Genomic DNA, 72,089 nt, shown 5'->3' on the forward strand with positions numbered 1-72,089 from the left:
GAGAGACCTCAGTCCTGCTTCACTGAAGACGGCCCGTGATGAACGATGGAATGCGACAAAGAGACTTCAGCGGCGGGCTCAAGAAACCGGAGAACAACGTGCCGTTAGCCTAGAGAATAGGCGTAAGAGTGACGCGACCCCTTCAATCCTTGGATAGCCTCGGTGCTGAAATCAAACAAGGACCTACAGGTCATACCGGACATTTATGCCCGTGCTTCATACCTTGTGGGTAATGTGAACAAGGCCAACAGGGGAGTTTCACACTTGCTTTCGCTACATATATCCTGGCATAGCCGAGCTAAGCCACTGCCATTTTTTTTCAATGCAGACTCAGTGCCGCACTGACAGCACTGACAAATGACAGCACTGCAGATTCCCTGCCACGGCAGCTTCGAGTTGGCACTCCACATGTACAACGCTCCGTCTAAGCGAACCACGAACAATCGAGATAATTACTGCTAAAGCTTTATATGAGACATCGGCAACGAAACTCGATGCCGAGAAAAAGTGTTAAAGGGAAGAATGACGCAGTATCAAGCAACGAGGACAGCAGGAGAGCACACATACTCACAATCGCCAGCTTTCAACTTCGCCTAACTTATACCAAGCAACACGCCCCTCAAAATAATGAAAACCAAAATAGTGACGCTTATGGACGCGATTAGCGAAACAACAAAACAAGATAACGCGCATGGGAAACATCATGACGACCACACTAAGCGGAACAGCAGCACGTGAAACACCCCTGTCGCAGACGACGATCTGGAAAAAACATGAGGTAAAAGACGAGAAGAAAACAGACTAAAACCTTAACGAATCACGAACATATCATAGAAAAAACGTGACGGAAGGCCGCGTCGGAAAAAACAAGGACGAAGGAGGACAAAAAGCGCCAAAAAACATGAGACCGAAACCTAGAACGCCAACCGAACGCTGCTAAAAAGGCGTAAAACTCACTGTATAAAAAAAAAAAAACCACGAAGCCAACAATAAAACGGCTAAAATTTGATGACAGGTGAATGAAAGGAAACTTAGCACAAAGGAACGATACCATGCTGAAACGAGCTCGAGGCCCCAGCATGACAAAAAAAACAAAAAAACCCTCTTTTGTTAGGTCTGCGACGTCGCGAGAACTCACGTTCGGTGAGGAACGTTAGTTCTTTTTCCGTTAGGTAGATTAATGCCGCGCTAACGCAGGTCTTCTCAGCTCGCGCTATTTCTTGCGCGTCTACAGTTTCGCGGGTAAGCTGATCTTTGTGCTTACAGATAACAGAGCATGTCTTCAGTAGCACCCTGGAGTTACAGGAACTGGAGTGTTCGGCTTCATGGCCTTCAAGTAGGTTAGGTGCATTAATGAGGGTCTGAGCGAACATCACAGGAAATTACGTCAATTGGAACTGAAGGCCATGTAGCCGAACACTGCAGTTCCTGTAACTGCGGGGCGCTGCTGAAGAAATTCTCTGTTTTTATAAGCACAAAGATCAGCTTACCCGCGAAATTGTAGAAGCGCAGGAAAGATCGCGAGCATAGAAGACCTGCATTAGCGCGGCATCAATCTGCATAAGAGAAAAAGAAGTCACCTTCCTCACCAAACGTGAGCGCTCCCGGGGTGGCAGACCCAACAAAGTGATGTTTTTTTGCCATGCCGGGGCCCCGAGCTTATTCAAGCATGCTTTCGTGCCTCTGTTCAAGTTTTTTTTTTATTCACCTGTCATAAAATTTTCGTCGTGTTATGGTTGGCTTTGTGGTTTTGTTTCATGCGTCCTTTTATTAAGTGAGTGTTTAGGTCTCTTTAGCCGTGTTGCGTTGGCGTTTTAGGTTTCATTCTCATAATTGTTTTGGCGCTTTTCGTCCTCCTTCGTCATTTCCTTGTTTGCTTGCGACGCCGCCTTCCGTCCGGTTTTTTCGATGATTTGCTCGTGGATCGTTTAGGTTTTAGTCTGTTTTCTTCTCGTCTTTTACCTCATGTTTTATCCAGTTTGTCGTCTCCGATAGGGGTGCTTCAGGTGCTGCTGTTCAGCTTAGTGTGGTCGTCATGATGTTTCCCCTGCGCGTTACCTTGTTTTGTTGTTTAGGAAATCGCGTTCATAAGCATCAGCATTTTGGTTTCTTTTGCTTTGAGGGGCGTGTTGCTTTGTATCAATTCGGCTCAGTGGCAGTCAAACATTAAAGTTCAAAGTTGGCGCTTTTGCATGCGTGTTCTCTCCTGCTGTCCTCGTTACTTGATGCGGCGCCGTTCTGCCGTTTAGCATGCCTGGCCAACTTGCCTAGTCCTATACGGTTCAGAAAAAGTGGCGTCCGAAAAACACACGTGCCAAGACAAAGAAAAAATTGAAATTTAAACTGTGCATTCCAATTCAAAGCACGTAAGTAATCTTAGTGACCTCCATAATTTTTGAAGTTAGAGCCTTTAATGTACCTGCATAATGTGGGAAAAAAAACCTCTGTAATATGGACTCCTTAAATTTAGCTCCATACCTGATTTATTAGGAACCTTTTATGCGTGTTGTGGAGTAATAAATTTTGAATAGTGTTCGGAATGGGCTTCCGCAGTGTAGCTGCGTGTATTCGTTGCGGTGCGGAGTTTCCAGTGTCCCGGATCTCACTGATGCTCCATCCCTGGACGCGCCCAAATCTAGCGATTCTTTTATGCGTTGCATATTGCAATCACTCAGTTCAGCCCTTGGGCGCGGCCGGGCAGCCACCATTGACCTTTAGCGCAACCACGTGACGTGACGTCACGACAGCCGGATGAAAAGCTGGGCCCCAACTCGCTCTGTCGCGCGCGGCCGCAGCCACCACCTGACTCCCGCTCCTCCCGCTAGGGGCGCTGCGCTATGATTGACGTCACGGCATATGTATAAAAGAGCTGCGCACCTTCGCCGGGACTGTCTTACAGCCATATGCCGCCCACGGGTAAAGCAGTTCGACAGAGCGCAAAGCGAAAGCTTCAGCGGGCCGTGAAAATCGAGTGCCGCCAAGCAATACCTCGCCCTCAAAAAAAAAAAAAGACCGCGCAATATGCAACGCATACTTATCTTAACCAAGCTAAGCCTGGCCATTCTTTTTTTAGAAACTTTGCAACGTTCTGCAACTAATAATCAATATTTCTTTCTTGTTATGTCGAGCCTCATTAAAGGATATTGCCGCGAATCGCACGCAAGGCATCCGTCTTGTGTTTGCATGGGCCGGGTTTTTCTACACGTGTTTGTAAGCTGTAAATGTGTACGTACGAAAACGATTTTTTTTCGGCATTTACCAGCTTTTCTGCACATCAATGTTATGAATGACACTAAAAAATTTCAAATGAATGAATTCATTTTTTTGTAGCAGCCGAAAGCGCCGTTATGGGTTCTCAAATCAGCCGCAATGACATTTACTTATCCAGCTTCCGAAAACCACGTATTACATGGACCGGTTTGGCTGTGCTGTGCTCCCCAAGCAGTGCGCATAAAAGAAAAATAGAGTGCATGGGAATGTGAAGACAGTGCGCGCAGTAAACCGAGGATGGAGATGCAGTTCAATATAGAAATAAGGACCCTACAAATTTCGACCTTCCTTGTAAGCGCCACGCGATGGCTCTAGGAAAAGTTCTGTGCCTTTTTTGTCTTACTGCTTAATTGTGCCCAACATCTGCCATGTTAGCCAGTGCTTAAGGTCTCTACTGAAGTACACTCGGCGCTGACCTCATGGCTAGTGCGTTGGACTGCTGAGCTGAAGAAAGCGGGATTGAATCCTAGATGCTGTGGACGCATTTCATAGGAGGTGGAATGCAAAAAGCCCATGTAGGGGGCAGAGTCAGAGTACGTTTAAGAGCCCCAGGTGGTCCAAATTAATGCGGACCCTCCCGCTATGGCGCCTTTTCCAGACCATATGCCGCTTTTGGGCATTAACGTCCACAGCAAACACTACATGTTCCTCTTGAGTTTATATCGAAAGTTCAAGCTGTATATCTATGCGCAAGCTATGTTCAGTCGTGCAACTTTGCATGGCACGCAAGAACACGACTTTGTCGTCACGGCCGGTAATCCAGCTTCATCTTGATAATGTCAACATTCTTGCGGTAGGAAACAAGCGTAGCTCCAAGTTTTTAGATGGCCTTGTTATAATACCTAGGTTAACGCGACCAGAAATAACAGGGCGAGCGCAGTATCCTCCCGGGATGGTTTTCCTAGACACAGGGAACATTGTTTCACCTTGGAAGCACTTCGCGAAAAACGTGACTCCATCACTCCGTTTCTCGGCCCACCAGCAGGGGGAGAGTAAACAAAGCACATCAGCCGGGAAACTGTGAAGGTAAGAAAATAAATTATTGAAGCAAGGGCGTTTGGCTGTCACGCTCCTCACATATGCTTTCAAGCGACGACCACCATGACCATTCTTCTTTGCGCAAACTTCCTTAACATCGGAGTAGTTAAGGATAAACAAAGTTTTGGTGGCACCGAGGTCGGTCGGCTGCAAGCACACCGAAACTTTCTAAGGCAAGATTGCGTAGTGCAAGCGGAACTAGCCACGTGCAAAGAAGCAACAGCAGCCCTGTGAGAAGGGTGATGTGCTTTTTCGTGCCGCCTTGCTTGCGCCTCCTCTAAGTGAGTACACGGATAGCTTGAAATCAACAGGCTAGTGTATGCGTTGCTTCGGCGTTTCTTTGTCGTGGCAAAAATACAAACTCGATTAGAAAATTTAATCTACAGCTGTCTCTAATCTGACGCGAAGAACGTGTTATTGCACCTCTGCAGCGATTTTGTTACGTTATTTGCCGGAAGGAGTAAGATTGTCGCGTACTATTTAGGTATTTTCTCAATTATCATGCGTGTTATATATCCCCACGGGCAATATTTGGGTCAATGGTAAAGCATGCGCTGGATAGGAACCTCATGGCCCTGTCATCACAGGCATTTGAAATTTGGTGGCATGGTCTGTTGGAAAAATATGTCTAACCCCTGAGGCTCAGAATGCCTGCAAAATTGCAACTGGCCGCTCGCAAGTGCCCCTGATATGAGAAGCATGTTTCCATTCTTTTGATGCATTTAGTGCATGTAAGGCACTGAAGCTGCCCTCCTCTTAACTTCAGAGCCCAGTAGTGTCCACGCGCTGCTTCCGATAACTTTTCATTGGGTTAAGCAGCGCGACACACGACTGCACAGCAAGCACAGCTGTTTCTCAAAACTTTACATTTTCCTTTGCCGATGTTTTCTGCAATTTATGTCCGCTAGAGCGATGATAAAGAGTGCGGGAACTAAAAACGCACTTCCGCCGGCCGCAAACCTACTCAGGAATAAAATAGACACTTCAAACCTTTACCAGACAGATTCTACAGAAGCTCACAAAGCTTTCCTATCGTCCATAGGTTGTTATTCGAATTTCTTCCAGGAAGGTGCATGGGGGTTCGCAAATAGTGAATCGCTTCGCGGTCTGTTCTACTGAGTAACGAATTACGAAGTTAATAACAGCGAAGCACATGTTTTCGTCACTGCTCAAGTTGGTCGATGGTAAGTTAACCCACTGAACCACTTGTACCATTTTCATTTCAACATCATTTGAACATCCAGTGTTGCACTGGCCAAGTGAACACGACCTTCGTGAACTTCATTCAGACTTGGGGGCGCCACCAGAACACCGCAGCATGAGCATTCCGCTGCTCAGAAGAATCGACTGTTGGGCGAGTTGGTGCATGAGTCGAAGATGCAAGGCGCAAGTGTAGACAGGACGAACGTTGGTAGTCCTGTCTAGTCTTACGCCTTGTTGCTTCGAGTAATTCCACTGCGTTGATTGAACAAACTTAGACTGAAAATAAATGTAGAAAATGTCATTCACATGGAGAAAAGTATACAACAGCTGAATCTTTCCTGTAGTCACCTATGGGCAGGAACGTAGAGGCTCCAGTAAAACGTGCTCTTGGGCGGGTTGGTTACTTATCTTAGGCATAGTAGAAGCGGAAAAAACACGCACACAAAAGAAGAACTAGACACCGAGAGACACGCAGCAGTATCTGTGCGTATCTCTCGGTGTCTAGTTCTTCTTCTTTTGTGAGTTTTTTTGCGCTGCTACTACGCCTAAAACGTAGAGGCTAATGAAGAGAATGCAGCTTAAGTTAACGGCAACGCAGCGAGCTATGGAAAAAAATGATAGGGCTAAAATTGCTGCAAAGGCAAGATAACCGCTGGTCCTTAATGGTGGCGGAGTGGATTCCAAGAGAAGGCAAGCGTAGCAGGGGGCGGCACAAAGTTCGGTGGGCGGATGGGATTAAGAATTCTGCGGGCATACGGGGCTGGAAAAGGACAGGATTAATTGAAGAAACTTGAGAGAGGTCTTTGCCCTGTAATGGGCGTAGTCAGGCTGATGGTGATGATGTCATTCCCACAGACATGTGGTTTCGCCTGCAGCGAGCTGGTTGATGTTATGCTGTTCTGTTTTCCTTCTCACTTCTACAGCTTCAACCGTACGAGCATTAAACACTCTCTCCAGAACTCAGATCATACTACTCAGGTTTTTTGGCATAAGCATTTTATTTTTTTTATGTTATTACTCAGTCTTCCTTTCCTAATCCATTTTGCTTTCATCTACAAGCCAGCCTGTAGAAAAGTAGAAATTAGAGCTGACCTGCGCGTTTTTAATCGCAAAAATGTTTTGATTTTGTCCCTGAATGGGCTTCTCAGCGTATTCTAGATGTGTCGTTTCTTTACGGCGAAACCTTACGAGAAAAGCCGGCGGGGTGTGCTAGTTTTGTGCTCGCAGGTGGTAGAGTAAACCTCCGCGATGGCAAGAAAAACAGAGTCCGGCGTCAAGCGGCCGTAGGACGCGCACAGCAACTGAGCCCCGCCATTTCAGACAACCGTCCGCATGTCCTTTCTTCTATATACACCCTCCACTGATGTCTTCAATGTGGCGCCCCGTTTCCAGACTAAATTCGTACCAAAACTGTCGGCAACCATTTGTCATACAGCGTTGCGGGAAACGTCATACGATTTCTCTTTGCATACAGCATACATGTGCTAGTCAAGTTGAAGGCTAGCTTGCGAAAGGGATTCGAACCGATGACAAATGCGCCTTCAATTGTATGCCCTGCCAGGCTCTTTGCCTCTTCCCTTAAGGCACGGTAGAGGTGTTCACTGCGATGTGTGACAATTACTGCGCATTCCTTTCCACAAAACCCAATTTTCATATCAAAATTGTGACACAACCGTTCGTTGTACACCATTACGGGTGGTGTCATAAGATTTTGCGTTGCATATAGCATACGTCTCTTCATCAAGTTTGAAGCTAGCTTGCGAGGGGTAATCGAATCGAGTGTGCGAGTGTACCACTCGGATAATTGTGGGTTCAGGGTTTGTGGAATTAGGGATCAGAGCCGCGTCTTCGTTTCATTTTAGTGCGCAACCTGCGTCGATGTCAATCGCTCACCATAACACACTAATGCTTTCACCTTCACAGCAAGTAAGCAGCTTTAATAATAATAATAATAATAATAATAATAATAATAATAATAATAATAATAATAATAATAATAATAATAATAATAATAATAATAATAATAATATAATAATAATAATAATAATAATAATAATAATAATTATTATTATTATTATTATTATTATTATTATTATTATTATTATTATTATTATTATTATTATTATTATTATTATTATTATTAATAATAATTGGTTTTGGGGAAAGGAAATGGCGCAGTATCTGTCTCATATATCGGCGGACACCTGAACCGCGCCGTAAGGGAAGGGATAAAGGAGGGAGTGAAAGAAGAAAGGAAGAAAGAGGTGCCGTAGTGGAGGGCTCAGGAATAAATTCGACCACCAGGGGATCTTTAACGTGCATTGACACCGCACAGCACACGGGCGCCTTAGCGTTTTGCCACCATAAAAACGTAGCCGCCGCGGTCGGGTTCGTACCCTGGAACTCCGGATCAATAGCCGAGTGCTCTAACCACTGAGTTACCCCGGCGGGTCAGCAACCTTAAGAGCACTTCCAGTTTTTTTTTGTGTGTTTAGAGCAGGTGACTTATGATGCTACATTTACCGCAAATGCGCACGATTGTTTGCCTTAATTCAATTTTTGAATCACTTAATTTTACCGGTTACCTGGATGGGTTTCCGGTCTAAGAGTGGCGCTGGGCAGCTCGATGTGGCTTTGGCATCTGTTACAATATCAGCATAATATGACCAATTGCGACGTGACGGCACCTTTAAGAAAATATAATAGTAAAAAAAGGAAGTATCAATTGGTACTGAGAACAGACATGCGTCAGAGCACCGAGTAATGCGATAATGGAAAGAAGGAATTTTTCCGTTGCGTAAAATAATCGCCATTCAGCAGTCATACCACTTCGCAAGAAAGAAAAGGAAACCGGTAAATCTGATACTTGTTCAAACGGGACTGTAAAGACCGTAAAGGAAGTATGTTGAACGGGCGCATAATAACGAATGCGAGGCTGAAATCCTGGACAAGTATTGCAGTTCGGCTTACGTATCTATCATGCGTTATAAGCAAACAAGAGCCTGAAACTCGATTCAGATTAGCCCGAGCAAAAAATTATTACCTCGAAGTACGATAGTTGTAACTGTGCTTATCATTTATAAAATCATCTTCCTTACATGGAGTACTTGTGGAATCCTTTTCAGGTATGTTCCACATGTGGCGGACAATATGCTTGCGTAAAGAGAGTTGTCTGTTCACATTTTCTTTGACAACCAAACCCGTTAGTGTCCAACGGTAAAACACGTTGGGCCGAATTATGAAAGCAGGCATCGACTGAGCTGCTCCTATCAACTTCACCCTTGCTGACGAACCCACGCACATCAGCTGAACCTACGGCTATCCAACGTGAGGCACGCGTTCTCAATTAGTCCCGCGGTGATCAATCAATAGGCAAATCTGGATTAGGGAACGAGGCTTAGTAGTAGGATTTCTGAAAGAACGCCGCTAGACAGCTCCTTTCTCCGTCTTACTACAGTGCATTATCCACCTGATTTTCTGGATACTAAGACGCAGAGTGTTTACTTTCCGCTCGGTATACTACTCTCAGTACTTATGCTGCGTATCACATTGCATACTGTCCGTTGCCTACAAGGTATTTACTAAGGTAATCGCTAATAGGGTAAGGGCGACCTTATACTTCAAACAACCAAGTAATCAGGCAGGCTTTGTAAAGGGCATTCGATAGGTGATTGAGAAAACCGCAGAATATAACCAACCCCTATGCAAAGCCTTTATTTATTAGGAGAAAGCGTTCGACCCAGTAGAAACCTGGAAGTCTTCCAGGCATTGCGAAATCATGGTGTAGAAGAGCCTTAAGTGAAAATACTCGAAGATGTCTGTAACAACTGCACACCTGTCATAGTCCTCGAGAAAATCAGCAGTAAAATTCCAGTAAGGAAGATCGTCAAGCAGGGAGACACGATCTCGCCTATGCTATTCTCCGCATGTTTACAGGAGGTTTTCCGAGGCCTGAAGTGGGAAAAGATTGGCATAAGAGTTTATGAAGAACACGTATGTAATCGGCGATTCGCTTATGACATTTCCTTGCTGTGTCACTCAGCAGTTGAATTGCAAAAGCATGATTAATGAGTCTGACAGGCAGAGCAGAGCGATGGGTCTAAAAATTAACATGCAGAAAACCAAAGTAATGTTCAACAGTCTAGCAAGAGAACAGCAGTTCACAATTAGTAGCGAAGTGCCTGAAGTGGCAAGGGAATCTGTCTACTTAAAGCAGGTAATGACCGCTGATCCGGCTAATGAGAGGGAAGTAACTAGAAGAATGAGTATGGGGTAGAGCGCATGTGGCTGGCTCTCTCAGATCATGAATGAAAGTTTACCAATATCCCTCAAGAGAAAAGTGTACAACTTTATCTTACCGGTGCTCGCCTACGGGCAGAAACGTTCAGCTAAAAAAAAATGGGTTCAGCTGAAGTTAATGACAACGCAGCGAGCTATGAAAAGAAAAATTCTAGGTGTACGTTAAGAGACCGGAAGCCGGTGGAGGTGGTGAGGGAACAAACGCGGGTATTACATCCTAGTCGAAAGCAAGATGAAGAAATGGGCTTGGGAAGGACATGCAATGCGACGGCAAGATTATTCCAGGTCGTTAAGGGTGAAGGAGTAGATTTTGAGAGAAGGCAAGCGTAGCAGGGGGCGGCAGAAAGTTAGGTGGGCGGGTGAGATTAAGAAGTTTGCGGGCATACGGTAGGCACAGCTGGCAAAGGACAGGGTTAATTGGAGAGACATGAAAAAAGCCTTTGCCCTGAAGTGGACGTAGTCATGCTTATGATTATGATGATGAGAACATTGGCATCTGATGGACAGCTTTTAACTTGAGAAAATCCCATTAAGAGCTGCTGGGTTGCCGTGGCATACCTGTTAACAAGCCTCACTTTTGACGACCATATGACCAAACTTCTCATCTGTTGTGAAAAGTTTGTTGGTGTGTAATTCTAGCCTTGAACGCGTATTTATGCTGTGCTTTCTTTGCGTACAACGGCAATAGTTGTTGCACATATTCACGTTTAAGTCTGCATTCCGGTACTGGATGTCTCTGTGGTGCATTGTCGATAATGATGGGGCCATTTTCCAAGACTCTTACTTCTGAAGCCTGTCATCAGCATTTTTACTGAGCCCTTTATGAAGCAATATTTCTGGGGGCACTTAGAACTTCCTCGTTATTGAACTTAGCCACTTAGCTGAAGCAACCGGTGATGGAACGCATAATAGGGCAGTGCAGCTGGATGAAGCATTTGTTTATCCGACGCAAATATATTGGGTTAAGAAGCGCTGTGAACTTCCTGTCTACTTCGTTTTGAATCGCATTTATCCTTTCTGATCGCGATGACCTGCTTATTGAGACGGTAGATAATTCGCATCACCAGAAATTTTCCATGCAATGCACTCCACTGCATGCGACTGACTGTGACGCTTTTGGTACAAAAACAGAATGGTACTTAACATACGGTATAGCCACTATTGTGCCCACATCTCAGTGGGCAGGTAAGGATAGGGAAGTGAGGAAGTCGTCGTGATATAGATATGAGGGCGACCAAAATGCAGTGAAGCAGAGGAAATGATAGGCTATTGTCTTTTTGTTTTTATTTGCGTTGTTGATCAACGAAAAATTAAAGCGCAATCAATCTTTTATCGTAGAGATAATTGATTTGAAAGTAGAGCCGAAGACATAGTCGCCGGCTGGATTCAAACCCGCGACCTCTGCATTTCGCATAGTTTGCTATACCAGCTGATCTACGGTGACGGCTCTCCAGTCTTTTACCTAAGAGTGTACTTTGTTTGCTTTCAGCCGTATCTTGAGAGTGTTCACCATAGTTGCCCCCAACGACAGCGGTGGACATGAAACTTTTTTTCATACCTCACGAACCACGTGGTTCGTAATTGAACATCACGGCCGCTAGCTTTGCCTCGCGAAGCGTGTCGAGTTCAATTAGGACGAAGTCCTGATGATGGCCAGGATTTTCTTAACACTGCGAGTTTAGCAACCGTTTCCTGTTGTAGTTGTTGTTGTTGGCCTCGAACAATGCTGGCAAATACCCACTGCGGGGGAGTGGCCAAGACACAGGCAGTTAATTGCTTGATTCTATAACATTGCTGTCTATGTTCTTTTTCCTTTGCGCAGCAGCTTATTGCTCAACTTTAACTGGTAGTAGGCCGCACGTTGTATTTCGTGCTCCACGAAGCTTAACATTCCTTCTCGCTAATATATTTTGTATATATTACAATGAATGTCATGCTTCCCTAATATCAAGGCGCTATACAATGGAAAACAAAGCCCTAAATCAGCAGTCGGATGGCTGTGTGTAATCAGATCAGTTACTAGCATGTCATTAAAACGCACGCAGTCTATTCTTTTAAAACAGTCGTGAAACCTTTTCGCATCAGCTGAAAAAGAGTTATGTTTGCAGCTTAGCCATAGAAAGAACGAATATATTACTCCTACAATATTTGTGAGAGCGTAGTCCACTTCCTAGAGAGCTGCAAAAATTAAATAAATCGAAAACAAGAAAAAACTTTTTCAGATTCGTGTGTTCCTCATGAAAGTATAGCAGCAAATATAGCACCAAAATATAGTGTAATGAAAATATAGCATAGCGGCCAAAACGACTTCCGGCCTTGCTTGCATCACCGTTCTTGAATGTACAGGCTGAGGCCTGCCGCAATAATAACAACGCGGCGCTGCGGCCAAAGGTTTTCCGCATCTCCAGGCCATGTGCAGCGCTTCCCCGAGGCCGACGAAAGTGCCAGCGAGCAATGAGAAGGCAGTCGAGATAAATGACCGTTACTTTATGCCCACGAAGGTCCCGACCTTGGAGCGAAATACGACCATCCATAAAACGCTCCGACTAACAGCTTACGGAGCCCGACATTATGGAGCCGGCATCTGGGCTGACGCCAGTGTTCAGCGCGGGTTTTTTGAAAGCTCATTGGGCATAATATACGAAGGCAGTCATAGTGTGTAGCGCGCTGGTACCTCCCAGAAATGGTGGTTGAGCTAAAGTTCTTGCAGAACAATAGCGTCAGGAAACTTTTTAGGCAGCGAAATAAACCACATGAGGGCACATTTGCTGGAAGAATACTACGCAGGCACTTTCAAGTCGAGTCAGAAGTAAGCAAACCATTGGTTGAAGATCAGACCGCACTGACTAACTGACCTGTGGGATTGAGGGAATATACTTCTGTAGTGTGAATGCACTTTAACTGAACATATGCAAACTGCCAGACAATAGTGCTCCTTTCAGTTTTGACGTGACTGCAAAGTATAAGCTGCCAAGACAGAAAGGGACACGTGAAAAAGCGCTTATGCGCAATTGTATATCCTCTCCGCAAAGTATGCCCTGGCAGATGACCTGCAACCACCAGAAGAGCTCGCGTCTCGGAATCAGATACGTCCTGCCGACGTTTTCAGAGCGACAGTGAAGTGGTAGTGATAGTAGGGTCCCTTCATTTCTGTTGCCAACGTTCGCGAATATTACGTTTTTCCACTCCCTATGAGCTATCAGCAACATTAGTGTTCCGGATACTGTGCGGGAGGGTACTTTCACCACTACCTGAGAGGCCTTTATTTATAAAATATCATCTTCTACTTCATCCTTCGCCGTTGATCATTTAGTAATTTTGATGTGGGCTCGATTTAAAAAGCCTGAGATCAAAGATCTGCGGGGGGTATTTTGTTTCAAAATAACCAGGATACGCGGTCACCGTCGCCGTATTCAAATACGTGTCTAAGCTCAAACTATAATTTATATAGCGTAATATTTATTCGCGCGCATCAATTTTCGATACAATATGTTGTTATTCACAGAGTTTTTGTGGAACAAGCGTAGCGTGGCACCTGCAAACCGTCACAGAAATGGGCCATTCCCGTTATTGTTTCGTTTAACAAGCGCTTAAGAGACCTGCATCGCCCAGTTTTTTTGTTGTATAGGGGTCGAGTATATATTAAACTTGGTCGGCGTAAAAAATGAGTTCAATTTTTTTTTCTTTTTGCCATCACAACGTGGAGCAGTGCATTCGGAAGTAAAAAAAAATAAGATTAAAGGAATCTACGTCTTTTATCATTCTGCGTACCTATCAATGCCGTTAGCTATCTCTCAAGATGCATTTGTTTTATTAGCTCAACCTCAAAATTTATCGCTCTTTCTAGGAAAGGTTAAAAAAAAACAGATATTTTTTCGTCTGGAAATAGACGAAAAACCTGCGCCTTGTGCAGTATGCATCTTCAACACATTTCCGATGGTTTTCCAGTTCTACTAGGCGAGCTACTCTTATGCTTTAACTTCGGTAGTGTTGGAGTTCGGTTTGACTTACTTGTTCTGATAACGCAGAAGAATTCGAAGCAGATGAGTTTAAATGTGCTGCTACAGTAAGGCGGTCAGAGATGAGAAATGGGTTTTTCCGTTTGAGGCTATGCTGTGCTCTTAGTTATCGGTTTACTGGCACTTAGTTGCGTACACGATTCCTTTATCTATTGCATAAAGCAAAAATGTATGTCATGCACCTCGTTGTTGTTAGCAAAAGCATGAAATATACTCTGGGGATAAGTGGGAGACCTCTGCGAAAGAATCTATCAGAGTTAAAAGCATTCAGATATTCAATGATGTTACGGGCGCAGAGTGCGTTCGAGGCAATTGAAATCAGACGCTAGAAATTTGGCGAACTTCCGTGCAACTGGTTTTCATGGTACATGTGGTTTTAATAAGTTTCGTCCTCACTAAGGCTAGTTAGAAAAAAGTTAGTTCGAATTCTGCATTTATGAGGAGCAGTTAGTTAACAGGAAGTACCTTACCTAGAAAGCAAATATCACTAAGTATGGACATTGCTACCTTCAACCGCGTCGCATCGGTGCCTCCACGGTTGTGTTGTCGATAGTCTACCTGATATGATTGGCGCGCAGCTGCTGAGGGCCGCACGAACGAGAAGTTCTTTCATGGCGCAACTAATTTCAAACTCTATTTTCCGCCTAGCTGCGCTGCGTTCGCGTTACAGGATCTAACGAAGCATGGCACTTGGGTAGCGTGGACGAAAAACTTTAGTAAAGCAGTCCACGGATTGTGGTAATTTCAGATCCGTTCGCCCGCATTTTAAGCCCTGGTTCCCTCTGCACCAATTTTTGTCAAGTTCACTCTACAAGCTCGCTGCACGTGAATATGAAATGTGCGTCTAAATTTGCAGAAACCTTGAGCTGTGTGCAGAACTTCTACTGACTGCGGATATTTCGTTAAAATAATCACGCCCTGCCTTTTTTTAAGTTATGCGCAACGAGTGAGTATAAAAGTGTTGCGGTCGAATTCGTCCGGTGTTTCTCCAAGCGTTATTCGCATAACTAAGTATTTGTAATCCAATAGTTTAATGATTTTGTCGCACAATATTGTTTCGCCCGCGGTGGCCGCATTATAGTTTCAAAGTAGGACTAAGCCCTAAAAAACGACACATTTGAGCTCTCAATATTTCCTGCCAGTGAATAATTTGCTAATCAGAAAGGTTAATTTAGAGTTCTGGTCAGGAACTTTAGCGAAAAAATTTCCTAAGTAAACAATGTGAAGTGCGTGGTGAAGTCTCCGTATCGGTTGTTTGGTTTTAGGGTAGTTCGGCACGGTTGCGTTCAGTCGCTCAAAGGAGAACCCACAAGATTTGAAAATCACCACCCGACAGGGCTACTCCGCGCCGCGAAATTATCACCATCAAGTGTGCCCCTGTCGATGGAACTCGAGGGCACACAGACCAAGTATAAAGCAGGCTAACGGTCACTGCTACGATTCCTTTTTTTCTTCTGTTTTTGTTTTCTCTCTCACAATTTTTACTTTTGTTAGAATGATGAGGCTGCAGCTGGAGCGCGACCCCTCCGTCGCCGTGTCGGCGCAGAACTCTGGCAGCTTCCTTCGGTATAAACTGCTCCCGTCGACAATACAGCACCGTGGATCTTACAAAATGGAGTGCTCTGACTAACCTCGAAACTACGAAACCATGGCAGTCACCAGTGGTGGCCTGCTTATTGATTGTTGGTTTAAGCAAGCAACAATTTCAATTTGTATCTTTGAAGGAAGAAAACGCGTAATATTGTCACGGTGATTTAAATCTCGTGAATTTATTTTAGTCTAAATAGAAGAACGGTAAGTGGGTGTTTCATTGAAGGAAAGGAGTTGAATAAGTGAAGATCGTTGGTATGTTCGAAAAAATTTACAGTGTAATCTTTACGTTAATGTTCGCAATAACAATGTTTGCTTACTTGCTGTGTATTGACACACATGTTTGAAGGAACGCTGATAGTATTATAAATCACTGCAATGTCTGCACAACGACCACCTCAATGGCTGTGTTTTTTCTCGTTCATTATGTGCATAGAAGCACCTCATTACAGCCAGAACACTACATATCTCTCCGAAATTGCCTCAGGGGTGCAGTCAACAAGAAACACGCCACCATATCTTACCTCCAGAATTAACAGCGAAGCTATGTCGAATAAAAATGCATACGCACTGGTTTACCTGCGTTACCTACCCGACGTTCTATATTATCTAGAAGACAGATGCGCGATGCAATGTCGTGTTTTTTAGTAGTCCGTGAGATGGGACTGTAAGCCCACGGCAGCATGTAATAACCGCTCTGCTTGCGGCATTTGCAGTACGAAGTGGTAGGCAAAAAAGGTGAAACTTCACAAGTTTTCTAGGACTTCCAAGGAAGGATGAACATCTGGAATATTTCGCACCCTAACACATACATGCAATTAGTGTGCAATGTTAGCTTTCCCAATAACATCAAGCTGGCACTCCCTTGTGGTGAGAGAAGTGCGCAAAGAAAGAACAAGCTGCGCAATTAAGACAACTCAACAACCCTGCCATACACTGGTACCAGGATAGGTGCCTCGAAGAATGATCGTTAAATTTACATTTTAGTGAAGGTTTAAAACGCGTCATGCGCTGCGATGAGCTGGCGTTACCCTCAACCCCCCCCCCCCCTCCACTTTATTATTTTAGGCAGCGAAAGTTTCTTTTATTTTTTATTTTTTTTTTGGGGGGGGGGGGGCGTTTAAAAATGCTACTCTACATGCTGTTCTGCTTTGTGGAAGCGTGCTTTATAAAAAAATACACATAGACAGGCTACAATATTTTGAAACGCCGAAATTCCTGGTAAAAAAAAAAACCACAGACCGATTACGAGTGTGTAACGCGATTATTGAAGCGTCAGCTATGGGATGGCAGGATAGATTTGTTCGAGGAGCCTTTATGTCGGAAGGTAATATGGACTGGCCCAGAACTGCAGTCGGTTTCAGTGAGTTTCGAAACGACGATCACCCTCCACCTGAGACGGCGCCTAAGCTACTAGGCCATCCGTCATCTCCCACTCTCTCTCCCTCTACGCCTTTCCTTCTCCCTGTTATCCCCTTAAAGCAACGAATTTGCCTTTCTACACTTTGCACCTGCCAACCGAGGGAGATGGCAGGCGGCAAGTGGCAGGTTGAGGTGCTGACGCCGACGACGACGGCGCGAAACTGAGGAAGTAGCTAATGAGAGCTAGGACTCTGGAATGCCGGCTATGAAATTGGAAAGGGTTACTGTCTGCATGGCGGTGCAACGCATGTGATGAGCGATGTTTGTAAATGGCTGCTGCGGTAAGGGAAAGAAACATCCTAATAACGATATCTTATGGTCATATCATGCCTCATATACCGGGTGATCTTTTTTGAACGCTTACGGTTATTTATATTAAAAACTGAGAGAAATAGTCGATTTGATCTGTGCAGGTAGCGTGAGAAGAAAGGAGGACATCTTGTACATAATAAAGGCGAATAAAAGGTGATTAAATGAAAAAAAATGATTAATTGAAGTAACTTAATACATGTTTGTATTTTTATTTCAGGGGTTCAGAATATATTTCAGGATTTAAGGGTGGCAACATCGAAGGTGCGCAGAATTTTTTTGTTTTCTTTTCGGCAATGTGGCCCAACATATAGGACGTGAAAAATACGTATTTTAAAACTCGCAGAATTGCCTTCCCTGTGATGAATAATTATAAAATGGCGTTGAACTCGTTTAAAATGCAGCAAGAACAGACTGGTTGTAGATTTTATGACTTAGAAACAGTTAATGTGGTTTCGGCGACGTCACTGCCCGCAATGCCGGTGCAGAGGTGGCGTATAAATGGAACACCGGCCTCGCATGCAAAAGGACCGCGATTTGAAATCCGAGAGAAAAAATATCTGCTTCTTGATGGAAGGGCATAACGAGGCCTGGGGTGCGGCCTGCCTGATCTCAGTGACCTGAACAGACAACACACTCTCTCTCCAGAACAGGATTGGCACCACCCAAGTGTAGAATCATCATCATCAGCCTAACCACGCCCACTGCATGACAAAGACTTCTAAAATTTACCTGCGCTAGCTGTGGCCATCTTACCTCCGAAAACTTCTTAATCTCATCCACCCACCTAACTTTCTGCCTCCGCCTGCTACGCTTGCCTTCTCTTGCTTTCCAATCCGGTTATCTTCCCTTCGCGTTACATGTCCTGCCCAAGCTTGTTTCTTCTTGATTTCGACTAGAAAGTCATTACCTCTTCATTTTTCCCTGATTTATACGCCCTTTTCCTGTCTCCTAACGTTACACCTATCATTATCCTTTCCATAGCTGCTGCCGCCCTCAACTTAAGTTGAACCCCTTTTTGATAGCCTCCAAATTTCTGCCTCATAAGCGATACCGGTAAAATACAGCGTTATATATTTTATATGGAGGGATATTGGCAAATTGTCATCGGTATTGGTAAACTGCGAAGCTTTCGTTACGCTCAACGTCATAAGGCACTGCACATTATTCAGGTTCGCTACTATTTCTGACACAAAATCCCCAGTGTCCATGAACAGATGTGCTGTTACGGGAACCTCACCAGGTGCTTGCCCTCTTTGCATTGCTCCTTTACTTCTTTTGTCAACCGTGGGATGTCGCATTAGTGCTATAAAGTGCCTCTCATTAACGTCCTGGTTATATTGGCTATTTTATAGGTTTCACCCAATATCGATGTATTTCTCTGATGAAGCACTTCGAGTGTATTTACGCTTACTTTCTCGACACCATTGTCACCCACTGAAGAAGGAAGAATGTGAGTGAGCGGACGAATAGTAGTTTTCAAGTGCATTCCGCTGCCGTCCGCCTCATAACCGATCAGGCTATGTCCTTCTATATCATCTCGTAAAGCCACGGTGGGTGACGAATCAGCCGTCGGTATGCCAGCATGCTCCCTGAATACTGAAGAATTCCATGATGCCAGTCTCTGCACTGAAGCAACTTATTCCGGCGTGTACCTGATCAAAATATCAGAAATACGTTCATGCATACACTGACGGATCTGTGTCACCAATTCCATCGACAGCAGCTGTTGTGATACCCGCTCGGCAGATAACTCTCAAATTCATTCTGGGTCATATTTTAGCTTCAACCGCTGCTCATCTTTGTGGCTCTTATGGAAGCGATTCGCCACATGTGCGGGAAACCACTTCAAATGTGGTGCAAACTCACGAACTCCAATCCTGGACTACAAATTTTAGGACACTTTCTACGCCGCAACGCCTAGCAGTATCAGCTAATAGAGATCACTGAGCTCCTTTCATCTGCTCAAGAAAAAGGTCGCAGAAAAGTACTTCAGTGGATCCCTCGACACTGCAGGCTCGATGGAAAGGAGAAGGCCGAGCCTGACGCAATGAGTGTTCCGAGCAACGGCCTCCGTAAAGTTGTGCTTTTCTCTAAACCGGACACTACTTATCTTCTCTCGAAATTTATGAAGATTGCGGCGGCGAGTTACTGGGCCCCGCAAGACACTCGGCACATCTGCCTAGACCCGTATACGCTATTTTGGGTACAGCGTAGAATTCCCCGGAATCATGCGTACTTGATGCATAGACTTTGTTTAGCGTCGCTTTTACGTGGAAGTACTTCCATTTATTTGGACGAGCGGACAACCCGGGCTGCTCTACGTGTGGCATGCCGACACTGTGGAGCATACACGAGTGGTTTGTCCGGTATATGCGCGCCACAGTCTAACGTTGGCTGCTTCCTATACCCTAGTTACGCGGCCGACTTAACCACGGTTAAGTTTGCCTCAGTTAATATTAACCACAGTTGTGCGCTGTTAGACGGAGAGCCTAACCGCAGTTATGCCACTAACCATGGTTATCGGTAACTGAGGTTGGCTACCTCAGCCAAGCGGCTAACTGACAAAATGGCTGCCACCATGTCGGCTGAGCTCGCGATGCCCACTCCCACATCAAGTGAGCAGAAGCGTGTGAACTGGTCTGTTGCCACGACAGAAGCACTCATACGCATCTGGGAGGACAATCTCTCGGCTCTGCGGTCACATACGCGCAATGCGAGACTCCCTGAACGCAGGCCTGCCGGCAGGCGAAGGGCCGTATTCAGCAAAACAGATCCGGCAGAAGCTGGAAAATCTCAATAAGCTCTACCGGTAAGTACGAAAGCCATTTCATATAATGGTGTAGTAAACAGGCTATTTTATTGCTTCTTAACGCTGGTATCCGGTGCGCTGCACGTACGCACAAACATTCGCCGTGCTGCACGGTGCTTCGTCCGGCATGACAGCTACTTTGCTGTAGAATACATAACTCTTTTTCTGGCTGACCTGTGATGTGCGCGGATCGTTACTGCCCTGAACTCGGCTCATTTGAACTGACCACTTGTATGTCTACTAACGGTAACCGCGTCAAGTGCATTGTTTTTCGGCAGCGTCTCCTGAATTGACTCCTATATCGTCCAAAGTGATGTGCGCCAGCAGCACGCAGGTGTTTCGTTCTTGATGCTCTTTGGAGCGCATAGCATCGCATGCACCCGCCTGGCAGTGCGAACGTCGCTGACGTAGTTTGCACGCGCCGTATAATGACGATAAGCGGGGTTAATGGTGAGACTTCGCGCAACAGGAGAAGGTCCTGCCTCGAGCTAGCTTAGCTTGCTACATTTTTCGCAGCCTGTCGGCGGTCGCGCGGTATTAGTCAATGCTCGGAGGCTGTATAGAACTGGTATTCACTTTATATTTTCCGTCCCAAATTAACCGTAGCAACAGAAAAGTAATCTCGACGTTAAATCAGGTCCCTGCGCTAGCACGGTTAACACTTGAGATGTACTACTTTATCTGCTGACCAGCATGCTTGTCCTCCGATTCTGCAGCCTTTCAGTCTATACAAAGACAGGCGGGATATGTACTTCTTCCATATGGGTAGCTGATTCTTTCCTGTTTGTCTTTAAACAAAACACTACCCGCCTATAAATTTTCTGATGCAAAGTTTCATGGAATAAAACTACCTTTGTTTCTATGAAGCTGAGGAGCTCTAGCTCACGCACTGGACCAAAAGGCATTGAATGGCCATTTTACTGGCTGCTTCACTCTTTTCTTGGAGCGCTGCCAGTGAACGACAGTAGCCTGGAGCAAGAAAGTGTAGAGGTAATCAATGCTTCAGAAAAAAATCTGACAGTGCCTGAAGCATGTGTATTTTCTTCACAAGTATTGTAATCCATCATGACTAGCAACGCTGCAACAATAAAATGGTTTTTTTGCCTCGACAAGATGACGTGTTATAGCCATCACAGCAATGTAGTTCAAAAACACTACACAACACAAATCAAGTGACTAAAACATTCAAAGGACATGTCTCATTCACTTTGTTTTATTACAGACAACAGAATAAACTCATCTTAATATGATGCACTTTGCTCCAAAGCAGGCAGTTAAAAGAGAACATGAAAAAATTTGAACATGTTCAAGAGCCAACAAGCAAAAAAAAACCTGTGGGAAACAACAAAGTGAACAAGATGGAGTGATGCATAGCTCTGTGAAGTGTTTCCAATAAGCTGCACATGATTTGATTGTGTTTGAATGTCATCACACATAACACAATTACAACACACTGTACTGTGCGCTGTGAAAGATCTTTGCTGTCAGACTGTACTGATACTCTCCAAGACGAACAAATTGCGGTACAAGAAATGCATTGCATAATAGTACTGCATAACATTTTCTGCACCCCGGTTAATCCTAAATCTGCCCTTGTGTCTTGTTTTCAGAAGCTGACCGCAGTTAAAGGACTAGGGTGCGAGTATTTGTATTTTCCAAAACATGCGGCAACCCTATTATATTACTTCATAGGTGTTACTTAATAGGAGTTTAGTCTAATCAAATATAATGTCAAATATTTCATAAAAGGAAGAATCCACACCGCATTTCTCATCATAAAATGGCTTGCGAGTTGGAAGTCGTCATTTCTACCTTTTTTATCCTGCTCATTTCTCTGAGCTTTCTGGATAAGTTATCAAAAATCTGTATTTTGGGCCTTGCCTAGCAGCTAGGTTTCATATCCTGCATCTATGTGGCATACATATTTATAGTTTTTAACTTTTGCTTTGTATTGGCAGGTTTTGCAGGAGCTGCTGACAATGCAGCAGCAAGCCGATGACCGGGCAGCCAAGGCCGCCGGAGAAAGTACCGAGCTGAGAAAGCAGCTCTTGGAACTGCAGAAGGAAAGCAACGAGATTCAAAGAGGAATGCTTGATGTCATAAAATCGTACTTCACAGCAAATAAAAATCAGGAATGAAATAAGCTGTCCCCTCTGAAATAAGTGATGTATTACCAACTGCGACAGACAGTGCAGCATGGTCAAATGCTTAAGCCGAATATTTTTTGACTACTACCGTCTAATTTGTCCGCATCAATAATGATACAGCACTCACTTAAATATTTTAAACTTAGGAATGCTTATCACGGTCCTTTTATCCTGCAAACATTAAACAAGCCTTTGCCCAACATAAAACAAAATATTTTGTGGCCAATATGGTTAATAATATATACATGCTATACGACAAGCTATAAAATTTATAAAATGGGTAGGCAATTGAACAAGATCCAAGTTGTAAACCTCCAGAACCCTAGAATGCCATTTTGCACAACATGACACAATGGTAGCACTGAATAAAACAGATACACATACATGCTGCAAGCATTAGGCTGAGGCCACGTCTCAATACTTTATGCGGTGCAATGAATAGGTATACTATGAAGTAGGCAGGTGCTTTGATTGGTGGGTGCACCGTCACAATTGCATGATAAACTCTGCTGCAAAAGACACTACTTTTCATCATTCTATACAACTTGAGAAAGCACACATGAAGGTCCAGTGGGCGGCACGTCCTCTCTGAAGGCTGGCTTCAAGCAGTCGATTGAAAGGGTGTCAGTGTGCCCATGAATGTCGACAATGAAGAACTTCGATGTTCTTTTGAGTACATGGAAGGGGCCATCGTAGGGGCGCTGAAGCGGCTTGCGGACAGAATCTCGGCGAACAAAGATGTGCTTGCAAGTCGCGAGTTCGGATCGTCGAGACTGGCGTCGGAGATGTGTCATCCTGAGATGGCGGCAAAAATAGCGGAGCTGTGTCACGTGATCGGTAGGGTCCGGACTTGTATACGAACCGGTAGATTCGAAACATTCACCAGGGTGAGCTGAAGAGAAGTTCTGCCGGAGTGAAACGACGATCTTGTTTCAGCGTAGCACGGAGGCTGAGCAGAACCAGTGGTAAGGAGGCGGTGCAGTGGGTGGTGTCGAGTTGGGCTTTGAGGGATGTTTTTAGCAAACGATGGAAGCGTTCGATCACCCGATCATGCTGCTGCTACACATGTAAGACCATTCACTGTGAAGCAAGGTGCTTTGCCAGGGCATTTCTTACTGCCACCCCCGAAGGCTCCTCTTGACTGCTTGTGCAGGAAGGCTGTGGTCGTCGTCCATCCTCTAGACGGACCACATCCAGCCAGTTGGCGTCGCATCTGTCACTTATTTCCTCACAAATATTGTGGAGTACACAGGGGCAGCAAATGACCTTGTTCACATTGACAATGTCGCATTCAAGGCCCTTAAGCAGTACGCGAAAACGTGCCTTGAGCCGCCCGAAGGCATTTTCTACCACACGCCTGGCACTTGAAAGATGAATGTTAAATGCCTGCGTAGCAGAATCAGTTGTCCCAAAATGCTGGTATGGCTTCATGATGTTTTTTGGAGTGAGAAGGCTTGATCAGCCAGCAGCAGAGGTGAAACATGCACTCCTTCGATGGTTTTGGCTTCCATCTTAAACAATTCTCTGCTCAGAAACTTTGGCAGTTTCGGTTCTGCAAACACGCCTGCGTCATGGTTCCTCCCAGGAGATCCGCTGTTTGTGTAAAGGAATTTGTACCTGTGGTCAGCAACAGGCAAAAGCATTACACTATACCACCCCTTATAGTTATGGTAGTCCACTGCATGCTCGGAAGGTGGACAGACTTCGATGTGGCAGCCGTCTAGTGCTCCAACAGCTTGAGGGATGCCTGCAACTGCAGCAAACTGCTGCAGGTGTTCGGCCAGTTCGTGCGTCCTCAGCATTCTCACGCACCGAGGTTCGAGAAGTTGCACAACAACATCACAGAACTCTTTAACAATGATGTTAACTGAGGAGCGACTGACTCCAAACACGTTTGCCACAGTTCTTTCTTCCGCGGAAGTCGCAAGACGATAAACGGCAATTGCTACACGTTTATGCAACGGTATTGCTTTCCGCATATTTCTGTTCAGCCTCCTCACGCGGTGTCACACATTTAAAATGTGTTTAAATGTGCCTCTTGTCATTCTAAAGTTCTCCCCAAACCCAGCCTCTGGCAAGTGCGGAAGGGTTGCTTCGTACCATGAAGCTTCGCGCGGATACGCCCACACACTCCACTCGCGAGAGCACAGAACTTTCAGCCAGAACTTGGAGGCGCCGGCACGTATGTTCGGCTCGTTCTTGCTCGGCTTGCTTGTCTTCAAGTTCGCCAAGAATGGCGAGCTGTCGCAGACGTAGCTGCTGCATTTCCATTTGATAAGCGGCGAGCACAGCGAGGAACTTGCTCTCTTCCTCGCCGCCCGGCACAGGCTTGCTCTGAGCCATCGCTATATGCACAACTTCCCGCCGACGCACAGCACTGTCAACACTTCATGTAGTAAAATACACTTCAAACACGAAGAAAAGGATGGACTAGAATTGAAAATATACTTGAAACAGCGAAGTGCACTTATTATGACACGAGAAACAATCTGAAATTGAATAAAACGAAAACAGCGAGAAGAAAACGAAATATCTCAAAGTGCCGATGCGATGGCAAGCAGCGAAGGAGGATTGCCTTGGCTCTAGCATCGGCTACGGTGTCGACTGCGCCCCATGTTGAAAGACTACCTTCATGCTTTGTCTGAATTCGAACAACCTCGGGTAACAAGTTTAGATACACAGGCGATACCAAGCTTAGTTCACAAAAAGAACTTCTTATCACAGTGTTTTGTTAAATGTTTAGTATATCACGGAAATAAAATGGGCCTTATAATTGTGTCTGGAGCAGCAGTCACGTGACCAGCGCCGAACACGCCCATGGGACAAGTTTTCGCGTGTAACACCGCCAAACTGAGGTTAGCAATAACCAAGGTTATCTCCGCCTAACCATGGTTACGGTTAACCGCGGTTAAGTCAGCCGTGTAACTAGGGTATTAGAAGCGTTTGGAGAGCAAGCCACTCTCGCAGGACTCACTACTAGGTGCTTGGCCACAAAGTTGGCAAACAGCCCCAGGCAATGCGGGTGTTTTCACGTTTGTTGAGTGGCAGAGGCCTCTACTCGCGGTTCTGAAGCCATCGAACGTATGTGCACTGACCCTCCTTTCTTCTCACTGCATTGTCCCCCATCACGACCCTCTTTAGTATTCTCCTCCTCTCCTTCGGTGGTGCAGAGTAGCAGGCCAGATATCAATCTTTCTGGTCGACCTCTTTGCTTTCGTTTAATTAAATCTATCTATCTATCTATCTATCTATCTATCTATCTATCTATCTATCTATCTATCTATCTATCTATCTATCTATCTATCTATCTATCTATCTATCTATCTATCTATCTATCTATCTATCTATCTATCTATCTATCTATCTATCTATCTATCTATCTATCTATCTATCTATCTATCTATCTATCTATCTATCTATCTATCTATCTATCTATCTATCTATCTATCTATCTATCTATCTATCTATCTATCTATCTATCTATCTATCTATCTATCTATCTATCTATCTATCTATCTATCTATCTATCTATCTATCTATCTATCTATCTATCTATCTATCTATCTATCTATCTATCTATCTATCTATCTATCTATCTATCTATCTATCTATCTATCTATCTATCTATCTATCTATCTATCTATCTATCTATCTATCTATCTATCTATCTATCTATCTATCTATCTATCTATCTATCTATCTATCTATCTATCTATCTATCTATCTATCTATCTATCTATCTATCTATCTATCTATCTATCTATCTATCTATCTATCTATCTATCTATCTATCTATCTATCTATCTATCTATCTATCTATCTATCTATCTATCTATCTATCTATCTATCTATCTATCTATCTATCTATCTATCTATCTATCTATCTATCTATCTATCTATCTATCTATCTATCTATCTATCTATCTATCTATCTATCTATCTATCTATCTATCTATCTATCTATCTATCTATCTATCTATCTATCTATCTATCTATCTATCTATCTATCTGTCTGTCTGTCTGTCTGTCTGTCTGTCTGTCTGTCTGTCTGTCTGTCTGTCTGTCTGTCTGTCTGTCTGTCTGTCCGTCTGTCCGTCTGTCCGTCCGTCCGTCTGTCTGTCTGTCTGTCTGTCTGTCTGTCTGTCTGTCTGTCTGTCTGTCTGTCTGTCTGTCTGTCTGTCTGTCTGTCTGTCTGTAGGTTTGCGTACAACTCTACGGCTAGTTTAACTATCTTATCCATATTGGTAAATACAGTGTCCTCTTTGCCTGTTAACGCATACATCTGCTTTTGGCCAGTGGGTTCTTTTCTCTTCACTGCTTTTGGGCCACCTCCGTTCTTTACCACATACTCGATTTTCTCCATATTAAACTTCCTGATGCCGGTTACTTTGCGTATATTAATTAGCTTCGACAGCTCTGCCTGTTGTAGTCTGTGAGGTTAGAGGCTTTTATACTTTGGCGTTTCTCAATCAGATTTTTCATCCCCTGAGAGAGCATGCCGGTTTCCTGTTTAACATCCCTTACACCGCTTTTAATGCGCGCTCTGTAACGATAGCTATGAGATTGTTATTAATTCACTCAGTTTTAAGACGACAACCTCACTTAATGCCAAATATCTGTTCTGCTGCGTGATCCTGAATTCCTCTACATTACCTCTTAGCGCTAACTCGTCTATGGGCTGGCGCCTCACTAGTTTTTCACGTTCCCTCTTCAAGTCTAGGCTAGGTGGTCGCTACAACGCACCCTTCCAAAAACCTCCACATCCTGGACGATGCCAGGATGACCGTGCAGTATGGAGATTATTTCATTTTTAGTCTCACTATTAGGGCTATTCCACGTCCACTTCCTGTTCTCCCGTTTGCGGAACAAAGTATTCGTAATCCACAAAATTATTTCTCTCTGAAAAAGCTTCCCCTTGCCATTTCTAGAGCCTATGACTTGACTTAGTCGCGGACCGCCTGGTCTGCAGCCTGCTTCTTGCCTGCCTTTGCATTGAAGTTTCCTATCACAGCAGAGTACTGTGTTTTTGATTTGGTCGTCATGGTAGGATGTAGTCACGTAGATCTGTACCACCTACAGTTTGTACCTCTTGTTATGCCATAACGGCAGCCTTTTATCAATTCTTCGAATTCCTCTACGTTCCCAGCTATATCCCACACCTAGTTTATCCTCAGTCTGCTAATCTAGGATAGCATAGTACGTGCCCTCCCTGTAGCACTAGATATGCCTCATCTGTCCTAGCCTCACTAAGCCTTATGACATCCCATTCAATACCTGCTAGTTTCTCTAACAACACTGCTAGGCTAGCACTACTGCTTAAGGTTCTGGCGTTGAGCACTGAAAGTTTAAGTTTCCAATGGTGGTCTGACCGCAGCCACAGGCTCTGAGCACCCTCCGCTGCGTCACAGGCCTGACAGCCTCCTTGGTCAGTTGCTCCGCAGCCACTGGGGAATGAGACCCACGGGTTAATTGGTGTGTTCATATAGTAGGTTGTGACCAAGTACTACACCAGGGAGGCCAAATCCTATTTTGCTGAGGCATTGTTTTGTAGATTCTTGTCACCGAGATCAATTCGCACCTGAGCATGTTTATGTACATAATCGCTTCGACACGCGGATTTTTTTTTTCTCCGCTGGGAATAAGCGCTGCACCGGGATTCGAACCTCGGTTCACTTGCACGAGAGCCGTATGCTCCACCTTGACGCTATTGCTTTACATAGGCATATTTAACCATCGTCAATAATGAACACTTGCCCAGACGAGACAAGCCCTCTAGTTAAAACATTGGCTAAGCACAATGATGCTTCCCACTCAAGCCTTGTTTACTTTGTTTCGTTTCGTGAAGAGGCTCACTTTCCTGCCCTCTCTATATTATGTACCTTATGTGTTTATGGCATGCATCTTGACGCTGTCTTCGTGACGTCAGCGCGTGAAACGATGTCATTTGATAGAAGTACGACGTAAGAAAGCTAGGGAAAACTGTTTAAAGATGTCTTTCTCGTGTTTTTTTTATCTCGAACCACTCCGTCATTGAGTAAATTTTGAACATGAACCCAGTTACGATGTTGGGGGTTTTAAATTGCGCAATAGAGTATGCCTCCCTAAAAACCAAAAATGCAAGGTTTTAAAGTTCATTTATTTTAATAATCGTGTGGCGAAGTCGGCCTTTCCGCACGCACAATCTACTCGCACAGAGCACGCCAACGTAGTACCTTGGCTGTTAAAAGAAAAAGAAATGCATGTAATAATTTGAAGGGGCTTATATAACACCATAGTGCCGGCTAATGCACCTGGGTAGTAAAGTGCTGTGGCTGGCCATTAATACAGTCGGTCCAGACGTCTGCTATGCCAGAGCCAACGAGCCGATAACACCACTCACAAAAAACACGAACATTACATCAGGTATGAGCCATGTTTTGTAAAATTTATGTTTAGTTTAGGTTCCTGTCCCAGTTTTTTTTGTTTTGCATCGAATGTGATGCGTAGGTAGCGAGCATAGTAAGGTGCCGGCATTAGTGTCAGGCAACCCACTTAACAGTGGAACTACTGGGATAGAAAATGAACCAGAAAAAAATGTCCCTGAAGAATGTAACCACAAGTTTGAACCACGTTCGCGTTAACGCTTTAGTATCCTATTATGGGAAAGGCGTAACAACACAACTAACAGTCACAAAAGATCTTCATCGGCCTCCATTGTCACGAAAAAGAGACTTGCTCCAGCTTGTAAACCTGGAGTCGTCTCGTTGATGCTTTTCCTCGTTCAGTTCTATTTTTACAAGATTTCCAGTCTGATGTTATTTTACGCACAACTGCTCCCTCTTGCAATAAAAAAATTCTTCATGATAAGTGTACCAATCGAAACTTCAATTAGCATTCAATTAGCGAGCCCTAAAACACGCCCTTGGCGCTTATAGCAAAGGCAAGCGCGCTCTGAAAATGCGAAGTTACTGGGGGCTGAGCTGTAGTAGCGAAGGGCCGATGTTTTTGGCAGCGATTCTTTGATGTCCAGCGCAGTCCCCCATTAGCGGCAGCTGAATGAAATGGTGCCAGTGTCGACGGGAGCGAATCATCTCCCGCCGTAGCATTTCGGGCGCACCGTTCTTTCGTACATGTTTGAGGAATTTGCATCTTTGTGAACTGCATGCTCACTTTTTTTCCTCGCCATTTCCATTCGAGCCTAGAAGGAGGCGAAGAGGAATAATTCAAGCGATTTCATAAACAGTGCTACTGTTATTTGCAAGAAGTGTCTTTTTTTGAGCCATAGTTGCATACATTTTCAATCCTGGAGAAAGATTTAATAAGGCCGTCAGTGAAGGATTTTTTTGCGTTCAGATTATGCGGCAAACTGCAGCCCAAAATACGCCCTTTAAATTCAGTGAGGCTTCATTTAGGAATGCGAACAGCGCAGAAGGTACGAAAGCAGCCAGACGTGTGAATGTTTTTCTTTCAAATCATGATAAATTTTGTTTCTTATCGCCAGCTGCATAATCATTTCAGGATGGTAGAACAGGACCATGCATCCACGCCATCCGCTGGACTTTGGGATGCGAAATCAATAATCAAGAAAATATTCACAATCAAGAACGACACTCAATCCCTCCTCATTAAGGCGTGAAATAGATCTATGTCTTGAAAATGGGAATTGTTGCTTTTATGGAAAATTGGCGTTTTTGGAAGGGAAACGCAACCGCAGAATTTACGAAGCTATTGAATCTTGGGAAAGAGCGACTTGTGATAGCACGAGTTTTGGGCGGTTCTTAGGAGTTTGTGACTGATGTCAAAGCCTTCGTTATTTTATACGATGGCCTAAAAGTAATTGTGCAGGGATAGCTTAAGCTTATATGCGCTGGTAGCTACTGAGCCAAACACTGGCATGGTAAAGAGAATTTTCTTTATTATTTTGTTTCACGGGCAGTGTGCGCAGGTGAATTTGCATGTCTCCTGTACCTTGTAGGTTCTTACGTCAGTATTTGCAACGACATTTTGCCTACAGGTATTACATTTACATGCGCATTTGAAGTGAATTTGGAGGCGTTCTTTTGCCTTATCTCTTCCCTTATAGCTTATAGGCCGTTCTATAAGAGAATGCGAAATGATTTTTTTTTGCGTGTAACGCGACTATATTTTGTACCTCTCATCAAATATGTCAAATACTACTTGCATTAGTACTGTCGCAGTCATTCCCCACTGTTGTGAAACATGAACGTACACGCGGCTGCACCTGCCTGACGATGAAGCGGAGTCCCTCTGAAGCCTCAAGAGGCTTTAGAATTCGATGATTTTAAAGGACTCGAATGTGTGAAACTTGCAGGTAAAACATGGGAAATTTTTTGCGCTAGCATCTGAAATGGGGGCGTAATCGCCGACTAAAGCGGCGTCGGTGTTCTGGCTTCTCTGTAGTACACAGCAACAGCCAGTGGCCGAAATGGTGACGTCACGTAGTGCGCGCGAAGCTCCCAGCGAAGAAGCGGTTCTTTCAAGGAAGAAAACGAAAGCCGTCCAAGGCGGAGCTCACGAAGCATTGTTTGATGACATCGGATGACGCAACGCAGCAAATAGACGAAGGCGGCGGATATCTGAAATTTCAGCAACAATGACGTCACCACGAGTTTCCCCGCGCTCCTCCAAGCAGTGAGGAGAAGCCTGAACATCGTCGCGGTTTTAATAGTTCATGACGTCATTTTGAATGATAGTGGAGAACAGCTTTGTATCCTTTACCTAGAAGCTTCATAGATTCGAATTCTTGTATAACCTCGAATTATCGAAAAACCATTTAAACTTCCCTTTCAAGCAGTCATGACAGCATTGTTCAGACCTAAGTTGTTTATTGCATTTCGTTCACTATGCATCTCGAAACAATTGGGAAAGATATGAGCTTATTTGGTGCAGCGAGTAGCTCGTAAATGTATTTTTAACAGTTCTCTTGAAACAAGTGGCAGTCAGACAATACTGGCGTTCTCGCGATCTACGCAGACAAACTGATGGTCACATACTTGCTCACAACTAAACGGCTGAACTGCGCACTGCGCGTAGTGAACGTAGGAGAGAGGGCGAGTGGGTGGAGAGGTGAAGGAGGAAGTCACAACAAAGGGACAAAGGCAACAAAGGGCTCGTCCTTCCCTTTCGTGTCTAGCATCCGTCCGATCTCGGCGACTTCACAACAATGTAACAATAATAATATTAATAATAATAATTGGTTTTTGGGGAAAAGAAATAGCGCAGTATCTGTCTCATATATAGGCGGACACCTGAACCGCGCCGTAAGGAAAAAGAAAAGGAGGGAGTGAAAGAAGAAAGGAAGAAAGAGGTGCCGTAGTGGAGGGCTCCGGAATAATTTAGACCACCTGGGGATCTTTAACCTGCACTGACATCGCACAGCACACGTGCGCTTTAGCGTTTTTCTTCCATAAAAACGCAGCCGCCGCGGTCAGGTTCGAGCCCGGGTACCCCGGTTTAGTCGAGCGCCCTAACCGTTAACTCAGCCACCGCGGCAGGTCACAGCAATGTACCACGGCCGGACTCGAGTCGGCGCGCGCTCTGCTCGACAGCGCCGTCGCCTCCTGGAATACAGTCGCGCGCACGGTTAGTCTGGAGCAGAGCGCGCGCCTACTCGAGTGCGGCCGTGGTCACAACAATGTGCCCCGACCGGACTTGAGTAGGCGCGCACTCTGCTCCACACTAACCGTGCGCGCGACTGTATTGCAGGAGGCGACGGCGCTGTCGGGTGAGACGTCACTCAGGATGCTTCAGTACGGCAGTCGCTGACAGAGGGAGGGGCTTAGAGCCAATAACTTCCATCTGAAATTTCTGGCTCAAATGCGCCGCAGAGCCCTGCTTCTTTAAGTACGCACAATGTCGCGGCTAGTGTCAACAACGCAAAACCACGATTTGTTGGAAGCCCATGTCTTGACCGATTTAGGCTTTCTGAGGGCGTCTCCCTAAACGTTATATTGTGGCTGAAAAAAGTGTTGAACAAAAGAATCAACATTTTTTGCAATTAATAAAAGAATGTGTTTATGCTCTGGCGTTCCTTGAGAAAAATGATATCTCCGAATGCTAATCTTAAAGACGACGCCTGATATAGATCCCACCGGTGCCACATGTGGCCAAATTCCGTGCAAACATAAGACTATGCGCATTGTATTCTTTTCCAGAAAGAATTCAACCAAAAAGCTTTCGCACGGAGGATAATGAAACTTTTCTAGCGAGCTTGAACGTTCTAAGCTATTAGCGTCTTCTTTGCTTAGGTACACACTAGGGCAGAAAACTCATCTCAACCGAGGGCTGATAAATTACGCACAACAATAGGTCCTCAAAGCGTTTCTATCAGACATAATCCCATACACGAAGCCGGCGTCGGTGTATTGCCCACCGGGCTCTTTGTTTGAAACACGGCGAACGCGCAATTCAATCAATTCCGAAGAATTAAAAAATGCCACTGGTCTTTTTACCTTCTTCTGTAGGTCAGCATAAGTTGCCTGAGCTTGCTCTGTAAATAAAAGGAAATAATATGTCGCTCTGAAGTTATTGCGAATAGCGTTGGTGCAAACTTTTCTTGTCTGCTATTTTCCTGTTTTGCTTGAGATTTAAAGGATTTTTTCCTCAAAGCTAATAGGACGGAAAAGAATTCCCCGTGATCCTCGTGGCCTATACGTATCTTGTAAAAAAGAAATAGTTTCTCCTCATGTTTCTTGTCTTGATTCGACAAGTTGCTTATATTGCTAAAGCTTAGCACCTGTGGTAAATAGCGAAGCAAGATTGCCGACACAGCGCGGCCCTCCCCACTCGTATGTTTTTTCGCGTCCGTAGTCAGTGTACACGGAAAGCCTTGCAACGTTCGGCGTCTCTTAGGCTCTTTTATTTTTGCCACTGTATGCGCCACTCTCCCCCTGAAACTTTTAGAAGAAACAAAAAGAAACAGCGCTGGATTTGTTGCTCTGCTGCTTAATTTTAAAACCACCTGCTAAAAAACGCTGAAGCTCTCACAAGAAGGATTACCCTATTTTGCCGAGGGAAAGTGGAAAAAGGTTTTCGGAATAACGCGAAAAGAGAACTAACCCTTTCAGCGGCCAGGCAGAGCAAGCGACAATTAGAAATTTCTTTAACGTACAGAAAACATAGACTAAAACTTAGGCTCTTGGAACAGACAGCCTTGCTTGCATTGAAGGCATACAAGTTAGCATTCTTTTTGATGTCAACTGTGCCTGAAACTCAGCGAAAGTTTGGCTTGGTTTGGCTCAGAATAGTTTCCTTCTTGGTGGAAGTGATGTTCGATATGGATTGTTTTGATTCATTGCTTTTATTGTCTTTTATTCTGCTTTTTTACATAATATTTTTCTTTATATGTTTTTATGTTTGAAAAGATCCATCAATTGATCCGTCAATAAGAGCATTTGTATTTACCTCATTCACCACGCAACTGCTGACATCATAAAAAATGTCACTGAAAAGGCCGTGATCACCTAAATATTTTGACATTTAGTAGATTAAAGATATACCTCAGGCTGCGAGGTTGCCACATAAGTAACGATTCCTCTTTTAAGTGAACATCCTCAACCTATAAGGATCAAAATGTCATCCGCTGTACTAGTGTGTCACGCGAGCGCTTTTGGCGTCGCCAGAGTTTTGCACTATCTCTGTCAGGCAAGCAGATAACCCTTCTGGAGCCCTACTGAACATTTAATAATGTCTGAAATCATTTCTTCGGTGACAAAACTCTGTTATCACAATTTTTAAGTGTTATTTTAAGCTTGTATCTAAGGTATCCTAGTAACACTAAGAAGGTACCCTTCGACATTTGGAAACTATCGTTAGTTGAATGTTACTTGCTAACTTGGTTTCCGTTAAGACAAGTTAGGTTCGGCAGGGCTACGTCGCATATACAATAATTCCTTTAGTTTTTAAGAAGAAACTAGAACTGCCGGCGTCCTTTCATTACTATTTCTATCTCAAAAACGTTTATTCAGAGCCAGCGCACTTGGACATTTTAGCCAGTCCATTAGTCGCCGGCCGCCAGGGAGTATAGTCAGAGCTTAGAGTAAAGAAAGTCGAGATCTATGATTTGAAACTTTTTTCAGTTCATCTTCTTGGGCGCATTTTACTCTGTAATATATTTATTTCTTTGACTTTCGAATATTCCCCTCCAAGAAAAGAGGCGCCTTCCGTAACACATCTCATAAAATCGAATATAACTCGAACAGTGGGCCAACTTTTTAAACGACCGTTTAGAGTTCCGGTTCATAGTTCCTCCTTCTCTTTGGTAGAAATATTCCTCCTGATAGTTATCGTCTTTCTTTCTAGTTTTCTGGCTGCACTGTGTTCTGGGCCCCAAGGAGAACAAAAGAAAACATTGCATCCAACCATTGCATCCCCGTCGCATAGCATCCCGTGACAGTTTGCTCAGGGAAAAACGGCTCGTCTAACTGCGAATGCATTCCTTATATTGTTAAAAATTCACCTTATACCCATTTTGTTGTGCGAGTTTTCAATGCGGCGTAACAGAAGACGAACTTAGGGCCTCGTTTCATAGGACACATGAAACCCACGTGTCCATCAGTGTATTTCGGATGCATGGCTTGGTTGACAGTCTAGGCAATTCATGTGGAGGCTACGCACTGACTGCTTGAAGCCTCTAAATCCACAGTGCAAAAAATGGACAAGGACGACAGAGGGACACCACATCCTGGTCTATTTTTCGCGCTTTGGATTTATAAGCATGAAATACCAAACAGCCCAACAATTCGTTTTGATTGAAGCAGCGGGCCAGTATTTAAGCAGCACGCATTATTACTGCATACTTAATTTCTTTACTTCTCATTTAGGTTGCCTTTGATCCAGTGGTGATGACGCGTATTTGAGGACGCTCTTTTGCCTATTTTTGTACTGTGTAAATTTTAGCTTCGGTCATGCTTGAGGGTGTCACCTTTCGTTCTTTCTTTGCATAATTTCCGTCGTAAACGTGTTTTTTTCTTATAACAAGATCTGGCCTTCACATGTATAGTAGGAACAAACAGCCCTTCATTTTACACTTTTTTTACTCTTTTAAAACCTCTATTCTTTAATAACACCGTCGTACGTAACAATATATGAAGGCACGTGTTTCCCACGATAATTGCCGCAGGTGGGGACGAGAGGTTGGTTTGATTTCACTTCTTGCCATCAGTTATATTTTCTTTCAGTGCAAAATAGTAGCCTACCGTTCTCTGGCCACTTCTATTCTTTCTAAAATTGTGCACACGACGCATGCTAAGAAAATATATTCTTACATGCGAAGGCCTTTACTACAGCCGCCATCAAAACAGACGCCCGTTGTCAGCTGAGGGTAGCTTGACAGCGCAGAGCGTGATAGCCTAGCGAACGGCGTTCTCTTCAGTCTGAAGATCTTGCTGCAGGCTCTTTGCGGCCTTACAATTTGCCGTTGTGCAGACGAAGCCAGTAGGCCAGTCATCTTGTCTTGTGAGAGTCGCACGGCATCCAAGGAGTGACATGCGGCAGTTCAGTCTTTGTGGAAGGACGGCAGTCTTATACGTGACGTCAGTGAATATAGGAAGAAGTTCATAGGCCCCACCGTTTAGGCCAGTTGCTTCTGGTGCAAGCCGCGGCGCCTGAGGTTTTTGTGTGTTACGTCGACGATTGTTTCTGTATTATCAAAAAGAATGCGTTACGTCCTTTCACAGATCACATCAATAGCATAGAAGATTTCATTAAATTCACTGTAGAGGAGGAGGCTGCACGCCGTCTTCCTTTTCTGGACGTTTTGGTGGAACGCCGTGGAAACCGCCTTTCTTTCAAAGTTTATAGAAAAGAAACCCACACAGGCCGGTATCTTCATTTTAATTCTGTCCACCCGTTTTGCCACAAACGCTCCGTCGTGGCAACATCTGCCCAAGGCCAGAAGATCGGGCTGCTGACCTACGCCAAGTGCGCCGAGAATTGAGTGAATGCGGCTACCCCAAGCACTTCGTGGATTCTGTTCTTCAACAGTCTTCACGCCAATAAGAACCAGTTGGTCCTCCTTGCCGAGTCCGAGCCGCTATCCCATATGTGCCGGGCGTGAGCGAGTCTTTGGCTCGCGTTGTGCGCACTTACGTTGTGCACGTCGCTCACGTTCCTGCGTGCAAGCTGAGCCATGAGCTGGTGGCCGCCAAAGACAAGATAAAAAAAGAGAAGTTTCCTGGCGTCACCTATAAGATTCACTGCGCAGACTGCGACTACTGCTATATCGGCGAGAGCGGGAATTTCGAAAGGCGATTGAGGGACCACAAGAACGACGTCAGGAACAAAAAGATTGCATCTAATGCACTTGGGGAACACGTGGAAGCCGCGACGCACAATATAGCTTGGGAAGAAGCATCAGTCATCGCAAGAGAAAAGAATTGGCTGTCACGTCGATATCTGGAATCTCTGATAATCCAGACTACAGACAAAACCCTTAACCACAACGCAGGCAATCTCCCGCCTACGTACGCAAGATGCTTGGGGCGATTACTGCGACGTACTTAAGCTTTGTGCTTTGGGCTTTCCGCCCAGTGATCAAGGCTTCCGTATGGAAGCCGAAACGTCTTCGTTTTAAACAACCTTTTGGTCGGCGTTCCTTTTTCTTAATACAGGTTTCAGCGAGTGCTTGCTTCCGGGTCGATTAGAACACAAAATTCCCGAGAAGCCATTTTACCGGCGCTCCTTCTTAATGGATAAACACACAAAAATAAAGTTGATCACTGTCGAAATCTAAGTGAATTGTATCACGTGGGTGCTTCAAAGTTTTATTTATGACCACATGAACAGCTCAGCTGAGCGTAACTTCACGGAAATTCATGTTGTGATCTCATCTCGTTTTACAAAGGGCATTGAAAAAGTTTTGCGTTCTAGGTTCTTACATCAAGTGATTCAGCGTAACCATTTATAAGACGCGAGCTTTATGCATGCCTTACATGCATACAAACTATAAAATAAGCCTCAAAATTACTCTATAAACTGAATGACATCTCTATAAAGCGATTTTTGACCACTGGTTTTTTATAGAAATTGGGCACACATCTTTATCAAAGACTTCGTAAAAAGACAGCGAATGTTGTACGTACTTTAATTTAGAATTTATTTATAAACTTCTACTAAAACATTTAATAGAATTGAAAATTATATCAAGAAACTTTATGAAGGAGTTAAAGGATAGAAAAGGCCCAAAAAGTTGCGCAATATACTAGTTTTTTTTTGCCACTATGGCCCTTATCGAACTGTAACCCACGCTTGTAAAAGCACGCAGAACAACAAGAACCGGAACCCCTTTCTGGTTAACATCCCAGCTTTTCCCTCCTCCTCTTTATCTATCTATCTATTTGCGAAAGAAAAAAAAAACACGCTTAATGGTCTGTTTAATAGTTCAGTAGTATTCAGCTGAAGAAAATATGGTACGCAGGTGCGTCGTTGTCAGTTGGCCGGCACTTAAAGAAGGTGGGACACTTGTGTCCCACAATGCTACAAAGGGCTAAAGAAACAGCATTAAGCAGCAGTTTTCGTCCATAGCCTTTCCCAGGCGCTCATCATTTTTCGACGGAGTTTTCAGAACTGTTTGTCCTACCTCATCTTCTTTTCTTTCTTCAGTTTTCTCGCAGGGGGCAGGAGGGCCGACGGCTTTTTCACCAGAATATCGCTAAGCATGAACTTTGGCATTACAATTCAAGCTCACTTTCACCACCAGTGCACCAGTATCCTCAGAAAAAAGAACGTGGCCGTTAGGGACACCAGCGACGCTCTGCATCGCTTCATCATTCCACTGAAGGCGTGTAGCCTTCAAACTTTCTCTTGCAGAAACTGACTTACGCCTGGGATCGCAATGTCCGAAAAGCTATGCGGATGACACAAAACCACTGTCCTCATTCTTCTCCAAAGGCACGCACACACGTGTCACGGTGACGTACCGGCGCTATTATGGGATATACCGGTAAGCGATTTACTCATCGGACAGCGAACACGCAAGCTTTCACTAGGTAGCACCCTTGATCCCTTCCATCATAAATAAAATTAAACAGCCCAGGGGCAAAGACAGTAAAATTTCCTCATGATAAATGTATTTTGGAATCTCAATGTCTCGAGCGCAGAAGGTCCCCTTAATATCTTTATTCGGTCATACTCTTAACCCTCTATTGACGGTCGTTACAGGAAGGAAAACAAATACAAATTACTTTCATTCACACTGCAAAGTACAATCATGAAACGTAAATAGAATTTTGGTCATGATTTTTGCAAAAACAGATCGACTCTTACGTCAATATGTTTTGCCAGTTTTGCAAAAAAAGAATACCGCTACACATCAGCATGCATATTTATAGTCTTTACCTAGTTTTTTTTTCGTGAAGCACGCTTTAAAGGCGGCTTCACAAAGTGTTTTTTTTTAAATAGTGAACGTCGCACTATTGTAATGTTAACCGCCTTTCTGCAATCTTTATTTTATGTGCACAAAAGCTCATGAACAACACAAATGTTTAACAAGTAGAAGGCTCTTATTCCGAAAGGCTTCGTTTGCAGCTAATTACGACCTTCAAATCTATACCTGAAATGAAACTTTAACGGCGAGGATACGTATATACGGACTTCCAAGTGTTTATCAATAAAAAATATCATCGCAATACAGTTAAGGTAGCAAAAAGCTTTTCTCTTTCGAGCGGAGGGTGCAGCTTCTAAACGAGCCCATTGTTTGAGTGCCACAATAATTGGAAATTTTGTACTGCCCACGCCCGCAGCATATACAGTCGCGCGTTACCCAACACTATTCCTTTATGAAGGCAGAGGAATACATACAAGACTGCTCTTTGCTTCGGCATTTTATAAAGATTACTTCTGCGGGTTATTGATCTGCTCCACTAATATCGTTCCCATTCACTTAGTTAAACTTCATGTCTATCAGTAACAGGCTAATCCGGGTGTGAGAGCAGAGTTGAAGAGTATGACAGAGGTTTCGCACCTACTTCGTCGCCCGAGAGAACAGAGAGAATTCTGCACTTATCAGTCATGTGCTCCTGTTGTTAAAACCTTTGTATATACTTATGATTTGCTTTGCCATATAAAAAGTTTCAGCAGTAAGTCAGTGCGGAAAGAAGATTGATCGGATTGGCACAGCTCTTAGTAAGCATTGCACCTGCGGTGATTTCTGCAATCTGTTATGTACCACGTCCGAAATAAAGAGGATGATCACTAATACCATAAACATACTTTGATAGACCATTTCAGTTTTTCGCTGAAAGAAAAAGATGCCAGTCGCTTTGGGTAATTAGGCCAAATGCGATTCGCGCGCTAGGATGATGCGTTTCGGTGCTGCGTTGCAAAAGTTAAAGGAGGACATGTAAACACCTGCCATAGCGTCTGCCTTATGTCACTGCTCCAGTGCTCCTTTTCTTGCAACACATTGGCAAGTAAGTCACCTGATGGTCAGGTGAGCAGTGGCGCAGTGGCACAGGCAGATACTATGGCGGATATTGCCATGGGTGGGACTTGGGTTGGGTTGCGATCCAGAATACTCTTCCAGAGCTGCCTCTGGTGATTAAATGGGCTGCCGCCTGCCGCAGTGGACAAGTGAGCAGCCTGCCATAAAACTTGCTTCAGAAAAATAGACGGACAAACACAGATCGTGAAAAAGCGGCGTATGGCCGGTTAATTTGCTAACGCACTGAAAAGGTAGAAAGTCCGGAGGCGCTTTCACCGCAGACCACGTAACCTTGCGTTTATATGCAGTAATGGCCGTGCTGGGACGCACGGAAGCAATGAAAAATTGTACAATATCATGTGATACAGTAGCCAAGCAGCAGCAGCCGCGGTGGCTGAGTGGTTACGGCGCTCGGCTGCCGGCCCGAAAGACGCGGGTTCGATCCCGGCCGCGGCGGTCGAATTTCGATGGAGGCGAAATTCAAGAGGCGATGTCACTGCACGTTAAAGAACCGCAGGTGGTCTAAATTTCCGGAGCCCTTCACTACGGCGTCTCTCACAGCCTAAGTCGCTTTGGGACGTTAAACCCCCTAAACCAAACCAGCCAAACTAGTAGCTCAGCAGCAGGATGCAACGGTTGAACTTCAGCCGTATATATATATGTTACAAATAGGCCGCCGCTTTTGCACCACAAGCTATATTAGACTTTCTCCCAGGTTAAAGGTATAGCTGTTGTATATCATGGTCATAAGGAACATTTTGGCATGCTTACCGCGAAGATTGCGCCATTAGTGGTACTAGCTCACGGGCTGCGCTGTGTGCGCTAGTTAGGTCTGCCCTAACAGAACGTTTGTCGATGACATAACTGGACTGTCAAGTGGCCATCTTCGTGCGGATGCGATCACCTGTCCTGCCTCTGGTACGCGCTGCAGGAGAGATTCACTCCTAGCACTACCCGGCTGTTCATTCCACCCTATTCATTATGTTATGTGGCGGCAAGCCGATGAATACAGGACTACGTGACAGATGTTGATGAAAATATTTAATGGCAGCGAGCCGAGCGTAAGCGCTCCATGCCGCGCCATTGCCCATTTTGTCGTCTTCTAGTCCGTGATGATATAAACCTCTACAAACATATGGAGCGCTCGCTTAGCTTTAATCAGGCATGCTGTATGACCAAATTATCCTGGGAAGCCAGGCGGAAGACAACATCATCGGCATCATAGTTATGTGCAGTAATGACACTAAAACTTTTCTCATTTCAGAAATAAAGTTCTCATCGCTCTCTTGGATGAACCCAGCCGGTCTATAGTTGGTTGTCACAGATAGTCATTGTCTCTTGATGTGACCCAACAGACTGTTCTCCAGTTTTCCCTCAGTATCGAACGGCCTGCGTACGTGGAAGTAAATGCACGTAGTGAGGCAGCGGTGAGACGTTTTTCGCACTTTAGCGCTGTCACTTTTGTTCATCGGGGGCGATGATTAAGCACTGTGAAGTTATAATTACCATCAATATTATCACTAGCATGACTATACCCAAATCATGAAAAACGTCTCTCCAATTAACCTTCATTAACCCTGTTGTCCAACATCTGCGGCCTCCTGTTTCCCGCAAACTTTCCGATGTTGTCCGCCCACCTACCACTCTGTCGCCTGTTAACATCTCTATATTTTTGGAATAGACTTCATTACCTTAAGTATCACCGGATGCGATATTACAGGAACCTCAATAACATTGCAGCAGCGCCTGGACAAAATTATCTGAGTGTTTTTTCTTCAAAATTAAAATTAAGTCTACCAGGCAGTGGAGCAGTGCACATCACATATAATATTAAAAATACTAATGTAACGGTTAAAGCATATTTGAGCGCTCAATAATTCCTGTGCCTAATTCTTCACAGCCAACTGGTCAGCTATCTGGAACGAATGCGGTCCTAGCGCTATCCTCACTGCTTGCCCGCATAACTTTTGTTCTATTGAGGGAACCCAATGTGGAAATGACTGAAACGACTGCTTTTAAACGGAGTCACCACGTGATCTACAGTAAGAAATCCAGCGGAATCTTTTTGAACCATCAACTTTCAATATAGAATCCGCTCCAGCAAGTAGAGACTGCCGCTTTTAGTGAAATTGCTTAGCTTTCATTACGTTTAGAGGCGCATAGAGCGACGAGAATATCGCTCCTTCCTGACTTACAAAGGTAGCAACGAGAGCCTCTTTTGTACCACATCTTACCCTACTGAAAAATGCTGTATAGTGCAACACACTCATACAGGCTTTGTCCTACAAATGTCGCATTTAGAATGATTTTGCATGACATCCATTAGAGTAAATTGCTGGGCTAGACGGTCCATAATGCGCAATGGTGGAACCAGCGGACACCAGCGGTGTGCGCGTCCTTGTCCTATTCCTGAGTCTGCTTCGCTGGTTTCACCATTGCCCATGACATTCGTATGGCACGTACCTGATATTCTGAGAGTCTGACATTCGTATGACATTTGGATAATAATTGTACAACATATATGTGACAAACCTCTATGGGGTTGTAGCATCATGCAGTTTTTTCGATATGATAAGGCTTAGCGTAAACTAAGCTTTCTTCCCTGCCTTTGTTAAGTGGTCGGCACTCTCTATATATAGTACAATAGTGTCTCGCTATGTGCGCACCCATACAGAAAGACTAGATTTGAAACGGCAAAACAATGAACGCCGGGGGAGCAGCACGTGGTAATTTAAAAGAATTAATGAATTTGTTCCCAGCTACATAGTCATTTTACCACCGTTTTCTGGTGCGTTTTTCTCCCCGTATTTTAGACATCGTCTGAGATAAAGCCTAATGTATGTAAAACTCTAGCGGCTCTGTAACTAAATTTATTTTCTTTCTGTGTGGATACAGATTAAAAAGAGTGGAAGCTTAATGTCACCCGCCGCGGTGGCTGAGTGGTTAGTGCGCTCGGCTACTGATCCGGAGTTCCCGGGTTCGAACCCGACCGCGGCGGCTGCGTTTTTATGGAGGAAAAACGCTAAGGCGCCCGTGTGCTGTGCGATTTCAGTGCGCGTTAAAGATCCCCAGGTGGTCGAAATTATTCCGGAGCCCTCCACTACGGCACCTCTTTCTTCCTTTCTTCTTTCCCTCCCTGCTTTACCCCTTCCCTTACGGCGCTGTTCTCGTGTCCGCCGATATATGAGACAGATACTGCGCCATTTCCTTTCCCCAAAAATCAATTATTATTTTTATTAAGCTTAATGCCAGAGGGAGTCGCATGTGTCGCACCGAGCGCATGATGAAACAAATTTTGGGCGGTTCGGTGAAAATGTGCTTACACCTCGCGATACAATCGGTATAGTATTGGAGCGCTGTTTATGTTACGTTAAGCCATCGAGATAGTCTGCAAGATGCAGTTAGCCTCAAAAAGGCTTGTTTCTCTCTTCGTCATTTGTTTGTTTGGAAGCCTTTCTTTGTGAGAACCGAGTTTGAAGTTGACCGCGAATGCAGCGCGGGCATGCAGTTTAAGCTATTTTATGAGTGTGTTGATTCGATGCTCAAACACCCAACGCAATTTTGCGTATGTTGGAATCAAGAAACAATAAATTTAAAAAATGGTTAGGTATATGGTAATTATGCCGTTCTAAGCTCTGCCTTCTCAATAAAGCCAGTTTTAGCATATAAGTTGTTTAATCTCGCGTTAGCTGAATCAAGAAAAACGCCATGAAGGATAGCACATGATATCAACGAGCCGGTGAAATTCTTCCCGACAAGGTAAAATTCGGAGTAAAAACACAGGCTAGACCGGGTAGAGGGGGTTGCGCACGTCCTGTAGCCTTTCTTGTGAAAGCATTTTCGCCCATCGGAAGCCTGAGGTCTTGAAAAATGTTCGTGACTAGTTTCTTTGATTATCAGTGCGGCTAGAGGCTAAGTGCCCAGTAAAAGGGCGTACCTGCACGCTCCGTGAAATCTCATCATCTGACTTTTTTTGTAACTTTCTTCGCTAATCCAGCAGCCGCTCTAGAAGGTACTCAATATATACGCCCCCTCCTACTCGTAGCGATGCGCGTAGGTAGTTTTTGAGTGCTGTGTTTAATAACGCAGTAACGCAGTAATGCAATAACAACGCAGAAGCAGGTAAGAACCAACGTGTTGTTGCTGCCAAAAAGTATGACCTACAAATCGGAGATGTGCTCTGCAAAAGTCCGTAGGGGATGCTTTCCTTCTGTGGCGAAATTCACGACATCCTGATGCATCTTATAAGTCTCTGTCACCCCGATGGGGAGTTTTACTCAGGCCATGGTCCGGTTTAGAATGATAGTTGTAAGATGGCGCATGATGTTCGTGGCATCGTTTGACCCAGCAGAGCAACCCACGAAGAACGCGGTGCAGTAAACAAGAAGAACAAGCAGGCCCTGAAAAAACTCGCGCGAATGTTGAGTAGGCATTCACCCCCAACAGTCAACACTACAAAGGAACCTTGTTTTTCCTATTGGCTGCTTGTGAATACAATGCAAGATCAAGAAGGATGTGGCTGCCGTATTTATCACCACAAACCTTACTAACCTTCGATAGAATAATAATGCGACAGACATTGATATCGGGACCTTGTCACTGATAATAACTTTGTGTACATCACGGACAATATTAACAATTTCTGCAAAAATGCCCACACTCGTCACCCCGACTGTATACTGACATATTACGCCAAACCCCATTGAGGCCAGCAGAAACAGGACATAAAGAATGGAAAGCGCCCTTTTATCTATTTTGGTAACGAATCGCTGTCGGGGGCAAGTGTAATTTTTCGCAAGGTTTTCTGAGCATGTTCGGAATGAAACAGTACGCTTTTGTATCCGGCCACAGTGGAGTATGCTGGTAAGAAGCGTTGATTATAAGTGTTGCCTCTACAGCTAGGATAACGTATTTTGTAGATTGTTTTTCTATTAGGTCCTAATAAAGAGTCTATGCCTGAATAACAATTTTCGCAATAAACAAAGTGGTGATTCAGACCTCTAACTCGACGTAGAAAAAGCTATAAAATCATCTGCCGATTAGAGGAATTAGGACCGCTGCATTATCTTCGTGACGAATTCAGTAGCGCCCCGGGATCGTCGGTCGTGATATGTTGAAATCACTTTAGTATCCTTTTTCATAACGTACAAATTAATTTGCCAACAGAACCTCGTAGAAGAGAAATTACAATCATGGAAAGTGCGTCACGTAGTTAATGTTGATGAATAGAACAATATTTCCCGCAAGGGAAGCTTCGCCAAAAAGCGTAAAAGCGTAGCTCTGGCATCCATCTTTAATCAGCGCGCAGAAATACTGTCTTTAGAATTAAGCACAGAAGTTGAAGGGTCTTTTATGAAGCACGTAGGAAGGAAGATGTTTATACTGATTTCCAGACGTCGTTAAGAATCGTGGTCAGAGGAGTACGTGGCGAGGAAAAAGCTGGACGTCTACGGGTAACGTTCGTAGTATATTTCTATATTCCGTGGCGCTTCACTTCATATGGAGCACCAGCGCATAATGAATTGCTTTCCGCTTCATATCTTGTTTAAACCTTTAGGTGAATAAATATGACACTGCATATTTAGAGTGACCTCTGGCGAGCCGCTCGTACACGCAGAAGAAGGAACCCAGTGTCCTCCAATGAGCAGCAAATGTTTGTCGAAAATATAATTTTTTTTTGTTCTAGCCTCCTTCACATGGTCACAACTAGTCGGTCGAATGATGTTCAAGTGTGAGTTTCTTGCAAGAGCGAATGAAACGCACTGGTAGAATCTCACTGTCCTAAAGCTGGATTAGGTGAATTTTTCTGTGCTAGTGTTCTCCGCATCTAGAGTACAAATCACGTGACGTAGATGGGCCACCTGCCCCCGAGAGCTTTTTTCTCAAGATTTTTCTTGCATTTTTCGCTCATGGAAAGCAATGTCGACGCCGATGGCGATGCTGGCGTTTCTGCGGCACGGTACCCTTAACGCCGATACGTCAAAACAGGCCTCCTATGAGTACCTCTTCCCTCTCTGCTCAGCAAGGGTAGAAATTGTCATCATCATCATCATCATCATCATCATCATCATCAGCCTTACTACATCCACTGCAGTGCAAAGGCCTCTCCCATGTCTCTCCAATTAACCCTGTCCTTTGCCAGCTGCATCCACCTTTTGCCTGCAAACTTCTTAATCTCATCCGCCCACCTAACTTTCTGCCGCCCCCTGCTACGCTTACTTTCTCTTGGAATCCACTCCGTTACCCTTAAGGACCAGCGGTTATCTTGCCATCGCATTACATGCCCTGCCCAAGCCCATTCCTTTCTCTTGATTTCGACTAGGATGTCATTAACCCGTGTTTGTTCCCTTACCCACTCGGCCCGCTTCCGGTCTCTTAACGTTACACCTATCATTTTTCTTTCCATGGCTCGCTGCGTGGTCCCTAACTTAAGCTGAACTCTTTTCGTTAGCCTCCACGTTTCTGCGCTGTAGGTGAGTACCGGTAAGATAAAGCTGTTGTACACTTTCCCCTTGAGTGAAATTGGTAAACTGCCACTCATGATCTGCGAGAATTTGCCATATACGGTCCACCCCATTCTTATCCTTCTAGTTATCTCCCTCTCATGATCCGGATCAGCTGTCACTACCTGGCCTAAGTAGACGTATTCCGTCACAACTTCCAGGTTCTCGCTGCCAATTGTGAACAGTTGTTTCCTTGCTAAACTGTTGAACATTACCTTGGTTTTCTGCATGTTAATTTTTAGACCCATCGATCTGCTCTGCCTGTCTAACTCATTGATCATGATTTGCAGTTCACCTCCTGAGTGACTCAGCATGGCAATGTCATCAGCGAATCGCAGATTATTTAGGTATTATCCATTTATTCTTATTCCAAACTGTTCCCAATTCAGGCCTCGAAATACCTCCTCTAAACATGCGGTGAACAGCATTGGCGAGATCCTGTCTCCTTGCCTGACGCCCTTATTGGAATTTTATTGCTGACTTTATGGACGACTATAGTAGCTGTGCAGTTGCTATATATATATTCCAGTATTTTGATATAAGGCTCTTCTACCCCCTGATTACGCAATGCCTGTATGACTGCTGAGGTTTCCACTGAGTCGAATGCTTTCTCGTAATCAATGAAAGCTATATATAGAGGTTGGTTATATTCTGCGCATTTCAATATCACCTGATTGATAGTGTGAATATGATCTATTGTGGAATATCCTTTATGAAAGCCTGCCTGATCATTTCGTTGATTAAAGTCTAACGTTGCCCGGACTCTATTAGCGATTACCTTAGTAAATACTTTGTAGGCAACGGATAGTAAGCTGACCGGCCTGTAATTTTTCAAGTCCTGGGTGTCTCCCTTCTTATGAATTAAGATAATGTTTGCATTCTTCCAGGCTTCTGGTACAGTCGAGGTCATAAGGCATTGCGTATACAGGGTGGCTAGTTTTTCTAGCACGATGTCCCCTCCATCCTTCAACAGATCTGCTGTTACCTGATCCTCCCCAGCTGCCTTTCCCCTTTTCATTGCTTCTAAGGCTTTCAATGAAAAGGGGAAAAGCAGCTGGGGAGGATCAGGTAACCTTCTATGATCAGGACCTTCTATGATCAGACCAATTAGAAATTGTGGGACTCTTTTAAAGCGATGTCATTAAGACTGCTGCGTATCAGAAAATCTTGCATCGTCATCGTCGTCGTCGTCGTCGGCGTCGGCGTTGTGAGGGAAAAATCAGCGTGGTGGATTTGGATCCAGTCCTGGCGAAACTCTTCTGCATCGAGCCAGGTCTGTTCCCACTCCCGGATTGCCCTAAGTTCTTCTTATCTCAGCCTTCTGCTCCTTCTTGGTTCGAGGCCATGATAGATCGCGTGAGTAATGTCTCTGGTGTCGCGCCACCTTTATATCTCCTACTATGTCTGTTTTAAGGCGGCAGCCCTTTAAATACCCCACCTTGATCCGAGCTTTAGTGTAACCCGACCACACGCCTGGCGCGATGCCCGAGCAATTCGAATCTTTGACACTGTATTTCTTATGACAATGTTTACAATGTTCTCTAATTAGCCTTTATTAACCCAATAGGTTCATAGAGCAAAAAAAATTCTGACTAGCCAAAGCTCTCAACAGCAGTCAATTTGTTTCACTCGCCATGGGCACTCTGTCTTTGTTAAAATCTAATTGGTTGCTTTTTGCTGGGGCGCCCGGTATACGGAAGCAGCATTAACAATGTCGGGAGTAAAAATGTTAATTTAGTGCGCAAGTTTAGAGGATTCATGCAGGACTGTCTAGTCCAAGACGGATCAAGTTTTATAGCGGCACTCCAGCGAAGTAGAACGAGTTTGGATAGCAAAGAATAGGCGCAGTTAAAGTATTCAGTGACCCCGAAGCTCAATTACCTATGAACCCTGAAATTGGCTGGAACATGAACGCTTCCCAGTTAAAATACTTCTAAATCATAATTAGTTGACTGCCGGCGAGTAAGATTCGGCTAATGAGGAAGCGTATATAATTACACAAAATAACTCGCGAAGCAAACCCGCGTCGCGACTCTCTTTCGCACCCAGAACGATAGTTATTGATCAAAGGCAGAGCTGTGTGAAGAGATCTTGCTTTCGACTTAATGATATCACTCCTGCTCAGCTACTGGTTATAATGCAAGTATCCACATTGCCGACCCTACTTGTGAACAAGCGCCCCATCTAAACCTAGTCTCGAAGAAAGACAGGGAGTTCACAGAGCCGGTTGGACCAGCGTTTCTTTCAGCCGATCAAGTTTTCTAGCAGGAAAGCTCTTTCTTTTCATAACTGGGCAGCGGACGTTCCTCATCGTGTAGCGCAGTTGCAATACGTATATGCCCAATTCCACCACCCCTAGCAATTGCAAGGCGCCACCTCTGCTAATGTCGCCATTGTGCCGTGTAGTAATATTCCGTGACGACCCCTGGCGTCGGCTTTGTCTTGCTAGCCACACGGCTGACCCGCTTACTTCGACAGTTCGGTACACCGCACGAGACCTCTCCGGCCCTCGCTGAATGAATAATGTGATTGCTTTGTCGATACGAAAGACTATATGACAGCAAAAACTTTTATCTCCTTTTCCCTTGTGTTTACTCATTACAGCTGTCGTTGTCGCCTTCGGCACATGCAGTGCGTGAGTGCAACACACTGGCGTGCGTGTTGCGCTGAAATACAAGCTTCCTTTGTTATTCTTTTTTCGCCCTTATCTTCTGCGTTTCGTCCGAATCGATGCGTGGTGCTTCGACGCAGTGGCTTGCTTTCCGTCGCAATGGGAGCCGTGGCAACGTCTGGGGGACAACAATCACCACCTTGGCCCCTTTTTCAACGTTCCCGAGGCAACTCATTCCTGGAAGTCAATTTAAATACGCCTTTTGAATCGCATTGAAAGAAGGCGAATTACGCTGGCCAAAACTGCACATACGCCATCAGAAACACTTTCGCGCATGGTGCGCAAGCATATATGGCGATGCAGCGGATCATACGCTATATGAAATTCGAGTCCTTCTTAAGACCTGGCTACGGTCTTTATGATCCAGGCGCACTATTTTGTGCCTGTCACGTTTTCTTAGTTATAATGTGCATACTTTCCCCTTCCTGCATTCAAAGTTTTATAAGATCGTCTCTGGTTTTGAACTTGTGATTCGGGAATGTCCCTTTTCCCGAATCGCTTCTATCTCTTCTGAAAAAAGACCACGCTGTTCATGAACACAATTTTGAAATAAGTTTTTATGCCTTCCTCTCTTACCATACTGACGGACTGGTGCTCAAAACTGAAATATATAGGCTAATCTGCGGCCATTATCTCTTTTACTTTTTCAGTAGACTAAGAAAATCGATCTTTCGAAATTGTTTCCTGAAACACGCTTTCATGCTTACCGGTGGCGGCTGACACTCGAATTCACGTCGATAGCCAGCAAGCAAGCAGTGACAGTAGCCAGCTTTAGCATAAAATTCTAGGCTCGCGAATAGTGGATCAAAACCACAGTAGAAAAAAAAAAACTCAATCTCAAATTTGGAGCCTCGAAATTGCTTTGTGCCTTAAAGAGAAATTTTTTTTCTTGTAAGCGTGGTCTCGTCGCTCTTTTTATTAACGTTTTCTTCTTTGAAGCAAGCAGTAGAAGTCTACGGCAGCTTACCGGCAGAGAAACTGCAAGAACAGAAACCACCCCGCCTCCCACTGTCCTTACAATTATCTCTTTATTGCGAAAGTGTGGCCTGCATCGAAACGAATTGGCTGGAAAATTTGAGTGCGTAACTGAGTATATTGCTATGTCGAAAGTCGCTATATTTTACGGCGTTCAGTAAACACATTTACTACAGTCAAACATACACAAAAGATGCGAGATGACACATGTTGTCGCAAAACGCAAATCTTCTTCCATAACAGCTGAATGAAGGACCACAAAAGTAGTATCAGAAAACTAAAAGAGTTGCAAAAAGCATTAAAGTTTGTTGAACCAAAATGTAGTCGAAATTAACCGGCAGGCCTCCATCACGGCGTTTCTGATAGCTGTCAAGTGCAACTTGCGGCGTTAAACCTCACGTACTATGTCATACCATACTTTTGATAGTTCAAATCACATTCCCAAGAGAAAAAACAAAAAACGCCTTCACTCAACAGCGAAGAAAGACATTAGTTCAGGACAACCTCTCCCCTACATAAAATAGGCAGGCGTTTCATGCCAGGATGGTTTCCAGTATGCGCCTGACAACAAATAAGCATATCCACGACCGCCGTTATACAGCTCGCACAAGCAACATGCCTTGGAGTGGAACTTCAAGCGTGGAAGGCACTGGCAAAGACCGTAACAAAAGCGTAAGAATTATTTGCTATTCCATCAGTAAGATTCGGATTCGAAAGCGGAAGTGACAGGTTGGCTTACAGAAGGGACATCTAGAGACGTGCTAGAAGTTTCTTCTAAGAGCAATCCAATTTTCTTTTATCAATGAGCCTTTCTTTCTATGCTTTCCTTTTAAGAGTTTCCCTTATTGCACCGTTTATACGTGGTACCCTGAAACTGTGCTGCTTAAAGCGGATGCAGGGTTCGAACTTGTAGTGTGGTTGAAATGAATGTCAATTGTTTGTCAATATGCGCAGGAATTGAAGGAGTGCTTTTTATTTACCACTTTTATTATTCCTGCCTTCACCGCTTTCCTTTTTTTTCTTTACATTTGGAAGGAGTGTGTAGAAGTGTGCACATTAAAGAACATTGAAGCAATTAAGAAATTAGAAATTAGCATGCTGTATTTCACTACTTCTTTTCCTTCTCGGCTTTCACGTATTGCTAGGGCACTACGTCTGGCTTGTTAAAATTATCTTTATGCATAAATGACCAATTAAACACAAACGTCAATAATAAGAAATAGCAACCCGATAAATAAAGAACGTAGGAGAAATGAAATTCTTTTCTGCGAAGTCAAGAGGCCTTAGTATTTGCTAGAGTCTCCGCAAATACTTAGGTCGGTTAGACAGCTATGTTTAGGAATTATGAGCCCCCTAACCATCTTAACTCAGCATAAAGGTTTCTTAGCTCTTACTTGCCATGGTAATTCACTTTTCAAGCAATGTAATATTTCTTCCCAAAAGCTGCCTTGTTGCTAGTTCTTGTTTTGTACTCGGAAATAATGAAGCTTTCTATATGTTCTCTAGAGTTTTAAGTCAAGTCTGTCGTTGCGGCATGAAGAGTAGAGCCCCGATCCTACCACTAGCTGTGTTTGTTGAGCTTAACAACCTAAGCGCTCTTGCTTTTGTTCACCCGGGACAACAGCACCGCAGTTTCATGAAGAAGTGCCCTATTTAGCTGTCACCGTCAGTTACGAAAACCCGAGCACGTTTTATTCACAAAAAGATGCGAATACGATTCAAAGACGCAAAGAAGTCGGTTGAAAACATCGAATCTACGAGAGGTGTTTTCCGTGCCTCTCCCAAACCAAGCAGCATTAGCATGCATGGCATGTCTTTGCGCTGATGTCTCGTACTTTATCTTACGAGCATAAGTCTCGCAATGTCCATTCAAGGAATGCGTCGTCATGGGCGGCACGTCAGCCAACTTTGTCACTTAATGCACAATAAACGCACTGGCATCTCTTCTCGGCAGCGTTCAAGCTTCGTTGTTTTTGTTTTATACAGTAAAATGTCCTACCTGTGACCGCACTAGTAGCACTGCCAATCAGGGAGAGCACCTTCTTTCACTGGGCAGGTGTTTTACTAGAGCACTTCATTTTATACTTCGAACAAGAGAAAATGTTTTCCTTGTTTTGCATGAACTTCTTTTAGCCGAAAGAATGCGGCTAGCTCTCCTCGTACTAAAACAGACATAGCTTGTTGTTCGCTGTCACAGGGGAAGTAATAGAGCGTCTAATGTGCAGACAGAAACCCCATATGTGCGAATATGACAAATTTAATTCTTCGGACCCATATTGCTTACTTAGATTGCCCTTATCTCTGCATGCAGAATACGTCTACACGATCAATTCACAATTTAACCATAATTCACTGTTCAGTGAAAAAAAAAAGCTGTTTTGTATTCACTTCAGCGTACGTTTGCAGTGCCTGAGCTCGTTTAGCCGGCCAGCGCACTCTGTCCGGAGCAAGTCCATATTATATATGCAGGTGGAAAACAAGAACGTCAGCGTCCCGTAATGTTGGTGTGGGATGAAGGAATCTCATTGGGGAAATCACTGTGGAGTTGATCGGAAGGATAACCTCTTTGCTCGAAGTGGACATTCTAGACGCGTTGAATAATACCATTTATATGTGAAGGCACGAGCGCTCCAGGCGAGACAATAACTTATGAACGTCTCTCTCCTTATACGCTCCGCAGTCTCGCCGCATATTGATGAGCACATTAGTTTGATTGGTTCCTTGAGAGCCGCTTAATGTTTGGCACGTTTTCATTGCAGCTGGCGTCTCTTGGTCACGAAATTATTTTCCACTGGTACATCTGTGGGGTTGAAAGCCCCATTGCTGTCGCCAGTAGGGAAAGCATGCGTCCGCAAGAAAAAGATTACTAGCCAAGTTATTCACAACTTAGCAATAACAAAGAGCAGTTTAGCGTGGCAACAGGAGCAGTAAGATGCGAACTTGTAAGGGTGTTCGAACGGGCTAGTTGGTAATTCATTTCTAAAAAAAAACAAAAAACTTAAGACACAGACTGAGAAAGATAGGACGACAAAGAGCTGTACCGTCCTATCTTTCTCAGTCCGTGTCCGAAGGGTGACCTGTTTTTTTTTCAATAGAAGGGGAACTAGCGCACGCAAAAGCAGCTTCTGGCCATCATTTGATTTTGTAGATTTAGGCATGTGAGAGTTCCTGCATCGTATAGAGGCCATTTAATTTACTTTTATTTAAGTGCTCCCTCGAACTGCATTCCCTCAAAGAGTCTTAACAACTAGGTCCTGAAACCTCGAACTACAGCGTTCCGGGTGGTGATTTTAAAGTCAAGGAATTTTCTATTTGTATCTAGATTTTAGCTCCAAAGTTGGCGCAATCGGGAAAGAAAATTTTCACGAGTTTTCAGGACGTTTTAGGAATTGGCAGGGAAGGAGGAAACTTTTAAGGCTGGAGGATTTTCGGCTAAAGATAATGATCACGACGAGAACAAGGCTTGAGTCCGGCTACAGACACGGGAAAGGCAGAGAAGGCGAGTGCGTTGGCAGTGCAGGAAGCCTTTCCTTACAGCCGATTTCAATTGATCTCAAAGTACGGTAGCTGTACGGCTACTTCGCAACCGTTTCACGCACCACCTTTTTTAAATAAAGCCGTGAAAATCATTAAACTATGTAGCCGATGCGAGGATCAGCACTGAACGCCACCGTTTTTTTGCCTTGCCTGTAGCGCACTAGAATTTCATTGCTTTATTTTTTGAAAAATTTCTATCGTAATGTATGACACCAGTCCCAAACTGATCTCGCCGCAATGACCACGTTGACGAGTCTCTGTCTTCCGCAGATGACAAGCCGGAAGGGGAAGCCAGAAGGAGGTTTGAAAGTACAAGTAAAAGCTAAAAACTTAAAGAAAAAAAAGAAACAAACGATCTTTAAACACCCAAAACAAAAAGAAAAAGAGAGAGAGAGGATGCGTCGAAGAGGTCCGCCATAAAATAATGCTTTCTTTTACTTTTCTCACTGTTTTTTCAATCGTTTTCAAAATTTATATGGCCTTAATGACGGAAACCTAACTATTGGTGCAGGAAAGAAGGACCGGATGCCGAGGATTTGTTTCAGGCTATAAATTACCGCGAAAGAAAAAAAAATGGATGAATAAAGTACGCGCTGAGCAGTGGCGCTACGAGCCGCATGCCACCGCAAACCCTTCGTTTGAGACCCCTGATGCATGGCATCGTGACGCTGCGGGCATTTAGGTTTCCTGCCGAGCACTAACAGAACGAATAGAAGGTTTTCCGTCTCACATTCTTTCTCGTTCTCCCTATATACCATGGTTTCATCCTTTTCGCGCTCTGTGCGTGAGCAGCGTCAGCTACGGTTATGCACTTCTGACGGCACTGCTGCATCAACGATATTCGGTACGCTCCGCCGGTCACCTTCGTCGCATCTTGCTGGCTCAAGCTCTCCTTGCTTGGCCCATCCGATATTCAGGCGTCAATTTCATTTTTTCTCGTTCCTGAATTTAAAGTATGCACCCATCCAGCGCATCGACCGAGCAAGCAGTACGGGCGGTGCTCATGTTGAGCTTAGACTAGCCGGGGCTTGAAAAATCACGTCTGTAAACTGTATATTGAATAGAATGCCCGAGATTCGAGCTGCCTTCAGTCTGAATGCTTGCCGAGAAGAGGTCTATGGTCTGTAGGCTATTCGCAAAAAAAAATATACACCTAGCTTCAGGTCACATCAGCTGCTAAGGCACTTCAATAAAATCTTGATGATAAACGAAAGAATTGAACAGCACAAGTAATGGTGGTGCGTTTTTTTCAACCTCGTAAGTTCGTTTTCTTAGAATCGTCATGTCAGGAACTCTGAGCATGAGGATGATGAAAGAACAGCTTAAAACGCGGAGCACTTTTCGGCCGGAATCCGTGAAAAAAATCTAACCGAAGCTTGCTCTCCACCTATGAGGCTTAGGATCCCAGAGCTGTTATAAGTCTGGAGGCTGCGTTTCTTTCTCTTGATTGAAAGGAGGATTTCGACATACGCGACATCCTGCACAGAACGAACATCCGGCGCGTTTGAGCCAAACTACGAAATCGCTTATCACCATCTCAGAAAGCTATTCAGTGTCAGGGCGAGCAAATCCTGTAAGCGGATTTGCGAGCGCCCCTGTGTCTCTTAACGGAAGCTACGAAATTCCAGTGTAAAACTGAAACAACCCGACAGCGAAGTCGTGTAGAAGGCACTTTCATGGTCAACTGCAACGGGACAGCCTCGGCAAAGCACTTCAATGGAAGTTAGGGGTATTTTGTTAAAAAATAAGTTTGCTTGCAAAGCTTATACTCGAGGTTGCGGATATCTTACAATTAACTAACTCAAACATTACACAATACGCAGTAACGCAGTAAAAAGAGGCTCTTTTAACGCGATAACGTTAAAGGCCCCGTTCTCCATAAAACCCGGCGTTGGCGTTGTGAGCGAAAAATCACAGGCATGGCTCAGGCATTCAGGTGGTGCCAAGAGAGCAACCTAGGAGGCAGGTGGGCCACCTAGGTCATGTGACCTTCCGGCTTCATCACAACCTGCCTATCGGATAGTGAGAAAACTGCCCACCGTGGGAGGTTGCAGTTAAATTAATGATTGGTCGCTAGGGAAGAGCAACCTGCGTTTCACAAGGCCCTTCGCAGTATAGTGCTGCATCGCTTAACTTCTGCACTACGGTGCCAGGAGGGGAATGAGGACTCCCAGGGATATATAATCAAAAGTAGAGAATGACCTTCAGCATAAATGAGAAATAACCCGTTACGCTAACGCATCATATCGTTAAGGCGGGGCTTAAGTGTCCCCTTCAATTTTTTATTATTGGTGCTTATTTCAAAGATAGTTCGTATTCAAGCGCAAACTTTGTAAGTTTACTTGGAGCTATAAATGTATCCAAGGCGTTCAAGAAAAGAAAGGGCACCGTTTCTACCAGTCGCCAATGTCGTCAGCAGCTAAAGGGAACAGGAAAGGTGAATTAAAAAGCGCGAAAGTATTTAACACAAGACTGAAAAGTTGTCAGTTTTCTAAATTAAAAGCGCTGGGTGAAAATGCTCGAATTTAGCACTGATGCACTCTTCTGCAGTTTTTCTTAATCTTTTCAATCGTTCTAACCAGTTCTGAAAAGTAGTTGTTTACTTAATAAAGGTCCCTTCTCGTTCCAGAGAAGGAGATTGGATGAGAGGAAAGAATCAGAAAAATATTTTACTCCAACCCGTGAAGAACGGAGAAAATAAATATAACGAAGCATATATCAGCTGTTTGTTGCCTTTTATGAGTGCTGAAGCTGATTGCACAGCGAATGTGCAATTAAATATTAGCTTTGCGTATATTTCCGAATAAGTCACATTTGAATAATGGTCTGTCTCAGCCTGTGTAGCGATGTTTCCTCCCTTGTGTTCACCTTAGTTCTCACTGAATTATGTCGCAGCGCTAACGAAATTAGCTTGTTCCCTGATTTGAACTGAAGACCTTTCCCGTGTTTTATCTTATGAACGCACCGCGACTACCCCGAAACAATATGTAATGCGCTTTCAGCTGTAAGGAACTGATTAAATTTTTTGAAATATTGCACTGCATCTGTTCATAAGCATGATACTTATAGAATCCTGCACAAGTCGAGGAACCTAAAATAAAGGCCCTCACAGGTTTTTCGAAAGGGGCTGCATTTACAACAATATATACTACTTTATACCATGATAACTAACTTGGATTGAACGCATATAGCCTATGCTTCTCTAAAAAGAAACCAATCATTTTGGCAAAATGTCTCTCATCATTCTATCTGACAGAGTCTGCATCTCAAATCACGCAGAGTGTGGCAGGAGTCGGGACGTAAGCGTACGAGACGGCGACCGTGATTTACAAATCCATCTCTTGGTGGTACCTACCTGCGTTCACGGCGTCAGTTGCTATTAGATGTTTTGCAGTTTCGCACCGCTGGGGTCGGCGTCCACAAGCCCATTTGAAAAAAAAACAGTCACAAAAAACAAAAGAAAAGAGAAGGAGTGTTCACGCCACTCCTTCGCTGGGGCGGGAACACTCCGTCTCTTGTCTTTTGTCTTTTGTGACTTTTTTTTTCAAGTTACTATGAATCAACTGGCCCGCATTTCAACCCTTCTACAAGCTCATTGCCAGGCACCTATCTGTAACCCCCCCCCCACCCCCCCCCCACCCCCATGCCGCCGACGGGCCCCGCACATACAACACATCCAAAAACACCGTATACGAGGCGAATTCTCCAAGCACTTGGTCGTCATAGCGGGGGCCAAGTATCTAGCGCATCCAAAGCAAGATATCAAGTGTGACATGTCTACATTTATTTACGATCTCAAGCCAGCTAACAGTGCATGCATCATTTCCATTACAGTCTAGTAATTATCCTGTAGTTTTTGCTCCGTGCGCTTCAGTGGTGTGACCGGTATGCCGTGCATGCGAAGCCCGTGTTTTGAACAAAGCAGAACGCCTGATATTGTAATATCGGTCCGTTGAAAGTTAGAAGTGCGATCGGAGACATGTAGGTTCTAACTTGCCACAAGTCTTCTGAATTCCTTCATAGCTGCAGCGTCTACACGATTCATAAGATTCAGTTAGGCACGGCGCTATCAGCAGCAGCACGCGGTGCAATTGCCTCCACAAAATGGTCGCGGGACATGCTTGAGAAATGATGTAAGCCATAGCGAAATTCGGCGGGCAGCTATTAATGTCTTCCAAGCAACGAAAACCAGCGGAAAAAAAACTGGCTCAATTATGGAGGAAGAAAAGCACAGGAGATGTCCTTGCCACCGTCGTTGTCTGAGCTGCATTCCAAAAAGTGTACCGGATGTCACGTGTTCACGCAAGGTCTTCTGAGAGTTTTTAGCCGACGGCGGAGACAATAGTAACGTTCAGTACAGCGACGTTATGTACTGCATTGTCTGTTGCGCATGCCCAAGCACGTTGAGACGTCGGGCACTAGGAGGGTACCCCTCACGTCCGGCTTCAATAAATGTGACGTAAAGGCCTCTACAGAATTCCTTCCTGCTTCCATGGCTCAATGTGTAAGTGACCACAGATCCTCGGGCAAGCTTCACAAGCTGCAGCGAAGCGCAGCTTAGCTTCTAAGAGTGCTGCTAGTTCAAACTCTTTTTGTTTACGACGAAATTTGTTATAGCTTTGCTTTATGCATACACTCCTCAATTCTACCGCAGGATCAACAGCGTCATTCGTAAGGCCTAAATTAGTTTATTTGGAGCAGGCTTAGAGCAAATGATGGAACAACATGAGAAGGACACAGGCCGAAAGCTTTCATGTCCTTGTTTCTCTCCCGCTAAGCTCACCTCCAAATCATGCCTTGCCAGCTAGCCCAACCTTCACTTTGCTCAAGTAATTATTTCAATAATGTTAAAAAAATTTCATTAGAATTCAATACAATTTCGTTTCATTGAATTACAATCTCCCAACCGAGGCAGTAGCGGCCGTATGCCAGGGCCGGCAAGCGGCAAAGTCATCATAATTATCATCATCAGCCTGACTGCACCATCTGCAGGGCAAAGGCCTCTCCCATGTCTCTCCAATTAATCCGGTCCTTTACCAGCTGCGCCCACCCTATGCCTGCGAAATTCTTAATCTCATTCGCTCACCTAACCTTCTGCCGCCCCCTGCTACGCTTGCCTTCTCATGGAAGCTACTCCATTACCCTTCAGGTCCAGCGGTTATCTCGCATTAGCAACACAAGCCCTGCCTTAGCCCATTTCTTCCTGCTGATTTCGACTAGGATGTAATTAACCCGAGCTTGTTCCCTCACCCACTCTGGCCGCTTCCGGTCTCTTAACGTTACACCTATCATTTTTCTCTTCATGGCTCGCTGCGTTGTCCTTAACTTAAGCTGAACCCTTTTCATTAGCCTCCACGTTTCTGCCCCGCAGGTGAGTACCGGTAAGATACAGCTGTTGCGCACTTTTCTCTTGAGTGATATTGGTAAACGGCTATTCATGATCTGAGAGAACCTGCCATATGAGCTCCACCCCATCCTTATTCATCTAGTTATTTCTCTCTCATGATCCTGATAAGCGGTCACTAACTGCCCTAAGGAGTCCTTTACCACTTCCAGCAACTCGCTTCCACATGTGAACATCTGTTCCCTTGCTAGACTGTTGAATATTACTTTGCTGTTCAGCACGTTAATTTTTAGACCCGCCCTACTGCTCTGCCTGTCTAAATCATTCATCATGCTTTGCAATTCATCTCCTGAGTGACTCAGCAAGACAATGTCATCAGCGAATCCCAGATTATTTAGGAATTCTCCATAACTCTTATCCCGAACTGTTCCCAATTCAGGCCTATGAATATCTCTTGTAAGCAGGCGGTGAATAGCATTGGCGAGATCGTATCTTCTTGCGTTATGCCCTTCCTTATTGCAATTTGATTGCCGACTTTATGGAGTACTAATGAAGCTGTGCAGTTGCTGTAGATATCTTCCAATATTTTCACGTAGGGCTCTTCTACATCCTGATTCCGCAATGCCTGCATGACAGCTGAGGTTTCCAGTGAGTCGAATGCTTTCTCGTAATCAATGAAAGCTATATATAGGTGTTGGTAATATTCTTCGCATTTCTCTATCACCTGATTGATAGTGTGCATAAGATTTGTTGTGGAATATAGTTTATGAATGCCTGCCTGATCGTTTGGTTGATTATAGTCTAAGGTTGCCCTGTTCGACAACGCATTCCCTCACCAGAACAGGATTTGGCCACCCTGGTGTAGTACTTGGCCACAACTTTCCCTGATTAAGAAAAGCTAAAGCATGAGGGCGTCTAACCCTCTAGATAGGATAGAAATAGCGGAACTAAAGAAGTTGATTAAAAAGCGCAAGGGGAGAGGGGAGAGGGGTAGCCGACATAAGGAAGTTGAATATGGAGAGGATCGAGCATGCTCTAAAGAACGGAGGTAGCCTGAAAGCGGTGAAGATGAAACTAGGCATTGGTAAAAAAAACCAGATATATGAGTTTAGAGACACGGAGGGCAATGTCATTAGCAATATAGATAGGATAGTTAAAGTAGCCCAAGAGGTTTACACAAATCTATACAGTAGTGAATGTAATCAGAGCGTTAATGATATTGACAGTAGAACACAGCAATGCGTCATCCGGCCAGTAAAGAAAGAGTCACTAAAGAAAGCCTTAGGAGGAATGCAAAGGAGAAAAGCAGCTGGTGAAGATAAGGCGGCAGCAGATCTGCTGAACGATGGAGGGGGAATTATGCTAGAAAGACAACCACCCTGTATACGCATTGCCTTATGACCTCGGCAGTACCATAAGCTTGGAAGAACGCATTGTCTTAATTCATAAGAAAGGAGACTACAAGGACTTGAGGAAATGCAGACCGATCAGCTTACTGTGTTTTGCTGAGAAGGCGGCAAAGTGGAGAGAGGAAAATGCGCCTCCCCACTATTAGACAGCCGGATGGAGATGGTGAGTGCGAGTGGGAAGACAGAGAGAGCGTGGAAGGCGATAGGTGGCCTACTGGCTTAAGATGCTAGGGCGAGCGCCGAGGAATGCGCAAGCGGATGGTGGCTGCCACCGGAAGAACCCATAGGGAGACTACCGTAAAGGAGGAAGAAGTTATGAGGTGGGGGAAGGAATGCGCAATTCGAGGATGGTTCCAGGGCAGAATTCAGGGCAGTATGGCTAAAACAGAGCTATAACAGACTTGAATAAGTCATGCGCTAGGCCATAAAGCCTACGTCAGCAATTTTATTACGCAAAAGCATAAACGCCTAATCGAAGAAAATATCCGGTGACGCCATGTTTCGTTTGTCGTAAAATTCGCTGGTATGCCATCATGAAACCAAGTGATACGGTAGATTTGCTTGATGCACAGGAGGTGTCAAGTGCGCTGGTCGCGTGACTTGTCCGAGCGCGGTGACGGGCTCCGTGCTAGTTGGCATGTGTTCTTGCTTGTGTGCAGATGTGTCCAGACAGCTCGGCGTATCAGCTTGGATTAGAACCAGAGTCAACACCGCGTGTATCTACCGCGGTGGAAAATCTTCGCAAGCGGAGACGGTGACCTTATAAGTATGTCGCCATTTATGGACTATTGATGGCTGCAGAGGCTCACCCTATTCTGCAAGCAACCGTAACGCATCAGGAGAAGCAGGACAAGTGAACATCAGACTTTATTGCCACTGCAATCTTAACACGCAGTGTAATTAGGTGTCCAATAATATATTTTTTACACACTTCGGGCATATGACAACATCCTGCTGGGTACCGTAATATTCAGAAAATGCTGCATTTGGATTTCCTTTTACATCTCCTCCTTTCTTTCATGTTTGGCTAGCTTCTGCGTAATAACTTTTTGTAGTTACTTTTACTGAAACAATATTTCGTTATTTTACACTCATGGTTTATAGCGACATTGTGTAACCATTTTTTTCCATCTAAACTACTGCGGGAGTGCTCTTTGTGCTATTATGTTCCTCCATTTTCCTGCCATTCTTCTTGCTTGGTTCGATTGCTGGTCTACATGCGGCTGACACTACACTAAATTTATTTTGCTTATGCCGCTTTTATGTCACCTTTAAGTTTTTAAGAGACGAAAAATCTTGCCCCGGAAAGTATCTTAAATTTGAAATTATGTTTTCCTCTCAATGGTTCAGGCGTCAGAAACAGCCGCGTGATCCATGTTTATTCTGCTATATCAAGTGACTATCTCTTCAAGGGTCTGCTCCTAGTCGATCGCTCTAAACATTTTACTCTTGTAATCATAGCAATAGTTTGTTATATAATCTAAAGTCTCAGCTCTTTTCTTTAGGGTGTCGCAATGCAAGCAAACATTTAAAATGTCTATATTGCCGCGACGTTCAACACGCTATCAGATTTGATCACAACTTGCACGAACGTCCTTTCTTGCAACGCAGCTGTAAATGGCCTATCTGCTGGATGAGCTACGTCGGTTATGGCGTAGCACATTATGTGACCACTGGCAAATTACTTCAACACTCGACCTGTCTAACTGGTTGAAGTACGAGCGCGCCAAATGCGTTGGCAGTGTTCATGAATGAAGAAAAGTTCAGAACAGGCGAAAACAGGATTTTGGTCTGCAACGGATGCCAGACGGGCGCAACAGTGGTAGAGAGGAATAACAGTCCACCGTAAATATTGCAGTCGTGCATAGCCAAAAACAGGAAAAGAAATTATAAAGAAAGTCTTGTCTAGCGTTAACAAGACAATGATACGGCTAAAGCTGGTAGAAATGGACTAAGAACACTGAAGAAGTGAACTACCGAACATCGAGAGGTAACATGGCTTTGCTTATGTAATTTGGAAAAAGCCGCAATTCCTTGTTGCGTCATTACCAGATATTAAGAGAAACTTGCTAACTTTCATTTTTCTTGTTGCATTATTGTCACAGGTGCTTTAAATGGCTCAAATGCGCCAATCGGGAGGACACGGCCGCGCTGCGAAGAGACAGCAAAAACAGGGATGTCACCTTGTCTTCAAAACTTTTTATAGATATTTTTCTTATAAATATTGTGAGTATACATATTCTGGACGCTGGTACATGCTAATAAAGAACCTGAAACAAAAGCACTGAGTCTACATGTTTATATTAGTGCCTACCATCCACACTTAAACACTTCAATTTGTTCGGTCAGTCGCTGCACACAAGCAAGTATTAAACAACGACACGATCCTTGTTTAAAGCTTGTGTGTATTTTTCGCACCAAACATATTTCCGTGTAATAAAAGTTTGTTTTGGTTTATTGGGGTTTATCGTCTCAAAGCGACTCAGGCTATGAGAGACGCCGTAGCGAAGGGCCCAGGATATTTAGATCACCTGGGATTCTTCAACGTGCACTCACATCGCACAATATACGGGCATCTAGAATTTCGCCTCCATCGAAATTCCACCACCGCGGCCGGGATCGAGCCCGCATCTTTCGGGGCAGTAGCCGAGCGCAATAACCACTGAGCCACCGCGGCGGCTTCTGTGCGATTATACAAGCAGCAGCGTCAGTAACGACACTGCGCTCTCTTCTCTATGCCTCGCTCACCCCAAGCCGCTGGGAGCATCACCCCGCGATTGTTCCAATGCTCTTTTGTCATGACAGTGTTACGAAGCTCCAGCTGGCGTCCTGCGGCCTCTAAGAGTGAATCAACACTGACGACTGGATCAGCTGGGCAATGGTGTGGGTGCGAAGTTTTCTACACCCCAGCGTTGGCAATGAACGCCTTTCACACGTTAGTCACAATGCTGGACCAATTTAATGCCATTAGCTTAGACGTCTCAGAGCACGCTCTGGTGTCAGCGCAGACAACGAAGAGTTTGGCTTGCTGTAAATGCGCGAAAAAGCACGAAATGTTGTTGATCTGAATTTTCACCGCTTTCCTCCTGACTGTAGTATGTTTTGCGGAGACTCTCACACACGCTGCATCTGTGCACCGTGCGCGTTATTTAAAAAGCTGACATATATCTCCTGGTCAGAAGACATTTGAGGTGAACAAAAATATCTTGCTGATCTCCTTTTTTTTGGTTAAGACATGTGTGCGCTGCGAATGGCGTGTTATGTTTATAGAAAAAGCGCTCCTCTTCTGTCTTGCACAGGTTAGCCTGCTTCAACACTTTGGTTTATTGTGCCGCCCGCATTTTGCCACGTATTTATTACTTCCACAGAGCTTTTTTAACGCGAAATATGCTCTTTAGGCTCGAAAATGAGATGCTCAGCATGTAATGCCGACCTGGTAAGCATTACAGTGCGAGCTTCTCTGTTGTCTGCCTTAAGCTGCTGATCGCTACACGACTTCGTTAACTGACATAGTAACAATAAAGAAAAAACTACTATTTGAGTAATGCACAGTACTACACGCACAGATTATATTCACAGTATTTTAGCTTAATTACAAAAATTATTTAAACTTCGAAAGTTAAAAATTGTCTCTATTTGAAGAACTACAAAGAACACTGCAATAGTCGCAATTTCAGGTGCCTGAAGAAAAAACAAAGGAACGCTTAAATCACCTTAAGGCAGAGCTGCGCCCGCAATACATTTAAAATCTCTCGATGCTTCTGTTGCAATATCTGCGTGTGTTCGTGTTATTTTTTTTGCAATTTTTAGTCCATCAGCCGCCATGTAATGACTGCTAGCCGCAGTTGCGGGTACCTGCTTTGCTGTGACGGTGCCGACAGTTGCAAAATCACATTTTTTATGACATTTATTTGGATCTTCTATCTACTTCGCTGCCTAGAAACTTGGTTCCTGCCAGCCCGATGTGCAGGTTTTGATGACTTCAGGCAATCACATCACTTTTTCTTTCGGCCGATCATTATTTTAATGCCACAGTGCACTAATTTTGATGACGTGACAAGGGCTTGTGACCTGTCTTGACAAATGGGCGAATTACACTGGTTGGTTTTGGTTGTGAGAAGTCTAACGCTATTGCATTAAATTTACCATGTAGTTATACGCTTTTAACGCGATAGCTCTAAGGGTGCCGTCTCGAAGAAAAGCCGGCGTCTTCGGCGCCATTGGCCATGAGCGAAAAATGCCTGTGGAAGCGAGGAAATAATAAATTTCAGAAACAGGTGAAAAAAACTGTGGGATGGACTCCAAATTTCTCTGGGAGGTTTCCGTACCCTAAAAAGTGTTTTCACGGCCGTGGTGGCTCAGTGGATGCGGTGTTTGGCTGCTGACCCGAAAGACTCGGGCTCAATCCCGTCTGCGGCGGTCGAATTTCGATGGAGGCAAAATTCTAGAGGCCCGTGTACAGTGCGATGTCAGTGCACGTTAAAGAACCCCAGGTGGTCGAAATTTCCGGAGCCCTTCACTACGGCGTCTCTCATAGCCTGAGTCGCTTTTAGACTTTAAAAGCTCATAAACCTAAACCTAAACCTAAAGAATGAATTTGAGCTTAAAATAAAATTGGTTTCTTTAGGATTTCGGTAGATATCGAAACCAGGACCTTTGAAATGCGAGACGGACACGTTACCCACAAGCCTCGGAAGCTATTTTGTGTTTATTGCATACAAATAAGGTCACGAAGAAGCTGTATAAAGGTGGGCCTAGTTAAAGTTTTGTGGTCCATGCTGACACGTGCGGATGCATGCATAAGTAAATATGAGTATGTTAAATAGGATTTAGGTGGTTGTGTGGGGTTAAGTTGCCGTTACGAATGGGATTCGATAATGCAGATTTATTCTACACTTAAAGTGAAAACTGAAGCGTATTCCAGATTTTTTAGAATCTGAGCTTTGCGCGTTTTTTTTTTTTACACAATAAGTCGTCAATCAAGACGACTGTGCTATGAAGGAATGCGCACAATTCTGATACACTAAAAAGAATAAAGAACGATAAAACAATGCTACTTTCCAACAGCTGCGTTTTCTCTTTTGCATAATAATCAGACCAGTGAACCCTATCAAAGATAAAATGTATAAATTGTATTAAAGTACACATCTTAAGTGAGCCATAAACTTATTAGTAAAAGTAAAAAGTGAGCCCTTCGATCGCTAATATGAGTATTGCCACCACCCACTGGGATCCTAACTATCATCCTTGTATTGAAAAGTTAACAAATGTGCCATGGCATCTCCCCGTCCTCAAAGAGGATCTGATCGTCGTGCTGTATGCTGTGAGCATTTTTATTCTTTCGTGCACTCACAAATTATGCCCCACCTTTTGTTTCCACGAACGACTGTTTCCATTCAATACGCATATCAGTATTCTGCCTTCATCCAAGCCAAAAATCAAAGGAATGCTGCCTGAAATGTGAACGTATCTAATGTTTAAATAAATGATAGCGTTATGCTGCTTTTATTGTATCTAAAGACAGCAGCCTTCATGAAAAATTCCAGCGAAAGTCTGACGTTCTCTTTTAAGCGCCACGTCTCACGCCAGTACAGTTCTTGCGTAGGCGGCGCTGGAGAATTATTTATTCCTTCCATTCAAGCAAATAGTGGGCGTCCTTATTGATAGAAGCACACATCGAACAGAGCGACAGTGCAGCGGCGAAAGGCACCAAAAACAAAACACTGGGGCTTTCTGACATTTGCACAGAATTCCCTGCACTCTCACATACGCAGCACCACGCCATTTATTATAAAGAGATTTGAGCGATAACATCACCAAAATAGAAGCATCTTAGGGACAATTATATTTTGCACCTACTGTTGCTTCTCTGCTTTTCAAAACATTAATCCATTGTAGAAACAGCGCAACCATTTGGGCAGGAATATGCTTTTGGAGACATACAGCGAAATGTCTTTCGCGCAGGCACAAGACTCATGTTTCGGAAACTCTATCCTGCATTGTGTCGTCGCCCGTTGGTTGCATACGTAAGTGACGTTTATTAAAGGAAGCCCCGTTGCGTCAGAGGCAGCCCCCCTGGGCATGATTACCCGATTATCGGGGAGCGAGGCGACGCGCAGAGCAAGATTTCTCTCAAATAATTTCCAGGACTTCTTTTTTGTTACTAGTACCTGTTGATTCACGACAAATAAAGTTTATTTAGGGCATGGCTATTGACGCAGTTACTCTAGAGAAAGCAACGTTAAAGCATGTTTTATTAAGGACATTATATTCTTGTGTTTTTGTTATCGCAATAACAGAATGATTCGCCAGGCTTTAATGTGAGTGTCGCTTTGTAAGTAAACCTGTCAGCTGTAGACTCGTCACTTGCACTACAAACCAATGTGCCATATTGAATTCGCCGATTTCCGCAATTGGAACCGCGGTTAGAGTCATCGTCAGCGGCTATGAACGAGGGTCGCGCTGGTGAACACTCTTTGTTAGGTTACACGAAGCGTAGATACTTCCGAAAGTGGAAGACTGGATAGCCAGTCCCATACCTCTGTTGGTAGAGCACCGTACGTTAAATACGGAGGACGGAGGTTCAGATCCTTCTAGCGGCAAGCGGTTGGTTATTCTTACACTTTCTACTCAATTATCTTTCAAGCATAAAATTATTGCGCTATTATGTTCAGTTCACCAACACCACAAATGAAACTAAAATTTTCTAATAGTTTGCTCGGTTTCGGTGACTGTTGGCAGCATATATATATATTGCCACCTGGTGTTCTCAGGTGGCGCTGAAGTGTCTTCGAAGACGTTGAAGTGTCTCGCGCTGGCTGGCTGGCTGCTTGCTGTATTCTGCTGGTTAGCGACCTGTCTCCCTGTTTTCCGTTACATATTTTGGTGTAGGCGCTGGGTAAAGATCCCTGTATATGTCTCATACTCCTCCGGATACCCTGGGCTCCAGTCCATCGCTAGTGGACACCCCCGTGCACCGTGCTAGCCGGAGAAATCAAGGCCTACCTCCCGAACACGGGCTTTTGGAGTCTGCCAGAGCACCCACCCATCGACCTGTCATGCCAGCTGCTGCCTACTACACCTTGCAGAATCCGCGACTGCCCAAACCATTCCACGGCAGTCAGCTCGAAGACGTAGAGGACTGGCTTCTCGAGTTTGAACGCGTGGCCTCATTCAACAAGTGGGACGACGCCGCTAAACTTCGAAACGTCTTCTTTAGTCTCGAGGATGGTGCACGTACCTGGTACGAAAACCGAGAAGACGCCCTAACATCATGGCGCGAGTTCCGCCGACGCCTGCTGGAGACCTACACCAGCACGGATCGTCGAGAACGGGCTGAACGGGCTTTGCAGTCTCGCATTCAGATGCCGAATGAGACTGTAAGCATGTACGTGGAGGATATGACTCGGCTCTTCCGGCGAGCTGACCCGGCCATGCCCGAAGATAAAAAGGTGCGCCATCTCATGCGCGGCGTTAAAGAGCAACTTTTCGCTGGCCTCGTGCGCAGTCCACCTGGGACTGTTGCTGAGTTTCTCTCGGAGGCGGTCACGATGGAGAAGATGCTCTTGCGGCGGTCTACCACCTACGACCGGCCGGTACTCGCCGCTTCACTTACAGAGCCGCTTCCTGCCTTCGGGGCTAACCCTGGTCTTCTCCGCGACCTGATCCGCTCCGTTGTGCGCGAAGAGCTCCAAGCGCTTTTCGGTGCTCCCCTGCCGACGGCCGGCTCTCTCGCTAGCCTGGTCCGCGAAGAGGTTCAAGCCTTGAGACCTTCGTTCCCGTCCGTTGACCCGCCGCCTTTACCAACGGAGTGCCGTCGTCCAACGTACGCTGAAGCCTTGCAACGTCCTGCGCCCTCTTCGGCGCAGTTTCCTCCGTCCAATCAAGGCTCGCTGTTTTCCGCACACCTCGACACGTACTACATCGACAATCGACGATCACCCCAGCGGAAGACGGACCTGTGGCGTGCTCCGGATCGGCGGCGTCTCTGCTTTCACTGCGGGGAACCCGGTCATCTGTATCGCCAGTGCCCGTATCGACAGCTTGGGCTGCAGGGGTTCCCTATCGACATGCCCCGTCCACCAAGAGGTCAACGACCCCGGGAGATCGAGGACTACGTAGCCCAGCAGCGCATGGCGACAATTCCCCAGCGGCAGTCTCGGTCTCCATCACCACGCCGACCTTCGCCACAGCCCCAAAGCTCCTCCTGGATGGCGCAGAGACGGTCGCCAAGTCCCCGCCGGGAAAACTAAAGAGAGTGTTGCAAATGGGTTGCAAGCCCCAAGGGTAGCGTTGGCCTGGCGGCCTGGGGCAAAGCTGGAAACATCCGAAGGTCCCGGCAAAGGATGACTCGACTGGCAACAGAACAACTTGTTTATTCTGGCATCTCAAAAGAGCAGCCGGTCAGGGCGACCACGTTACTCGAAGGGCGAAATCGAAGTCTCTCGTTGGCGTCCGGGGCAGCTCTCTTTATATACCCTCGGAGTCGAGGGCAAGAAGGAGCGGCTTGGGATGAGTCGCACAAGACGGCGACGCATGAACATGTTCAGGCGTGACGGGCGCGTCCGCCAGGCCGGCGCCGGTCAGACCTCCTCGCCTCCCAGTTGGAGAGCTCCTCTCCCCGGCTGCCGCGCTTTGACAAGCGTGGGCAAAACATGCACACACACACACACACACGCACGCACGACGACACGTGGCACTGAAACCTGCCTGGACGCGCTTGGCGGGAGGCGTTGCGGCCGCGATGAACGAAGCCGCGGCGTCCGTTGCATCCGCGCCGGCCATACCGCGCGTCGAAGGCGAGACGTAACAGACCGCCCCGCCGGGAGAAGGAGATCCCGATGGTCAGGGGACTGCATCCGCTGTCCAGAGGGATGTCGCTCGATGATGCTCGTAATCGAAACCGATCGTCCCTCGACGTTGCTTGAGCGCAGCGCACAGAGAAGGCCTCGTTCTCGGGTTCAGGATCACATAGGACACTGTAAAGTCACTTCGGGAGAGTTGCCATTTTTGTGCTCGTTCCCAGCAAGCGTTAGAACTACGCCGAAACGCAACCGCTCAGTCAGCAAGCACGAGACAACCCTCACTAAGCTCTGCCAGGCTCTTTCCCCTTTTATACTACTGCCTAGTTCCTTACAGTAGTCAAGCAGCACTCAGAACGCGTCCACAAATTGGAAAATTGCACTAGAAAGCACATAATCACTTTGAAACACTAAACAAAAGCAATATGTTAAAAATCCTGCCTCAGGAAGAAAACATCAGTAACCAACAACTTTGAGGCGGATTCCTATGTTAGGGGCTTCGACTTAAGCCATCGGCGTTACCGTTGAGACTCCCCTTTTTGTAACGCACCTCAAAGGAATATTGTTGCAAAGCGAGGCTCCAGCGCAGGAGGCGGCCATTTTTGGGAGATATGGTCTGCAGCCATTGGAGAGGGCAGTGATCCGTCTCAATGATAAACCTCGAGCCGGCTAGGTAGCATGACAATTTCTGAACGGCCCACACGAGACACGCACACTCTTTCTCGGTGGCGCTGTACGCCTGCTCACGACAGGTCAGCTTACGACTAGCATACAGGACGGGGTGTTCCACTTCTCCATTGTCCCTTTGGCACAGTACAACGCCCATGCCTCGCTCACTAGCATCGCACTGAACAACGAACCCTTTGGTATAGTCTGGCGATCGTAGCACAGGCTGGCTTGTTAGGGCGCTCTTTAGGGCGCTAAAAGCTCTCTCCTTTGTCTCGCTCCAGACGACTGTTTGGGGCTCTGTTTTTCTTAGAGCATCCGTCAGGGGAGCCGCGATATCGGAGTACCTGGGGATGTACCTCTGATAGTAGCCGGCGACACCCAAGAACGACCGAATATCGGTCTTCGTGCGCGGTTGCGGGAAGTCTCGCACAGCGGCCACCTTTATTTCAGAGGGGCGGCGACGACCCTGTCCAATCACGTGACCGAGGTAGACAACCTCGGCCTGTGCTAATTGGCACTTGGGAGCCTTGACTGTCAAGCCCGCTTCGCGCAGGCGGGTTAGCACTGCCCGCAAGTGTGCCATATGCTCAGACCAGGAGGCGGAGAATATCGCTACGTCGTCTAAATACGGTAAAGCGAATTCTTCCTGTCCCCGCAACACTTTGTTCATGAGGCTTGAAAAGCAGTATGGCGCGTTCTTCAAACCAAAACTCAAAACTTTAGGACGGAATGTTCCCATTGGTGAAATGAACGCCGCATACCTACTAGCCTCCTCAGTAAGTGGAACCTGCCAATAACCCCTGACAAGATCTAGGGTGGAAATAAACTGAGCGCTACTAACTTTCTCAAGGCGCTCCTCGATGTTAGGGATCGGATAAATTTGATCCTTAGTGATAGAATTAAGCCTGCGGTAGTCGACGCAAGGACGAGGTTCCTTGCCCGGTACCTCAACTAAAATCAAGGGGGAGGTATAATCACTCTCACCCGCCTCAATAACACCGAGCTGTAGCATTTTCTTTACCTCAGCCTCCATAATATCGCGCTGGCGGGGTGACACCCGGTACGCCTTGGATCGTACTGGCTCTGGGGAGGTAAGTTCTATATCATGCGTAAGGACAGAAGTCCTACCAGGCCTCTCAGAGAACTGACCTTGAAACTCTTGTAAGAGTTGGTGTAGTTCGGTTCTCTGCTCAGCTGACAGCGGTGCTTTAATGATTAAGTCACTAATGACCTGATCAGTGTCTTCCCTGTTCGTCACTGAGCCTAGTCCCGGAAGCTCGACCGGAAGCTCTTCTAACTTTCCCTTGTCGGGCATTTCCTCTCCAGTACCTGGTGCCTTCAACGCTACAGGCTCAATTTTATTCAGTTCGGACGTGCTCTGAGTATCAGCTTGCTGCGCCTCCGACCCTTTCTCATTGTTCGACAACGTCGGCCCCGCAACTACCGCCTTTGCAGCGAGCTCCCGAACTCTCGATCTGGTTAAGGCCTGAACGCTAGCCTCACCAAACAAAAGCCCCTTCTCGCGCAGGAGGTGATCGGACCTGTTCGAAAATAGGTACGGGTACTGGGGGGGCAGCCTAGATGACACTACGGCCTCCGTCTCAATTGCTCCGAAAGGTCCTTCAATAACCACTTTTGCTACGGGCAGACACACGCTGTGAGCTTCCACTGCTTGCTTGATCCATGCGCACTCGCCCGTGAACATATCGGGTTCTACGTAAGAGGTGTGAACTACATCCATTGTAGCTGCGGAATCACGAAGCACTCGGCACTCTTTCCCGTTCACGAGGAAGTCTCGCATGTAAGGCTCGAGAAGCTTTATGTTCTCGTCAGTGCTACATAATGACAAACACACAACTTCTCTTTTTGTTTCTGGACACTGCGCTGAAAAGTGACCCGGCTTCTGGCACGTATAACACACGCGCGCTTGCCTCCTCTCGAACCGCTTTCTGCGTTCGGCTTCGGCTGCCGCCGTCTCCTTACGTTCGGTCGGACTGCTTTCACTCGCATCCGCACTACGCGTGTCCCCCCTTGCTCTCATGGGTGTGAACTTCGGCCTCTCAGACTTGGAGCCAAATTCACCCTTTTGACCGTCCTTAGCTCCGCGAGCCCGACGCGTCACAAACTCCTCGGCTAGCTCGGCGGCTTTAGCCACTGTACTAACGTCTGGCCTATCCAAGACCCAGTACCGCACGTTCTCGGGTAACCGACTATAAAACTGTTCCAGCCCGAAACATTGCAGAATTTTCTCGTGGTCACCAAACGCTTTCTCTTCTTTGAGCCACTCCTGCATGTTTGACATAAGCCTGTAGGCAAACTCTGTATATGACTCATTTCTGCCTTTTTCATTTTCCCGAAACTTCCGACGGAACGCCTCCGCTGACAGCCTGTACTTTTTTAGCAGACTCGATTTCACTTGGTCGAAATCCTCTGCCTCCTCTCTCTTCAAGCGAGCGACTACGTCGGCCGCCTCGCCGGGTAACAAAGTGAGCAAGCGCTGTGGCCACGTTTCCCGAGAGAACCCCTGCTTCTCGCACGTTCGCTCAAAGTTAACCAGGAACAAACCAATGTCCTCTCCAAGCTTAAACGGCCGCATCAGGTCAGTCATTTTGAACGATACCCGTTCTCCTGCACCGTGTGCCTGACTTCCAT

The sequence above is a fragment of the Amblyomma americanum genome, chromosome 2 (genome assembly GCF_052857255.1).
Source record: "Amblyomma americanum isolate KBUSLIRL-KWMA chromosome 2, ASM5285725v1, whole genome shotgun sequence".
In the NCBI taxonomy this organism is placed as follows: Eukaryota; Metazoa; Arthropoda; class Arachnida; order Ixodida; family Ixodidae; genus Amblyomma; species Amblyomma americanum.